Below are 72,089 nucleotides of genomic sequence, written 5' to 3'. Positions count from 1 at the left end.
GTGTCTGGCATGTGGTTCTGATATGTTCTTAAGGTGTTGCTGGCGTGTCAGGCAGGTGGCTACCGTGTGTCCAAGACCTGATTCCGTCGTGTCCGTTTTGTGATTTCAGAGAGTCCAGAGGTTGGTTCCAGCATGTCTGGCAGTTGGTTCCCGCATATCTGGTGGGTGATTCTGTTGTGTCTGGCAGGTTGTCCCAGCCTTTTATGGAAACTGGTTCTGGCGTATCCAGGACCTGGTTCTGGCGTATCCGGCAGGTGATTTCAGCACGTCCGGCAGTTTGTTCTGGCGTGTTTGGCAGATGACTCCAGCTTGTCTGGCAGGTGTTTCTGGCATGTCCAGCACCTGCTTCTAGCATATTCGGCCAGTGGTTTGAGTGCATCTGGCACCTGGTTCTGGCATATCCAACAGGTAGTTCCAGTGTGTCTGGCAGATTGTTCCTGTATATCCGGCGTGTGGTTCTGGTATGTTCGGAAGATGGTTCCGGCGTGTCCGTTGGGTGCTTCCAGCATGTCCAGGAGTTGGTTCCAGCATGTCTGGCACATGATTCCAGCATGTCTGATTGGTGGTTACAGTGTGTCTGGTGGGTGGTTCCAGGTGGTTCCGGCGTGTCCAGTGGGTGCTTCCTGTGTGTCTGGCAGGTGGTTCTGGCGTGTCTCTATGGTGGTTCCACTGTGTCCGGCGGGTGGTTCTGGAATGTCTGTCAGGTTTTTCTGGCATTTAAATGTTCTGCTTCCAGCGTATCTGGCAGGTGATTTTGGAATTTCTGGCAGGTGGTTCAGGCATGTCCAGCAGGTGTTTCAGGTCTGTCCTGAAGGTGGTTCTGGCATGTCCAGGAACTGGTTCTGGCATATCTGAGAGGTGGTTCTGGCGTGCGTGGCATGTGGTTCCAGAGTGTCCGTCAAGTGGTTCAGGCGTATCTGGCAGGTGGTTCAGTCTTGTATGGTAGGTGGTTCAATTTTGTCTTGCAGGTGGTTTTGGCATGTCCAGCCAGTGGTACCAGCATATAATTCAGGTAGTTCCAGAATGTCAGACAGGGGGTTCCTCTGTGTCTGGCATGAGTTTCCCGTATGTCAGGAAGGTGGTTCCCACATGTCTGGTGGGTGCTTCCGGGGTGTCCGGCATTTGGTTTCTGCATGTCTGGCAGGTGATTCCGGCATGTCCGGCAGGTGGCTATGATGTGTCCGGGGCCTGATTCCATCATGTCAGGTTGGTGGTTGCGGCATGCCTGAATGATTCCAGCGTGTCCGGCAGGTTTTTCCGGCCTGTCCGGAAGTTGCTTTTGGCATATCCGGGACCTGGTTCTGGCATATTCAGCAGGTGATTTTGGTGTGCCCAGCAGGCAATTTCGATGTGTCTGGCATCTGGCTCTGGCATGTTCAGCTGGTGCTTCTGGCATGCCCACCAGATGGTTCTCGCACGTCTTGAATGCTGACGGTGTGTCCGGCAAGTGGTTCAGTCTTGTCCAGCCAGTGGTTGAGGCTTGTGTGGCAGGTGGTTCAGTCGTGTCCAGCACCTGGTTCTGGTGTGTGCGACACCTGTTTCTGGTGTATCCGGCAGGTGGTTCACGCAAGGCTGGCAGGTGGTTCATGCATGTTCAGCAGGTGGTTCTGGTGTGTCGAGCACATGGTTCCCGCATGCCCAGCATGTGGTTCCAGAATGTCCATAAAGTGGCTCCGGCTGGTCCAGCAGTTGGTTCAGGCTTGTACAGCAGGTGGTTCAGGCTAGTCCGGCATCCGCTGCAAGCTTGTCTGGGACCTGCTTCTGGCCTAGCATGACCTGTTTCTGGCATATCTGGCAGATGGCTCCGGCGTGTCCAGGAGGTGCTTCCGGTGTGTCTGGCACATGGTTTTGGTGTATCCGACAGGTGATTTGTACATGTCCGGCTACTGGTTCTGCCATGTCTGGCACCTGGTTCTGGGGTATTTGGCAGGTGGTTTCAGTGTACGTGGCACCTTGTTCTGCCATATCCAACAGGTGGTTCCAGCGTGTCTGGCAGGAGGTTCCTGTGTGTCTGGCATGTGGTTCTGGTACATTCAGAAGGTGGTTCCGGCATGTCCGGTGGGTGCTTCCGGCGTGTCCAGCAGTTGGTTCTGGCGTGTCTGGCAGGTGGTTCCGGAGTGTCTGAGTGGTGGTTCCCGTGTGTCCGGGGGTTGGTTCCAGCATTTCTGTCAGGTTGTTCCATTGTATAAGGAGCCTGGTTCTGGCATATCTGTCAGGTGATTTCTGCATGTTCAGCAGGTAGTTCTGGCGAGTCAAGGAGGTGGTTCCACCATGTCTGGGAGATGGTTCAGGCACGTCCAGCAGGTGGTTCAGGCCTGTCTGGAAGGTGGTACCGGCGTGCCCAGCATCTGGTTCTGGTATATATGAAACGTGGTTCTGGCATGCCCGGAATGTGGTTCCGGAGTATCCGTCAAGTGGTTCAGGCATATCTGGCTGGTGGTTCAGTTTTCTCTGGCTGGTAGTTACGGCATGTCCACCTGATGGTACCTGCGTGCCATTCTGGTGGTTCTGGCATGCCAGGGAGGGGGTTCCTGTGTGTCTGGCATGAGTTTCTGGTATGTCCGTAAGGTGGTTCTGACATGTCTGTTGTGTGCTTCCAGTGTGTCCTGGTGTTGGTTTCCACATGTCCGGCAGGTGATTCCAGTGTGTCTGCCAGGTGACTATGGTGTGTCCAGGACCTAATTCCCTCATGTCTGGTCACTGCTTTCAGCGTGTCCAGGTGTTGAATCTGGCGTGTCCGGCAGTTGGTTCCCGCATGTCTGGTGCGTGATTCCAGCATGTCTGGCAGGTTGTTCCGGCCTTTTATGGAAATTGGTTCTGGCATGTCCAGGACCTGGATCTGGCATGTCCGGCAGCTGATTTTAGCATGTCTGGCAGGTTGTTCTGGCGTGTTAGGCTGGTGGTTCCAGCCTGTCTGGCAGGTGCTTCTGGTGTGTCCGGCACCTGGTTCTGGTGTATTCGGCAGGTGGTTTCAGTGTATCTGGCACCTGGTTCTGGCATAGCCAACACGTGGTTCAAAGTGTCTGTCAGGTGGTTCCTGTGTGTCTGGGATGTTGTTTTGGTACGTTTGGAAGGTGGTTCCAGTGTGTCTGGAAGGTGCTTCTGGCATGTCTGGCAGTTTGTTCCAGCTTGTCTGGCGGGTCGTTCTGGCATATCTGAGTGGTGGTTCCGGCATGTCCATTGGGTGCTTCCGGTGTGTCTGGGAGTTGGTTCTGGCGTGTCTGGCAGGTGATTTTCGCATGTCAGAGTCGTGGTTCCAGTTTGTCCGGTGGGTGGTTGTAAGTGGTTCCGTCGTGTCTGGTGGGTGCTTCCAGCGTGTCTGGCAGGTGGTTCTTGCATGTCTGTGTGGTGGTTCCACTGTGTCCGACAGGTGGTTTTGGCATGTCTGTCAGTTTTTTCTGGCGTATAAGGGGCCTGTTGCCAGCATATCTGGCAGATGATTTTGGCATGTCTGGCATCTAGTTCCAGCAAGTCAAGCAGGTGGTTCTGGCGTGTTCGACAGTTGGTTCAGGTCTGTCCAGAAGGTGGTTCCAGTGTGTCTGGCACCAGTTCTGGCATATCTGAGAGATGGTTCCGGCATGACCGGCATGTAATTCTGAAAAGTCCGTCAAGTGGTTCAGGCGTATCCGGCAGGTGATTTTTGGCGTGTGAGTCAGGTCGTTCTGGCGTGTCCTGCAGGTGCTTCCAGCGTGTTCTCGACGTAATTCTCGCATCTCTGGTGGGTGCTTCCAGAGTGTCTGGATGATGGTTCTGATGTGTCTGAGAGTTACTTCCAGCGTGTCAGGCAGGTGTGTCACACATGTCTGGTGGTGGTTCTGGTGTGTGCAACAGATGGATCTGGTGCATCCGGAAGGTGATTTCAGCATGTCTGGCAGGTGGTTCAGGCCCCACCAGCAGATGGTTCACTCTTGTCTGGCAGGTGGATCTGTTTTGTGGGGCACCAGTTTCTGGCATATCCAGCAGGTGGCTCCAGTGTGTCCAGCAGGTGGTTCTGTTATATCTGGCACATGGTTACTGGGTATCATGCAGGTGATTTTGACGTGTCCTGTGGGTTGTCCTGGCATGTCAAGCACCTGCTTCTGGCATGTCCGGCAGGTAGTTTCAGCAAATCAGGCACCTGGTTCCAGTGTCTGCAACAGATGGTCCCAGCATGTCTGGTAGGCAATTCTGGCATGTCCGGCACATGGTTCTGGCATATCTGGGAGGTGATTTCAATGTGTGGCAGGTGGTTCCAGCATGTCTGTCACCTGGTTTTGGCATGTGTGACACCTGTTTCTGGCATATCTGGCAGGTGGTTCTGGTGCATCTGTCAGGTGGTTCTTACAAGACTGGCCGGTGGTTCAGGCGTGTCCAGCAGGTGGTTCTGGTGTGTTGGGCACCTGGTTCTGGTGTGCCCAGCATGTGGTTCCAGATTGTCCGTAAAGTGGTTCAGGCTGGTCTAGCAGGTGGTTCAGGTGTGTCCGGCAGGTGTTTCAGGCATGTCCTGCGCCTGGTTGTGGCCAGTGCTGGACCTGTTTCTGGTGTATCCATCACATGCTTCCGGCGTGTCTGGCACATGGTCCTGGTGTATTCAGCAGGTGGTTTCAGTGTATTAGGTGCCTGGTTCCAGCGTATCTGACAGTTGGTTCCATGGTGTCTGGCAGGTGGTTCCTGTGTGTCTGGCATGTGGTTCCAGTATGTTCTTAAGGTGGTTCCGGTGTGTCCTACAGGTGATTCCTACATGTCCTGCAGTTGGTTGTGCTGTGTCCCGGGCCTGACTCTGGGGTGTCTGGTGGGTGGTTCTGGTGTGTCTGAGTTGTGGTTCAGGCTGCCCGTCAGGTCATTCCAGCTTGTCCTGCGTGTGGTTCCTGCATATAAGTGGCCTGCTTCTGGAGTATCCGTCAGGTGATTTCAGCACGTCCAGTAAGTTGTTCTGGCGAGTGAAGCATGTGGTTCTGGCGTGTCTGGCAGGTGGTTCAGTCATGTCCGGTGGGTGATTTGGGCTGCTCCGGCAGGTTGTTCAGGCTTGTCCATCTGCCAGTTCTGGTGTTCCTGCCAGCTGGTTCTGCTGTAACTGGCAGGGGGTTGTGGTGTGTCCCGCAGGAGTTTCTGGCATGACTGGCGGGTGATTCTGGTGTCTCAGTCAGTTAGTTCCTGCATGTCAGTCAGGTGGTTCTGGCATGCCCAGAAGGTGATTCCATCATGTCCAGTGGGTAGTTCCGGTGTGTCCAATGAGTGGTTCCAGCATGTCCGGAAGGTGGTTCCATCATGTCTGGCAGGTGATTCTGGTGTGTCCCATGGGTGATTCAGCTGTGTTCGGCAGGTGGATCAGTTGTGTCCAGCTGGTGGATCAATATGTCCTGCATGTGGTTACTGTGTGTCCGGGGCATGGTTCCTGCTTGTCCGAAAGGTCATTCCACCATCTCAGGGAAGTGGTTCTTGCATGTCCATCAGGTGGTTCCGGCATGTCTTGCAGATTGTTCTGTCATCCCCGTCAGGTGGTGCAGGTGCTTCTGGCACCTGCTACAGGCATGGCAGTCCCGTGGTCCAGGCATTTCTGAAACGTGCTTCTGACGTGTCAGAATGGTGGTTGGGTTTGTCTGGAGGCAGTTCGGAAGTGTTTAGCAGGTTCTTCAGGCGTGTGTGGCAGGTGGTCCAGGTAGGTATGGCGGGTGGCTCTGCTGTGTCTAGCATGACCTTCCTGCATATCTGGTCTGTGGTTCCAGCATGTCTGTCTGGTGGTTAAGGGTTGTCCAGCAGGTGGTTCTGGCGTGTCCGGGTGGTGGTTCCCTCCAGTCCAGCGGGTGGTTCCGGCGAGTCCAGCACCTGGTTCTGGCATATCTGGCAGGTGGATCCTGCGTGCCAGGCAGGTGGTTCCAGATTGTCCCTCCAGTGGTTAAGGCATATCCGGCAGGAGGTTCCATCTTGTCCGGCTGGTGGTTCCAGAGTGTCCACCATGTGGCTGGGGCGAGACCGGAAGGTGGTTCTGTCATGTCTGCTGGGCGGTTCTGGCGTTTCCAGTGGATCATCTCATTATGTCCAGCAGATAGTTCGGGCGTGTCCAGCAGGTTGTTGAGGCATGTCCGTCAGGTAGGCCAGGTGCACCTGGCACGTGTTCCAGACATGGCCATCCCGTGGTCCAGGGGTTTCTGAAACGTGGTTCTGACATGTCCGAAAAGTGGTTTGGCTGTGTCCAGCAGGTGGTTTGGGAGTGTCCAGCACCTGGTTTTGGCATATTCAGAAGGTGGGTTTAGCATATTTGGTACCTGGTTCCAGCATGTCTGGCACCTGGTTCCAGCATATCCAGCTTGTTGTTTCAGTGAACCAGGCACCTGGTTCCAGTGTATCCGACAGGTGGTTCCCATGTGACTGGAATTTGGTTCCTGTGTGTCCGGCAGGTGGTTCCGGTGGGTCCTGCAGTTGGTTCTGGCGTGTCTATCGGGTGGATGAAGTGTGTCTGTCTGGTGATTGAGGCATGTCCAGCAGGTGGTTCAGGCTGGTCTGACAGATTTTTCAGGCTTGTGTGGCAGTTGGTTCTGGCATTCCTGCCACCTCATTCTGGTGTAACCAGCAGGTGGTGCCAGCGTGTCCCGCAGGTGGTTCCGGCATGTCCGGTGGATGATGCCTGCGTGTCAGTAAGGTGGCTCCAGTGTGTCAGTCACGTGGTTCTGGCGTGTCTGGAAGGTGGTTCTGTCGTGTCCAGTGGGTGGTTCCGGTGTGTCTGAGGAGTGGTTCTGGCATGTCCAGAATGTGGTTCTGTCATGTCCAGAAGGTGATGCTGTCATGTCTGGACTGTGGTTATGGCATGTCCGTTGGGTGGATCAGGGCTGTCTGTCAGCTTTTCCCTTCCTGTTCAGCAGGTGGTTCCGGCGTGCCCAGGACATGGTTCCGGCATGTCTGGCAGGTGGTTCCAGTATGTCCACCACATTGTTCCAGCACGTTTGGATGGTGGTTCTGGCATGTCTGGCAGGTGGCTCAGACCTCTCCATCAGGTGGTTCAAGTTGTCCGGAAGGTGGTTTAGTCGTGTCTGGCACCTGGTGCTGGCTTATCTGGCAGGTGGTGCTGGTGTGCCTGGCAGGTGGTTCTGGACTGTCTGCCAAGGGATGCAGGTTATTGGGCCCCTGCCAGACATGATGGAGCCACCTTCTCGACATGCCAGAACCACCTGACTGACATGCCAGAAGAACCTGACAGACATGACAGAACCACCTTCTGAAAACGCTGGAACCACCCCCAGATATGCTGAAACCAACCACCAGACATGACTGATCCACCTGCTGGACAGCACTGATCCACCTGCCAAACACAGCTGAACCACCAGCCAGACACACCAGAACCACCTGCTTGAGACCCTGGAAACACCTGACAGTCACACCGGAACCTCCTGTCAGATACAGCAGAACCAGGTGCTGGACACCATGAAACCACCCACCGGATACAGAAGAACCAGGTGCTGGACATGCCAGAACCACCTGCCAGACACACCAGAACCACCTGCCAGACACACCAGAACAGCCTGCCAGACAAGCCAAAATCAACTTCTGGATACCCCGGAACCAGGTCCTGAATACACCAGAACCAACTTCCACACAGGGTGGAAAAACCTGCCGTACATGCTGAAATCACCTGCTGGACACACCGGAACCACCACCCAAAGATGCCAAAGCCACCATCCGACATGACAGAATCAGGTCCTAGACACGCTGTACCCACCTGCTGGACACGCTGGAATCACCCACTAGACATGTGGGCACCGACTGCCAGACACCCTGGTAGCACCCTCCTGACACATCAGAACCACCTTCCAGACACACTGGAAACTCATGCCAGACACTCAGGAAACCCCTGCCGGACATGCTGGCACCACCTGAATGACACGCCAGTACCACTGGCCGGACATGCCGGAACCACAAGCCAGAGAAACCTGAACAACCCACCAGACAAGACTGAACCACCAGTCGGATATTACTGAACCACTTTACAGACATCTGGAACCACATGCCAGGCACGCTGGAACCACATGTCAGATATGCCAGAACCAGGTGCCAGACGTGCAGAAACCACCTTCAGGACAGACCTGAACCACCTTTTGCACATGCCTGAACAACCTACTGGGACACACCACAACCATTTGCTTGACTCGCCGGAACAACCTGCTGGACACGCCAAAATCACCTGCCAGATACGCCGGAACCTGGCCTCTTATACGCCGGAACAACCCAACAGACATGCCAGAACTACCCACCGGACACACTGGAACCACCACTCAGACATGCCAGAACCACCCTCCAGACATGCCGGAACCAACTGCCAGACACTCTGGATGCACCCACTGGACACCCCAGAACCACCTTACAGACGTACCAGAATCACATGCCAGAAACACCTGAACCACCTGCCTGACACACCGGAACCACCTGTTGGATATGCCGGAACGAGGTGCCAAATACACTGAAACCACCTGCCGAATACACCAGAACCAGGTGCCAGACATGGCAGAAACACCTGCCAGACACGTCCAAATCACCTGTCAGATACACCAAAACCATGTGCAGGACATGCCAGAACCACCTGCCGGATACACCAGAAACAGGTCCAGCACAGGCCAGAACCAGGTGCCAGACAAGCCTGCAGCTGCTGCATGACTAGCCTCAACCATCTGCTAGACCACCCTGAACCACTTTACGGACATTCCGGAACCACATGCTGGGCAAGGTGGAACCAACTGCCTGACATGCCAGAGCCACCTGCTGGACACGCTTGAATCACCTGCCAGACTTGCATGAACCAACTGCTGGTCACACCAGAAACACCTGCCAGAAACGCCAGAAACAGGAGTCACACACGCTGGAACCAGGTGCTGGACATGACTGAGGCACTTGCTGGACAGGACTGAAATACCTATTGGACATGCTGGAACCACCTTCAGGACACGCTGGGACCATGTGGTGGACATGCAGGAACCACCTACTGAAAATGCCAGAGCCAGGTGCTGGACACACTGGAATCGCCCGCTGGACATCCCAGAACCAAAGTCCAGACATTCTAGAAAGACACACTGGACATGCCGGAACCAATGCTGGACACACCTGGACCGCCTGCCAGATACCACCAAAGCACCTCCTGGAGAGTCCTGAATCAGATGCTAGACATGCCCAAACCACCATTCGGACACGTCAGAACCACGTTTCAGAAATGCCTGGTCCACGGGACGGCCATGCCAGGACAATGTCCCAGATGCAACTGAACCAGCTGACAGACATGCCTGAACAACCTGCTGGACACACCTGAACTACCTGCTGGACATACAGGAATCATCCCCTGGAAACGCCTGAACCACCTGCCTGACATGCTGGAACCAACTGCTGGACACATCAGAACCACAACCTGGACACTCTGGAACCATGCACTGGAGACGCCAGAATCAGGTCTTGGACATGTTATAAGCCCCTGCCTGACACGCTGGAACTACCTGAATGACACGCCAGTACCCCTGGTAGGACATGCCGGAACCACCTGCCAGAAAAGACTGAAACACCTGCTGGATACGCCTGAAACACTTGATGGACAATCTGGAATCACACGCTGGGCACGCCAGAACGACATGTCAGATATGCCAGAACCAGGTGCTGGATGCACCAAAACCACTGTCCGAACAGGCCTGAACCACCTGCTGGACATGCCTGAACCCCCTGCCTGACACGCTGCAACCACCTGCTTGACTCACCAGAACCACCTGCCAGACACGCCAAAATCACCTGCTGGACACGCAGGAACCACCACCCAAACATACCAAAACCACCACCCAACTTGATGGATTCAGGTCCTGGACACACCATAGCCACCTGCTGGATGTGGTGAAATCACCCTCTGGACATGTGGGAAGCAACTGCCAGACACCCCAGAAGCACCCACCGGACACATCAGAACCAGCAAACAGACACAATGGAACCACCAGCCACACATGCTGGAACCAACTGCCAGACACACTGGAATCACCCACCAGACATGCCGGAAGCACCTTCCGAATGCAACAGAACCACTTCCCAGACACACCTGAACCAGCTGCTAGACACGCCGGAACCACCTGTTGGATATGCTGGAACCAGGGGCCAGATACACTGAAACCACCTGCAGGATATGCCAGAACCAAGTGCTGGACACAGCGGAACCTGGTGCCCTAAGGCCAGAACCGCCTGCTGGACACACCCAAAACACCTGCCAAACTAGCGTGAACCACCTGCTGGACATGCTGGAATCACCTGCCAGATACGCTAGAAAGAGTTGTTGCACACGCCGTAACCAGGTGCAGGAGATGACTGAACCACCCACTGGATACACTGGAGCCACCTGCCAGATATGCCAGAAACAGGTGACGCAAATGCTGGAACCAGGTGCTGGACACGACGGAACCAAGTGACGGACAAGCCTGAACCACCTGCTGGACACGCCATAACCACCTTCAGGATGCACCGGAACCATCTGGTGGACATGCCAGAACCACCTGCCAAGCATGTGGGAGCCAGGTGCCAGACACGCTGGATCCACCTGCTATACAAACCGGAACCCCAGACCAGACATACTCGAATGACGTGCCGGACATGCCGAACCACTGGCTGGAAACACCAGGACCACCTGTGGGACACCCCCAAAGCACCTCTCGGAGAGGACTGAATCAGATGCCAGACGCGCCCAAACCATCTTTCGGACATGTCAGAACCATGTTTCAGAAATGCCTGGACCACGGGATGGCCACACCTGGACCATGTGCCAGATGCACCTGGACCAGCTGACAGACACGCCTGAACCACCTGCCAAACATGCCATAACCACCTGCTTGACTCACCAGAACCACCTGCCGGACACGACAGAACCACCTTCTGGACACGCCACAACCACCGCCAGATATGCTGCAACCCACTGCCAGAACGACTGATCCACCTGCTGGACAGCACTGATCCATCTGCAAAACATGGTGGAATCTCTGGTCTGACACCCCGGAACCACCTGCCAGACATGCTGGAACCAACTTTTGCATATGGGGGAACCAGGTGCCAGATACACTGAAACCACCTACCAAATGTGCCAGAACCAGTTGCCAGACATGGAGGAAACACCTGCCGGCCACTTCCAAATCACCTGCTGAGTACACCAAAACCATCTGCCAGACACACCGGACCCACCTCTTAGACACACCGGCACCATCTGCCAGATATACCAGAAACAGGTCCAGGACAGGCCAGAACCAGGTGCCAGACAAGCCTGAAGCAGCTGCCATACTAGTCTGAACCGCCTGCTGGACCAGCCAGGACCACATTACAGACATTCCCAAATCACATGCCGGGCACTCTGGAACCAGGTGCCCAACACGCCAGAACCACCTGCTGGACACGCCTGAACCAACTGCCAGACTTGAGTGAAAAACCTGCTGGACATGCCAGAAATACCTGCCTGATATGCCAGAAACAGGTGTCGCACACACAGAAACAAGGTGCTGGACACAACTGAACCACCTGCCGGACACACTGGAGCCACCTGCCGGATATGCCAGAAACAGCTTTCTCACATGCCAGAAGCAGGTGCTGGACATGACTGAACCACCTGCTGAACAAGACTGAACCACCTGCTGGACATGATTGAACCACCTGCCAGATATGCCATAACCACCTTCAGGATGAGCCAGAACCATCTGGTGGACTTGCTGGAACCATCTGCCAAACATGCCAGAACCAGGTGACGGACACACCAGAACCACTGGCTGAACATGAGGAATTACAGGCCAGACATACTGGAAGGACACGCCGGACATGCTGGAACCACTTGCCAGACACACCCGGACCACTTGCTGGACACCCCCAAAACACCTCCCAGAAACGCCTGTACCACCTGCCTGACACGCTGGAACCAACTGCTGGACACCACCACAAGGACACTCTGGAACCACCCACCGGAGATGGCAGAATCAGGTCCCAGCACACCAGAAGCACCTGCCACACACGCTGGAACCACCTGCAGGAACTGCCAGAATCAGGTTGGTGGTTTCGGAGTGTGCAGGTGGAGGTTTTGGTGTGTCTGGCAGGTTTTTCCAGGACCTGGTTCCGGTGTATGAGGCAGGTGATTTCGGCGTGTCCGGCAGGTTGTTCCAGCATGTCAGGCAGGTGGTTCCGGCTTGTCCAGCAGGTGGTTCTCTCGTGTCTGGCCCCTGGTTCTGGCATATCCGACAGGTGGTTTCATCATGTCCAGCACCTGGTTCCGCCGAATCTGACAAGTGGTTCTGGTGTGTCTGGAAGGTGGTTCCTTCGTATCCGGTGGGTGATTCAGGTGGTTCCCGAAGGTGGTTCCAGAGTGTCCGGCAGGTGCTTCCGGTGTGTCCAGGATCTGATTCTGGTGTCTCCAGTGGGTGGTTGCAGATTGTCCGGGTGTTGTTTCCAACATTTCCGGCAGTTGGTTCCAACATATCAGGCAGGTGATTCAGGCGTTTCCAGTGGATGGTTCCGGTATGCCTGGCAGGTAGTTCCGGCGTGTCCAGCTGGTTGTTCAGGCATGTCTGTCAGCTGGTCCAGATGCATCCGGCACATGGTCCAGACATGGCCATCCTGTGTACAGGCATTTCTGAAACATGGTCCTGAAGTGTCTGAATGGTGGTTTGGGCATGTCCAGCAGCTGATTCAGGCCTCTCCAGGATATGCTTTGGTGGTGTCCAGCAGGTGGTCCAGGTGTGTGCAGCAATTGGTTCCTGCGTGTCCAGCATGTCCTTCCAGTATGTCTGGGCTGTGGTTCCGGGGTTTCCAGCAGGTGGTGCTGGCGTGTCTGGCACGTGGTTACGGCATGTTAGGTGGTTCCGGCATGTTATTCAGGTGGTTCCAGCATGTCCACCAGATGGTTCCGGCACATCCAGAATGTGGTTGCGGTGTGTCCACCAGGCGGTTCAGGCATATCCAGTAGGTGGTTGAGGCCTGTACTGCAGGTGGTTCCAGCGTATCTGGCATGTGGTTCTGGAATGTCCGTCAAGTGGTTCAGGCATGTCCAGCAGGTGGCTCAGTCTTTTCTGGCAGGTGGTTCAGTTTTCTCTGGCAGGTGGTTATGGCATGTCCAGCCGATGGTACTGGCATGTCATTCAGGTGGTTCTGGCATGACAGGCAGGGGGTTCCTGTGTGTCTGGCATGAGTTTCTGGTATGTCAGGAAGGTGGTTCCGATGTGTCCGGTGGTTGATTCTGGCATGTCCAGCAGGTTGTTCCAGCATTTTATGGAAATTGGTTCTGGCATATCCAGGAGCTGTTTCTGGCGTGTCCGGAAGGTGATTTCGGCATGTCCAGCAGTTTGTTCTGGCATGTTAGGCAGGTGGTTCGGGCTTGTCTGGCAGGTGTTTTTGTCATGTCTGGCTCCTGGTTCTGACTTATTTGGCAGGTGGTTTCAGTGTATCCGGCACCTGGTTCCGGCATATCCAACAGGTGGTTCCTGTGTGTCCGGCATGTGGTTCTGGTACGTTTGGAAGATGGTTCTGGCGTGTCTGGTGGGTGCTTCCGCTGTGTCCGGAAGTTGGTTCGGTGTGTCTGGTTGGTGGTTCCAGCATGTCTGAGTAGTGGTTCCAGTGTGTCCAGTGGGTGGTTCCAGGTGGTTCCGGCGTGTCTGGGGTGTGTTTCTGGTGTGTCTGGTGGGTGGTTCTGATGTATTTGTGTGGTGGTTCCACTGTTTCTGGTGGGTGATTCCGGCATGTCTGACGGGTTGTTCCGGCATATAAGGGGCCTGGTTCTAGGGTATCTGGCAGGTGATTTCAGTGTGTCCTGCAGGTGGTTCAGGTATGTCTGGAAGGTGGTTCCGGTGTGTCCGGCACCTGGTTCTGGCATACCTGACAGGTGGTTCTGGCATGCTCGGCATGTGTTTCTGGAGTGTCTGTCAAGTGGTTCAGGGGTATCCGTCAGGTGGTTCAGTCTTGTCTGGCGGGTGGTTCAGTTTGGTCTGGCACGTGGTTCCAGCATGTCCGGCCAGTGGTACCGGTGTGTCATTCAGGTGGTTCCAACATGTCAGGCAGGGGGTTCCTGTGTGTCTGGCATGAGTTTCCAGTAAGTCCAGAAGGTGGTTCCGACGTGTCCAGTGGATGCTTCTGGGGTGTCCAGGAGTTGGTTCCCCCATGTCTGGCAGGTGATTCCAGTGTGTCCAGCAGCTGGCTACGATGTGTCCAGGACCTGACCCAGTCAAATTGGGGTGGTGGTTTCGGTGTATTTGACTGGTGGTTCCGGTGTGACTGGCAGGTTTTTCTAGCCTGTCCAGATGTCGGTTCTGGCATAACCGGGACCTGGTTCTGGCATATCCGGCAGGTGATTTTGGTGTGTCCAGCAGGCAGTTCTGGTGTGTTTGGCACCTGGCTCCGGCATGTTCGGCTGGTGCTTCTGGCGTGTCCACCAGATGGATCTGGTGTGTTCTGAAGTTGGTGATGGCGTGTCCTGCAAGTGGTTCAGTCGCTTCCAGCAGGTGGTTGAGGCTTGTCCGGCAGGTGGTTCAGTCGTGTTCAGCACCTGGTTCCGGGGTGTGCAACACATGTTTTTAGCATATCCAGCAAGTGGCTCCAGTGTGTCTGGCAGGTGGTTCAGCTATGTCCGGCACCTGGTTTCGGCATGTGTGACACCTGTTTCTGGTGTATCTGGCAGGTGGTTCCCACGTGTCTGGCAGGTGGTTCACACAAGGCTGGCAGGTGGTTCAGGCGTGTTCAGCAGGTGGTCCTTGAGTGTTGGGCAGCTGGTTACAGCGTGCCTGGCATGTGGTTCCAGAATGTCCGTAAAGTGGTTCAGGATGGTCCAGCAGGTGGTTCAGGCTCATCCAGCAGGTGGTTCAGGCTAGTCCAGCAGCTGCTTCGGGCTTGTCTGACACCTTGTTCCACCCTAGCTCTACCTGTTTCTGGCGTATCTGGCAGATCGTTCCGGCGTGTCAAGGAGGTGCTTTTGGTGTGTCCGGCACATGGTTTTGGCATATCTGACAGGTGATTTGGACATGTCTGGTAGTTGGTTCCACCATGTCTGGCACCTGGTTCTGGGGCGTTTGGCAGGTGGTTTCAGTGTATGCAGCACCTGGTTCCGGCATATCCAACAGGTGTGCAGCAGGTGGTTCCGGGGAGTTAAGCAGGTGGTTGAAGCATGTTGGTCAGGTGGTTCCGGAGTGTCTGTCAAGTGGTTCAGGCGTATCCAGCAGGTGCTTCAGTCTTGTCTGGCAGGTGTTTCAGTTTTGTCTTGCAGCTGGTTTTGGCATGTCCGACCAGTGGTCCTGGCATGCCATTCAGGTGGTTCCAGCTTGTCAGGCAGGGGGTTCCTGTGTACTTGGCATGAGTTTACAGTATGTCCAGAAGGTGGTTCTGACATGGGCAGTGGGTGCTTCCGGGGTGTCCAGCAGTTGGTTCCAGCATGTCCGGCGGTTGATTCCAGCGTGTCCGACATGTGGCTACGACATGTCCAGGACATGATCCCATCATTTCATTTTTGTGGTTTTGGCCAGTCTGAGGGGTGGTTCCGGCGTGTCCGGCAGGTTTTTCTGGCTTGCCTGGAAGTTGGTTCTGGCGTGTCTGGGACCTGGTTCCAGCATATCTGGCAGGTGATTTCAGTGTGTCTGGCAGGCAGATATGGCGTGTCCAGCACCTGGCTCTGGCATGTTCGGCTGGTGCTTCCAGCATGTTCACTTGATGGTTCTGGCGTTTCCTGAAGGTGATGATGGCGTGTCCGGCAAGTGGGTCCCTTGTGTCTAGCAGGTGGTTGAAGCTTGTCTGGCAGGTGGTTCAGGTGTGTCCAGCACCTGGTTCCAGCATGTGCAACAGCTGTTTTTGGCATATCCGGCAGGTGGCTCCAACGTGTCTGGCAGCTGGTTCAGTCATTTGGGATCCTGGTTTCCGCATGTGCGACACCTGTGTCTGGCGTATCTGGCAGGTGGTTCTGGCATGTCTGGCACCTGGTTCTGGCGTATCCGGCAGGTGGTTTCACAGTGACCGGTTCAGGTGTGCTCAGCAGGTGGTTCTGGCGTGTCAGTCACTCGGTTCTAGCGTGCTGGGCATGTGGTTCTGGAATGTCCATAAAGTGATTCAGGCTGGTCCAGCAAGTGGTTCAGGCTAGTCTGGAAGGGGCTTCATGCTTGTCTGGCACCTGGTTCCGTCCTGTGCTTTTCCTGTTTCTGGAGTATCCAGCAGATGTGTCCGCGAGGTGGTTCTGGCATGTGTGGCACATGGTTTTGGCGTATCTGACAGGTGATTTGGACGTGTCTGGCAGGTGTTTCCACCATGTCCGGGACCTGATTCTGGCATATTTGGCAGGTGGTTTCAGTGTATCCGGCAGATGTTTCTGGCATATCCAACAGGTGGTTCCGGTGTGTCTAGCAGGGGCCCAAGATGAGTACAGGATAGTGGCAAAGAGTGTGGGCTTTGACTTGGGTTTTAATCTCTACCCTGCCACTGTTTTAAATCCAAAGGTTGAAGGCCATATATGGCCTTGGGCAAGAGACGTAATCCTTCATAAACCTCAGTTTGATAACAGTCTCTTCTCCATGGAGTTTTAAGATAAATTATATTACAGTACCTGGCAAATAGTAGATTTTCAATAAATAGTACTTTAAAATACTAATAATGACAACAACAATAATAACAATATCCTTGGATCTACCATTAGAAATTATGAGCATTTTTAGTTAAAGTATTGAGACATCAAGAGCAAGAGGTATTGCTATAAAAAATTAGTAAGAATGACAAAATTTAACATTAGTTGGCCACAAGTATAAACTGGTGGAGTCTTTCTGGAAAACAAATATAGAGATGTTTCCTGATCAGTCTTACATGTTTAGAGGATGAATAGGCTCTCACTTAATCCAGAACACTGTCAGCCATTGCTTTGGATCAGCATTTTCCCCCTTAAGTGTCCATTTGGAGACTTAAAGAAAGTAGAACTCACTCAAACTTTTCTTTTCTCATCCACTTATTGCTGCTTTCTTCCAGCAATAATTAAAAGCTGTTGATGATTCTTCCCTCAGAAACTGTCTGAGAAAACATAGCAGAAATACAATAAATATGTTGATTGGCATTTTTATTATGTAGATGTTTTATATAAGGTTACAAATATTTTTCTTTTATGCTGCTTTAGAACTCATAAAATATGATTAAAACACTTTTAAAAAATCTCTGTAAAATTTAAGCACACATCTCCAAAATCATCTCTGAAAATGTATAAATACAGAGTTGACAGACTGCAATTATTTACAAGTCACACACACATATTGACAAAGCCTGGGAGGAGCTGGGTGATCTGGCAAGATCGCGTGAACCTTTCTTGTGTTTTAATTTCCACCAGCAGTGTAATAATAGTTTTTATACAAAAAATATAGTTTAAAAATTCCTGCAAATAGCTCAATCTAATTATATCCCTGATGATCTAATTAAATGTTAAATTTTCAGTTATTAAAAACCCACATCTTTCTTTAAAAGAAAATGTTTTAATTAATTGCTGTATATTTTTTATGTTTTATATATGCTATATATTACAAATCAATCACTCTCTTCGTATTAGCTATTTAAGCTATTTCTAATTTTCCTATTATACGTAATCCTTCAATTAACATCTTTTAAAAGGTCAATTTTTGTTCAAGCTTCTCTTTTATGTCTCAACATTAGATTTTTATTTCCCTGGTCTTTACAATGGAAGACAGGAAGGGCACTCTATTAAAAACTGAAAGAAGTAAAGATGCCTGTCAAACAATGCAAAATTTATACATTTCCACCCCTTTCTGTCCTTCCCCACCACTGCCATCTCCACATAAGTGTGATCCGTTTCAGTGTGTCCAAGTTTCTGATAATTTCTTAGGATACAATCCGAGACAGGGGAATTACTGAGTAAATTAGAAATTATAGAAACATGAAAGGAAATTATTGGTGGCAAAATAGAAAAATTCAAATCCTATATATATGGAAATAAGAAACATTTACATCAAAGAAAACAAAGATAAAAAGAAAGTCAATGGAATGGGGTAATGCTTGCCATTAGTATGTCAGAGGGAAGTCTGGTATCTAAAATGTAGAGAACTGCTGATAAATTTTTTTGGACAGTAACTAGGATCTAGTGGATGAATAAATATTGGCAGAGGAGAAAAACGAGAGCTGGAGGGAAAGGAACTTGCCCACCTTCTGAAGGAAAGTAGACTGTGAAGAGCGTGCTGAGTCTGTGTGCTTGATTGTGCCATCTTGCACTCTCTCTTATTCAGGGTGATGAGTATTTTGTACACGAGGTTTAGATCTCGTGAGTAAACATAAAGTGTGATGTGCACTGATAGAGAATATATGCAGGAAATGGGATGGAATGGAGCAGGGTGCTGGAATATGTATATATAGTGTGGTGTGCACTGATAGAGAATATATACAGGAAATGGGATGGAATTGATCAGGGTGCTGGAATATATATATAGTGTGATGTGCACTGATAGAGAGTATATGCAGGAAATGGGATGGAATGGAGCAGGGTGCTGGAATAAATATATATAGTGTGATGTACACTGATAGAGAATATATACAGGAAATGGGATGGAATGGAGCAGGGTGCTGGAATATATATATAGTGTGATGCGCACTGGTAGAGAATATATGCAGGAAATGGGATGGAATGGAGCAGGGTGCTGGAATATATCTTTAAAGTGGTTTTACTGTACCAGAGGATATGATTGTGTTTGCGACTCTGATAAAGAAATATTTTGAATGATTTCTTCTTTTGAAAGACAGCGTGCTCATTACCATTGCCTTGTCACTCTTGCTAATTTTTGTTAGTGTTTCCTTCTAGTCATTTCCCAAGTATTTCTTTTTGGCTAAATTAGTTGTTTATCTGTATAAAGCTAAGGGGGTTTGTTTTTCGGTGTGGATTTTTTAGCAGGTCTTCCTAATACGGGAAGGAATTTAATAGTGAATTTTTAAAGTAAAGGCCTAGCGCCCATAGGCGTATTTTAATGTGTGAATTCTTTATTAAATATGTCATAAATATTGATGAGGTGGTGTGTTAGTCTTATTTATTTATTATTTAATTTTTTAAATTATTTTTTAAAATTTTTATTGAGTTAATGATGGGTTACAGTCTTGTGAAATTTCATTTGTACATCCTTGTTTGTCAGTCGTGTTGTAGGTGCACCCCTTCACCCTTTGAGCCCACCCCCCACCCCCCACCCCCCACCCCCCTTTCCCCTGGTAGCCACTAATCTGTTCTCTTTGTCCACAGGTTTAAATTCCTCATAGGAGTGGAGTCATACAGAGATTGTCCTTCTCTATCTGGCTTATTTCACTTAACATAACTCCCTCAAGGTCCATCCATGTTGTTGCAAATGGGACGATTTTGTTCTGTTTTATGGCTGAGTAGTTTTCCACTGTATATATATATATATACCACGTCTTCTTTATCCATTCATCTGTTGATGGGCACTTAGGTTGTTTCCATGTCTTGGCTATTGTAAATAATGCTGCAATAAACATTGGGGTGCATAGGACTTTGGGAATTCCTGACTTCAAGCTCTTTGAAGAGATACCCAGTAGTGGGATGGCTGGGTCATATGGCAGTTCACCATTCCCTTTCCTCTTAGATTACTGACAACAATCTTATTGAGAAAAAATGGAATTAAGATTATTATCAGTGTGCTCATTATATTTTTTAAAAATAAGTCTATCAAATCTTTGTCTAGGATTAACTTTTATTAATTGATTTGCATTCAAGTGATTAGGATGATTACAACTAATTATCCAGTCAACTCTTAAAATTTTAATAACATCCCTCTCTTTGGGCATGCTTGGAAAATCTGTCCCTGAATCAATATTACAAAATATCTACATAATTTTCACCACAGAACTTCTACAAATAATTATTCATTCCATTTTGACTATTACAGCTTAGCCTAAAGAATTAAGTAAATATGTATTACTTCACTCCTGCACACCCTTTAAACGCAGCTAACAGACACTGAATAAACCGGCTCATCCCCCGCGGGATCAGGAGTTGCTTGCCCCGTATGCTGTCGCCAGGCTGCAGCCGCCTGAGGGGACTCGTCCGGGGCCCCGCCCTCAGAGCTCACACCCGCCGTGCGCTCTCGCCCCGGGGCCGCCCCGCCGACCTCCCGCGCGGCTCTGCGCGCACAGGCCGGACGCTCGGAGCCGGCGCCGGGCCGCCCTGCTCGGCCTCCTGGGCGCAGCGGCGCCTCTGGACCGAGCACGCGCACCAGCGGCCTCCGCTCAGGCTCCGTGCCCGCGCACGCGCCCTCGCGTCGCGCTCCTGGCTGAGAGACCTGCGCTCGGGCTGGGCTCCGGGCGGTTCTCGCGTTGTCGTTCCACCGGGACTTCCGCGCTTCGGTGGCCTTTCGGACGAGCCGCCGCGCCCAGAGATGTTCAGGTTGGAGCGACACTTCCCAGACGGCAGCGGTCACGCCAGCTCTTTGGCTTCCATTCCGTTTTCGCGCGGTTCTCCCTCTTCGCAAGGTGAGTGGAGCTCGTTTGTGGATGTGTTAGCACAGGATGCGGGAATCCTGTGAAGCGAGTCAATTCGGAGCCCGACGTGAACCAGGAGGGGTGGCGGCGGAAGCGCTCACAGCGTGGAGGCCGGTAGTAGGGACACCAGTCCTCACGGGACTCTCGGGCCTGAACGGCAGAGGACGGTGTGTGTCTGTGGGGACAGACGGGCAGCGTGTGGCGGGGTGTGTGTGAGAGACGCGAGTGAGCGGTGGGATGCGCCTCCGTGCCGTGGGTGTGGCTGTGCTGGGGTGACGGGGATTTGGTGCATGTCCTTCACCTGTGCGGGTGTGATGGCTGTGGCTCTGTGGCGTCACTGTCTGGTGGCTCTGGGCTCCCTGGCGCTTCCTCCTCTTCTCTCCTCACAGCTGCTTGGCTGCAAGAGGGAAGTAGGACATTGAGCCCTAAAGGGAGATTTCCAGCCAGGGGGCACCGAGGTTAGTTTGGGAAAGCCTGGGGAGTTCTCTACTTGGGAGCTGTGAAGGGCAGCTACTGTCTCAGAGCCTCGGGGTTCCCAGAGCTCGGACCCCAGGAACGTGCTGTAAACCTATTCCCGTGGTCCAGGCTCTGTCCTCTTTTCCATCTGTTTATGTGTATGAGCAGGGCGGGTGTGGACCTGGAGAGTGTCGTGTAAGGAAGTCATTCTGTGCCCCAAGAACAGCCTGGTGCCTCCTGACTTCCTCCTCAGTCCTGCCATTCCCAAAAGAAGAACCTTGATGAGGGGAAAGAATTGGTTTACACACAAAAGTCAACATTGAGGATAGTTTTTTTTTCATAAAATCATTGATTTTAACTTATTGGTATAAGAAGAACTTAACAAAACTTTGCAATAATGTCTGATTTTAGTTGTCTTCCCCAAAACATTTCCAAATACTGATTGAAATAGAAGAAAATAAGGAATCATTTTATTTACCCACGTCTTTCTTTGCTGCTTCAGGGCACTGAGAGTCTTACTGATGTTCTCACTTATGAGACGCTTGATCACATCAGCTTCTTTGGGCAGGTTGTGATTCACAAATGTCTCTTTGATTCTGCTGCATTTCGGTGGGAGGGAAATTTCCTCCTCCTCTTTTCTAGAAACTTTTGATTTATGAATTAAAAATGCATTCTCAAGCAAAAGTCCTGATTTTTTTTCCCTTTGTTTTGTGAGCATTATCAGAGCAGGGCTGATAAGCACAATTTTAATCTAAGAATAATTGTTTCTTTTATAATACCCAATTAGAGGGCATGCAATGTTCTTCAGTAAAAATATCTAACATATTTATATAGGATTACAACATGTTATTAAGTTTTTATGTAGATTATATTTCTCCAAGATATTCATGCTTAGTAAGGGATCTTCACACTCTTAGTTTTACTGATGAACAACCCAAGGCATTAAAATGCCATGAACTCTAAGAGCAGTTACATTTAGAAAATCTGAGAACAGAATCTATGTCTTAAGTTTCAACTGGATACTGTTCCCCAGTTATGAGTGCGTATTTTACACTGGGACCAGTATCATCCTGATTAATAATGCTGTACCTGCCATCATATAGCAGAACCAAGTTAATTAACCTGTTCCGTTAGATTTTTGTGTTTCTAGTTTTGGCTGTCATAAGCTAAGTATTGAACATACTTGTACATGCATTTCTTTATCTCAGTATTTTCTTAAGAAATGTCTAGAACTAGAATTTGGGGTCAAATAATCAGATTTTTAGTAAGTGCTTATGATATGCCAGACCATGCCATCTTAGTATTCGGGGTGATAAAAAGACTCAAATGACATAGTTGACACTTTTACGTTCCTTCTGGTACGTAAGGTAAACCCTGAATAGGAATAGATGCATCGAAGGCCACTAGGGAGATTCAGATAATGTGACTTGGTGTTTTAGAAGTCAGTGATGTCATTCTGACTGCAGTCACCACTGTCGGGTTGTGATTAAACTCTGATGACCTATGAGAGCACCGTGATGGTAAGGAATTTATGTTGCAAATTTTTATGTTGCTTTTTAAGTTGAGAGAGATTCATGATCATAAAATTCACCGTTTGTTTTTTGTTTTTTTGGTGAGGAAGATTGGCCCTGAGCTAACACCTGTTGCCAGTCTTCCTCTTTTTGCTTGAGGAAGAGTGGCCCTGAGCAAACATCTGTGCACGCCTTCCTCTATTGTGTATGTGGGGTACCACCACAGCATGACTTGTTGAGTGGCGTAGGTCCATGCCTGGGATCCAAACGTGTGAACCTGGGCCAACAAAGCAAAGTGTGCTGAACTTGACCACTACGCTACTGGGCCAGCCCCAAAATTCACCTTGTAAAAATGTACTCAAAAGAAAACGTTTTACTATATTCACACGGTTGTAAAAATCAGTACCACTATGTAATTTCAAAACATTTTATCACCTTAGTAAGAAACCCTGGCCTTGTTAGCTGTCACTTCCTATCCCTCGTCCTCCCATACTAAACCACTAACCTGGCTTCTGTCTCCATGGATTTGCTGACTCTTGAAATTCAGTCTACATGGAATCATGCAGTATGTGTCCTTTTATGTCTAGCTCCTTTCACTTAGCATGAGGTTTTCAAAGTTCGTCCATGTGGTAGATAAGCACATCATTCTTTTACTTTACTTTGGAAAGTATACATGGCATTACATTTGCCATTTTAACCACTTTTCAGTGTACAGTTCTGTGACAGTAAGCACATTCACATTATTGTGCGACCATCAGCACCGTCCACTTCCAGGACTTTTTCATCTTCGACTGAAACTCTGTCCCATTAAACACTAACTCCCCATTCCCCTCTCCTCCCATTCCTGGCAGCCACCATTCTCCCTTCTGTCTCTGAATTTGACTTCTCTAGGACCCTCATAGTAGAGCAATCGTGCGAAATTTATACTTTCATGACTAGCTCATTTTACTTAGCGCAGTGTCCTCAAGGTCCTCCATGAGGAGTTGGTATCAAAATAGCCTTCAGTTTTATGTCTGCGTAATATTCCCTTATATCCATAAACGACATTTTCCTCATCCATCTGTTGATGGACATTTGGGTTGCTCTCAGTTTTTGGCTGTGACAAATGTGAACATTTGTGTACTAGTTTTTGTGTGAATGCATATTTCCATTCTCTTGGGTATATAGCTAAGGGCAGAAGTGCTGGGTCACACGGTAACTCCTACATTACATTTTATTCTGATGATGGTGGTTGCTGAGTGAGACTGATGGGATAAGATAATTGAGCAGCTTTCTGGAGGACGTGATTAACAGGGTGGGAAAGGATTCCGTAAGAAAACTTGCAGAAGGATGTAGCGCTGAGACCAGCAACAATACATGTTAGCTACACTCAGGGACCTCACCATCTGTCCAGACAGTCATTCAACAATGAGCATGCCTAGAAACCTGAGAGGAGATTGTGTCACTGGTAACTGAAGGAATCAAAAACCATTTAGTAAAACAACCCAAATTTAGTACATTTCCCCAAGACCAAGTAAACTCTGTTTAGAAGAATGAACTTTCCACATTTTGGAAAACAGCTTCCACTTAACACACAGCAAATGTTCACATGCACAGATATTTTAAGAAATGGCCATTGAATCAGCAAGTTAAGATATACTTAAACAAACAAAATCCCCATCAGGAGCAAAAGATAAGCACTGTTAATCAGTGAATGTACAACTTTCTAGATCTTTTTCTGTCTATTGAAGTCTGATGATTTTTCAGTCATTTGATATTGAGATACACATATGTTCTTCAAATGGTATCATATTGCACCTATAGTTTTATAACCTGATTTTTCTACTGACAGTATTTCTGGAATGTTTTCCATGTTCACAATATTTTTCCTGACTTCACGTTTACTACATGGATATGTCGTAATGTGTTTAACCAGTCAGTTTTTCTGGAATTGGAATATTGAGTACTTCCTGACCAGTTCTATGTCTTTTCTAACCTGTTCAACCTCACCTGACCCCAAGGCCATGAGGTAAGGTGTGGCTGGATGGCGTGGCTCCTTTTCAGTCCTGGAAGGTGTGAATGGAGGGAGGAGGACCTGTTCAGGGCAGCGCTGACCAGCCTAGCCTCACGTGCAGAGCTGCTTCCCCAAAGTGGAGGACAGGCCAGAAAACTGTCTGCTGAATTGTTTGGGTTTCCTGGGGGTTAGGGAAAGAGTTTGGGTTTATCTACAATCCTTCTAATCTTTTCATATTGTTGTGTTTGTTTGGTTAGCGGTATTATGCAAAATGGAATGGAGGAGCCAAATGTTACTTCCTTTCATGGTAACCCTGAATTATGCTTGCTCTCATGGTCTCTTTTTCCTTACCCAGCTCTAGATTCCCTTTGTTCTTTCCCAGTAGAGGAATCCCAAGGAGGACTGATCAGTTTTGGCAGGTGCAAAACCATGGTATGTGTAAGTTAGTGTTTCCTTCTCGTTAAAATAGTGAGACGTAAATGTTTTCATTAATTGTTCTGAAGAGTCCTACCCAAAGAACCCCATGTGATTATGTGCTTCCCAGTTCCTCCCATTCCAGTGAACTGAACAATGGTTCCAAATAACCTAGTCCTCCTTATGTGGCCCAGTCTTTTCCAGCCAGTGTTTATGCATTCACTGACCAGGTTATTCTCTCCTACGTGCTCAACTTAGTCATATTAAGAGCTATAATGGAGGAATGAAGAAATTAAGTCCTGTCAAGAAATGATTTGAGCTTCCCGTGTCAGGACTGTAGTTGGATGAGAGATGGAGATCCCATCTGGCCAAGCAGGGAAAGACCCTGACATTCTCACAGACATGAGTTTTCTAGATACACATGATAAAACCCAGCAATGAACGGTCTCTGGAGGCTAAGATCCAATGCACTGTGAGGTTTTTGGAATTGAATAGCAATATGATTTAGGACTTGAAAATATATGGATCATGGTCCTTTGTAAGGGATTCCTGAATGAGAAATATGACTATTTTATTGCTGACTGGGTTGCGATGAAATTGAATGACTTTGATATAATTCTGGATCATCCTACATTAGTATCCTCTAACTCATGAACCAGAAAAGTTCTCAGTGAGGGATTGTTAGTGTCCATAAAAGAGAATAAAATCATAAGTCTTAAATTAACAGAGAGCAAGAATAGAAAAGACCTTAGATATGTTGTCTAACAATGTATATAATCATAATCATCTAAACATGTTTAATTCTATTATAACCATAAATTAGAGTGCTATGCAGCCATTCAAAATATTAGTCAAAATAAGGAAACTACATATGATAGCATTTAACAAAGAATTTCAGTATTTAAGATATTCTTTCGTTCTTTTTTATATGCTGTTTTTCTATCTGTTATGACAAACTCTAAGTTTCAATTGGAGAATTTTATCCTTTTACATTTAACGTAATTATTGACAGTTAGATTTAGGTCATCCATTTTACTGTATGTTTTCTTTTTTTCCATTTGGCTTTTGTTCCCCTTTCTCTTTTTTTCTTCTTTGGGGTTAATAATAATTATTTAAAATTCCATTTTAACTTGATTTTCTATATGTGCCTATTTTTAGTGGTCACTGTCTGTATCTATATACATGTATATATCTATATATATATATAATTATTTTACTGAGTCATATTGGCTTTCAACCTTGTATACATTTCAAGTGTCTATCATAATATTTCAGTTTCTCTTTAGACTGCATTGTGTTCATCACCAATAATTCAGTTTTTATCCGTCACCATACATATGTGGCTTTACCATTTCATCCTCCCTCATCCCTTTTTCCTCTGGTAACCACTAATGTATTCTCATCTATGTGTTTGCTTATATTCCACATAGGAGTGAAATCATACAGTATTTCTTTCTCTGTCTTACTTGTTTGGCTCAGGATCCATCCATGTTGTCTCAAATGGGATGAGTTTGTCTGTTTTTATGGGTGAGTAGTATTCCATTGTATATATATACAACACCTTCTTCTCCATTTGTCCCTTGATGGGCATCTAGGTTGCTTCCACATCTTGCCTATTGTGAATAATGCTGTGGTGAGCATACGGGTGCATATATCTTTTTGAATTAGTGATTTCATGTTCTTTTGATAAATACCCAGTAGTGGGATGGCTGGATCATACAGTATTTCTATTTTTAAGTTTTTGAGAAATTTGCATACTGTTTTCCATAGTGGCTGCACCCGTTTGCATTCCCACCACCAGTTTATGAGCATTCCCTTTACTCCACATCCTCTCCAACATTTGTTATTTTTGGCTTGGTAATTATAGCCATTTGACTGGTGTGAGGTGATTCCTCATTGTCGTTTTGATTTGCATTTTCCTGATGATTAGTGATGTCGAACATCTTTTCATGTGCCTGTTGGCCATCTGGATATCTTCGTGAAAAATGTCTGTTCATATCCTCTGTCCATTTTTTTGATTGGATTATTCTTCTTTTGTTATTGAGTTGTATGAGTTCTTTATATATTTTGGAAAGTAATGCCTTGTCAGCTGTATGATTTGCAAATATTTTCTTCCCATTGGTAGGTTGTCTTTTCATTTTGATGATGGTTTCCTTTGTCTTGAGGAAGCTCTTTAGTCTGATGTAGTCCCATTTCTTTATTTTGTCTTTTGATTCCCTTGCCTGTGGAGACATGGTATTCAGAAAGATACTACTAAGACCTACGTCAAATCTGTACTGCCTATATGTTCTTCTAAGAGTGTTATGGTTTCAGGTCTTACATTCAAGTCTTTAATCCATTTAGAGTTAATTTTTTTGTATCATGTGAGACAATGATCTACGTTCATTCTTTTGCATGTGGCTCTCCAATTTTCTCAACACTGTTAATTGAAGAGACTTTCCTTTCTTCATTGTGTGTTCTTGGCTTCTTTGTTGAAGATTAGCTGTCCCTTGAAGTGTGGTTTTACTTCTGGGCTTTCAATTCTGTTCCATTGATCTGTATATCTGGGTTTATTATGTGAGTACCATGCTGTTTTGACTACTACAGCTTTGTAGTATATTTTGAGTTCAGGGAGCATGATGCGTCCAAGTGTTTTTTTTTCCCCCCTCAGGATTGCTTTGGCTATTCAGTGTCATTTGTTTTTCCATATAAATTTTAAGATTCTTTTTTCTCTTTTCATGAAGAATGTCATTGGTATTCCATTCGGGTTTGAATTAAGTCTGTAGATTGGTCTGTAGATCAATCTGTAGATTGATTTAGGTAATATGGACATTTCAACTGTGTTTATTCTTACAATACATGAGCATGGAATATCTTTCCATTTGTCTTCTTTCATTTGTTTCATTAACGTCATAGTTTTTGGTGTATATGACATTCACCTCCTTGGTTAAATTTATTCCAGGTATTTTATTCTTTTTTGTTGCAGTTGTAAGTGGGATTATAGTCTTGACTTATCTTTCTGCTGGTCCATTATTAATGTATAGGAATGCAAGTGATTTTGTGTGTGTGAGGAAGACTGGCCTTGAGATAACATCTTTTGCCAATCTTCCTCTTTAATTTTCTCCCCAAAGCCCCAGTACATAGTTGTATATCATTCTAGTTCTTTCATTTGGGATGCCACCACAGCATGGCCTGATGAGCGGTGTGTAGGTCCATGCCCAGGATCCAAACTGGCGAACCACAGGCCACTGTAGTGGAATAAAATGCAAATGAGTTTTGAATGTTGATTTTGTACTCTGAAGCTTTACTGTATTCGTTGATTATTTCTAATGGTTTTTTGTTGGATTCTTTACAGTTTTCCATATATAGAATCATGTCAACCACAAATAGTGACAGTTTTAATTCTTCCTTTCCTTTTTGGATACCTGTTATTTCTTTTTCTTGCCAAACTGCTTTGGCTAAAATTTCCAGTACTGTGTTGAAGAAGAGTGGCAAGAGTGGGCACCCTTGTCTTGTTCCTGTTCTCAGAGGAATGGTTTTCACAAGGCAGACTTGAAAGCTTTGCTCCTGTCTCCTTGCCAGTCAATCTCACAATAAAGCTCTTTCTTTTCTCCAAAGCCGGTGCCATACTATTGGCTTTTCTGTGTGTCAAGCATCAAACCCTTGCTTGATAACAACACTATTCCATCATAAAAATGAATGAAATCTTGCCATGTTCAACAACATGGATAGACCTTGAGGGTATTAAGCTAAATAAAATAAATCAGTCAGAGAAAGACAAGTATTGTATGCTTTCACTTATATATGGAATGTAATAAACAAAGCAAAACTCACAGACACAGAGAAAAGATTGGTGGTTGCCAGAGGAGTGGTGGATTAGGGGGTGGGAAAAAATGGCTGAAAGGAGTCAAGAAGTGCAAACTTCCAATTACAATATAAATGAATCAAGGGGATGTAATGTACAACATGGTCACTACAGTGAGTAATATTGTATTGAATCTTTGAAAGTTGTTAAGAGAGTAAATCTTAAAAGTTCTCTTCACTAGAAAAAAATGTAACTTTCAATAGTGACAGAGGCTAACTAGACTTCATGCAGTCATTCCATGATGTATACAAATATTGAATTATTATGTTGTGTACCTGAAATTAATCTAATATTTTATGTCAGCTATACCCCAATAAAAAATAAAAATATGGGCAAGCCACATAATATAGTGGTTAAGCTTGCACGCTCTGCTTCTGTGGCCCAGGGTTTCATTGGTTTGGATCCTGGGCATGGACCTAGCACCACTCATCAAGCCATGCTGAGTTGATGTCCCACATAGCAGAACTAGAAGGATCTACAACTAGAATATAGAACTATGACCTAGGGAGCTTTGGTGAGAAGAAGGGAAAAAAAAAAAAAAGAGTGGCAACAGATGTTAGCTCAGGGTCAATCTTTGTAAAAACAATTTTAAAAATAAATAAAAAGAAAGCAAAAAACTACACAACAAAATCTCTGATTAATATATATGTAAGGATTTGCAACAAAATACCAGCAAACAAAAAATAGTAGAAAAATAAAGAGGCCATACATCATGAAGAAGTGAAATTTATTCCTAGAATGTAAGGATGTTTCCCTTTAAGTAAAGAAATAAATGTGATACATCACATTGATAGAATTAAAGTTTAAAGAGATATGATTAGCTCAATAGATGTGGAAAACACTTTTGGCAAATTCAACATTTCATAATGTATGATCACAACAAATTTGTGATAGAATAAGCATATCTCAAAATAATAAAGGCCATATATGACAAGACACAGCCAACAATATATACAGCAGTGAAAAGTTTAAAATTTTCTCTCCAAGATCAGGAACAAGATAAGGATGTTACTCTCACCACTCTTATTCAACATAGTACTGGACATCCTAGTCAGAGCAATTAGACAAGAAAAAGAAATAAAATACGTTCAAACCAGGAAGGAAGAAGTAAAGCCGTCCCCATTCAAAGCATGCTATCTTATGTAGAGACCCATGAAGACCCCACCAAAAACTGTTAGAAGGAATAGACAAATTCAGTTAAGTTTTAGAACACCAAATCCACATATAAGGATCAGTTCTATGTCTACACACCAAAAATGAGCAATATAAGTAAGAAATAAAGAAAATACTATCTTTACAGTAGCATCAAAAACAATAAAGTACTCAAGAATAAAGTTAACCAAGGAAGTGAGATTTCTATCCAAATAGAACCAGAAGACATTAATGAAATAAAGTGAAAAGACGCAAATAAATAGAAAGATTGTCCTTGTTCATGGATTGAACAATCTAATATTGTTAAAATCTCCATACTACCTAAAGCTGTCTATGGATTCTATGCAATTGCTATCAAAATTCCAATGCTACTTTTCACAGAAATATTTTTAAAAATCCTCAAATTTTTATGGAATCACAGAAGACCCTGAATAACCAAAGAAATCCTCAGAAAAAAACAACACAGCAAAGCTGGAGGCATCACACTTTCTGATTTCAAATTTGATTACAAAACTATAGTAATTAAAATAATATGGTACTGGAATATAAAGAACCACGAAGACCAGTGAAACAGAATCAAGAATGCAGAAATAAACCCATGTATATAAGGGCAACCAGTATTTAACAATAGAGCCGAGAATACTTGTTTAAGAAAGGATAGTGTCTTTAATAAATGGAGCAGGAAAAACTGGATATCCATATACATTAGAAAGAAATTGAACTCCTATCTCACACAATTAAAAAAAATAATTTTAAGTGTATTAAAGACCACATAGGACTTGAAACCATAGAACTCCCAGGAGAATGAGTAGGAAAAAAATGTCTTTGACATGCATCCTGGCAATGAATTTTTGGATATGACACCAAAATCACAAGCCACAAAAGAAAAGATAAACAGATAGGGCAAATCAAGCTAAAAATATTCTGCATGGGAAAACAAACAATCAACAGAATGAAAAGACAACCTGCCAATTGGGAGAAGATATTTGCAAATCATATATTGATAAGGGGTTAATATCCAAAACATGTTTAGAACACATACAACTCAAAAACACAAAAACAACTGATTAAAAAATGATCAGAGGATCTGAACAGACGTTTTTGCAAAGAAGAGATACAGATGGCCAACAGGCACATGAAACAATGTTCAAGATCACTAATTAGGCAAATACAAATCAAAACCACAATGAGATATCACTGCCCACCTGTCAGAATCACTATTATTAAAAAAGGCAAAAAAAGCCCAACAGAAAATGAAAAGTAACAAGTATTGGAGAGGATGTGGAAAAAAGGGGCTTCTTGTATTCTGCTGGTGGGAATGTAAAATGGTGCAGCCACTGTGGAGACCAGTATGGAAATTCCTCAAAAAATTTAATCTACCATATGATCTAGCTATTTCACTTCTGGCTGTTTATTGAAAGAAAGCAAAAACATTAATTCAAAAATATATATACACCACTATGTCTGTTGCAACATTATTCACAGTAGTCAAGATTTGGAAATAATCTAAGTGTCCATCAATGATCGAATGGATAAAAATCGTGTTGTTTGTATGTACAATGGAATACTACTCATCCATAAGAAAGATGAAATATTGCAATTTTCAATATGGATAGACCTCGAGGGTATTATGCTAAGTAAAAACAACTCAGACAGAGAAAGACAAATACTATACGATTTCACTCACGTGTGGATGATAAAAAAGCAAACACATAGAGAGAACAAAGTGGTGGTTACCAGAGGGGAAATCAGATTGGGGTAGGGCAAATGGGGCAAACAGGGACACTTGTACCATGAGGGAGGGAATTAGATTTTTGGTGGTGAACATGATGTAGACTGTGCAGAAGTTGAAATATAGTGATGTACTCCTGAAATGTATACAATATTATAAACCAATGTTACCTCAACAAACTTTAAAAAATTACCTGAAGAGGCAATTTTGGTGAAGTCCTAAAAATGCCTACACCTGACTCTAATACAGGACCACAGCCTTTTTACTCAAAGACTGGTCCACAGATTAGGATCTTCAGTATCATCACCCAGGAGCTTCTTAGAAATTGAGAGTCTCTTGGGCCGAGGGAGACCTACTGAATCAGAATCTGCATTTGAACTAGGTTCCTTGGTGACTCTCATGCATATTGAAGTCACAGAAGTGCTGGTCTTGAATGAGTTTTCTCACCTTCTCACTATTGACTTTTGGGGCTGGATAATTGTTTGTGTTGTGTGTTGTCTGTGCATTTCAGGTGACTAGCAGTACTCCTTCAACATGGCCAAGTGTCTTTGGGGCAAAATCACCTCTGATTGAGAACCAATGGCCTGATGTTTCAGAACTGAAAGCATTCTGACAGAATTCCAATCAAGACCCCATGTCTTACTTGTAAATTTGCACGGATCACTAAATCTCTCTGAGCACCATTTCTGCAATATAGGGTGGAGTTCATAAACATACTATCTCATAGAACAGACTTTTGTAAAAATTAAATAGGAAAGACCCTATAAGGTGGTAAGTTTGGATAATTTGGCATAAAATGATCTAAATAGATATCTTGTAATTAGCAAATGTTTCATAATGAAGGATGACATATCAGCTCTTAACTTGTGATATAAATAGGAATTGCAAGTTGTTTTGGCAAATGTATCAGGAAGGCAAGGAATTTTGTGCCCAAGATTTTATATTAAAGGAACAGAATTCTCTCATGTTCTGAAGAACGGACTAGCGATTTTCTGGAGATATGAGGGACAGTGTTCCCACCACGAATTAATGTTTGAAGATCCTATGGACCTAAACCAGAGGTTTCTCAGTCTTAAACTTTTGACAAAATTTAAGCTCAGGGTTTTGATGAAGGGCTGATAGGTTGGACCTCTGGAAAGCAGGAGAGTTTATGTAGAGGGAGTAACAAGAACTGGATTCACTTGATTTCTAAGCTCGTCTCTTGGAAACAGAATCAGTAGGAAAACTTTTAATTCTGTCCTGATCACTGTCAGGCAAGGAAATCATGTATTTAGAGGTTGGAGTAATAAGAGGGAAATGTGCCTAATGAACAGATATAGGGAGCTCAATTCCCCACTGCTGCAGTCCCTCAGCATGTGCAACCTTGGACTGGATGGGAGATGGTTGTTCTTTTGGAGTCCTACTTCTGGCTCATGGACCAATATGTGACTGCTCCCTGGTGTCTTGTTGGGTGAAACTTCAATCTCCATAATCAACCATCCAGGGAGAAATTTTTTTTTCAACCTGGAGACTTTCCTCTCAGAGATTCCATCCAGGTGAGTCTGAGAGTGTTGTAGACACTGTAGGAGAAAGTCAGAGAGAACGAAAGCCAAGAATATTTCCCTGAGCTCAGTGAGAGTCAATCCTGCCTAACACAGAGCTCAGAGATCACTGGGGTTGTTTGCTTGCTTTATTAATTAATTAATATATTTATTTATGATGCTGAAATGAAAAGCGAGCAATGAATCTAGCAACACAGGTGTCAATGTTGAAATTAAATGATAGTAACAGAAGGTCAATAAAAAGGGGAAATGAGAAGCGTGAAGTCATTTTAGTAAACGTAGAACATAAATCAAAGGATATTTGCAATTAACAAAAGTGGGCAAATAGCATATTAGCTGAAGAGTGATGTACAGGCAAGTGAGGTGATTTCTTTTTATTTTTTATTTCCTTTTCTTTTTATTTTTTTCACAGTAGAATTATGTATATTTCTAGCAACATTATTTCTGTGTGAATTTCCATGCCATAAATTTGAGTACTCATTCCATTCAAAATAGTTTGCCAAGCTTTTAAATCAGTGGGTGCCCAACCAAATTATCTTTTCCCTTTGGTTAAAGATCTGGATTTTTTTTTTTTACTTTCTTTTTTTTATCATTCTTTTTAAATTTTCAGATGTACATCACATTTCGAATTCTGTGTACATTACATCATGTTCACCACCCAAAAACTAATTATAGTCCATCCCCTCACATTGTGAGCCTAATCACCCGTTTTGCCCTCCCCCTTACCCCCTTCCCCTATGGTAAACACCAATCCAATCTCCAGTGCTATGTGTTTTTTTGTCATTGTTTTTATCTTCTACTTATGATTGAGATCACATGGTATCTGACTTTCTCCCTCTGACTTATTTCACTCAGCATAGTACCATCAAGGTCCATCCATGTTGTCACAAATGGCCGGATTTTGTCATTTCTTATAGCTGAGTAGTAGTCCATCGTGTATAAATACTACATCTTTATCCATTCATCCCTTGATGGGTACCTAGGTTGCTTCCAAGTCTTGGCTATTGTGTATAATGCTGCAATGAACATAGGGGTGCAAGTATCTTTATGCCTTTGGTATTTTCAAGTTCTTTGGATAAATACCCAGCAGGGGAATAGCTGGATCATATGGTAGATCTATCCTTAATTTTCTGCGGATACTCCATACTGCTTTCCATAGTGGCTGCAACAGTTTGCACTCCCACCAGCAGTCAACAAGGGTTCCCTTCTCTCCACATCCTCTCCAACATTTGTTGTTTCCTGTCTTGTTAATTATAGGCATTCTGACCAGAGTGAGGTGATACCTCATTGTAGTCTTGATTTGCGTTTCTCTGATAGCTAATGATGTTGAGCATCTTTTCATATGCCTGTTGGCCATCCGTATATCTTCTTTGGAGAAATCTCTGTTCAGATCTATTGCCCATTTTCTAATTGGATTATTGTTTTTTTCTTGTTGAGCTGTATTCTTTGTATATTATGAAGATTAACCCCTTGTCAGATATATGATTTGCTCAATTTTCTCCCAGTTGGTGGGTTGCCTTTGTTTTGGTTTGGGTTTCCTTTGTCTTGCAGAAGCTCATTAGTCTGATGAAGTCCCACTTGTTTATTTTTTTCTTTTGTTTCCCTTGTCCAATAAGACATGGTATTTGAGAAGATCCTTTTAAGATGAATGTCCAAGAGTGTACTACCTATAGTCTCTTCCAGAAGTTTTATAGTTTCAACTCTTTGATCCATTTTGAGTCTATTTTTGTGTATGGCATAAGATAGTGGCCTACTTTCGTTCTTTTGCTTGTGCTTACCCAGTGTTCCCAACACCATTTATTGAAGAGACTATCTTTTCTCCTTTGTAAGATCTTAGTACTTTTGTCAAATATTAGCTGTCCATAGAGGTATGGTTTTATTTCTGGGCTTTCAATTCTGTTCCATTGATCTGTGTGCTTGTTTCTGTACCAGTACCATGCTGTTTTGATTACTATAGCTTTGTAGTACATTTTGAAGTCAGAAGTTGTGATGCCTCCAGTTTTGTTCTTTTTTCTGAGGATTGCTTTAGCTATTCAGGGTGTTTTCTTGGCCCATAGGAATTTTAGCATTCTTTGTTCTATTTCCTTGAAGAATGTCATTGGGATTCTGATTGGGACTGCATTGAATCTGTAGATTGCTTTGGGTAGTATGGACATTTGAACTATGTTTATTCTCCTGATCCATGTGCATGGAACATCTTTCCATTTCTTTACATCATCATTGATTTCTTTCAATAATGTCTTATAGTTTTATTGTATAGGTCTTTCATCTCCTTGGTCAAATTTATTCCTAGATATTGTATTCTTTATGTTGTGATTATAAATGGGATTGTATTCTTGATTTCTCTTTCTGTTAGTTCATTGTTAGTGCATAGAAATGCAACTGATTTTTGTAAGTTGATTTTGGACCCTGCAACTTTACTGTAGTTGTTGATTAATTCTAATACTTTTCCAATGGATTCTTTAGGGTTTTCTGTAATAGGATCATGTCGTCTGCAAACAGTGAGAGTTGCACTTCATTTCCTATTTGGATTCCTTTTTCTTGCTTAATTGCTGTGGCCAAAACCTCCAGTGCAATGTTGAATAAGAACGGTGAGAGTGGGTACCCTTGTCTTGTTCCTGTTCTCAGAGGGATGGCTTTCAATTTCTCCCCACTGAGTACAGTGTTAGGTGTGGGTTTGTCATATATGGCCTCTATTATGTTGCGGTAGTTTCCTTCTATCCCCATTTTGTTAAGAGTTTTTTTTTTTTTTTTATCACGAATGGCTGTTGGATCTTGTCAAATGCTTTCTCTGTCTGTTGAGATGATCATGTGTTTTTTATTCCTCATTTTCTTAATGTGGTGTATCATTTTGATTTGTGGATGTTGAACCATCCATATGTTCATGGTATAAATCTCAGTTGATCATGGTGTATGAGCTTTTTAATGTATTGCTGCATTCAGGTTGACAAGATTTTGTTGAGGATTTTTGCATCTATGTATATCAGTGATATTGACCTGTAGTTTTCCTTTTTTGTGTTATCTTTGTCAGGCTTTGGTATTGGGGTGATATTGACCCAGTAGAATTTTTTAGGATGTGTTCCGTCTTCCCTCATTTTTTGGAATAGTTTGAGGAAGCATAGTTCTTAAATCGTCTGTGAACATTTGGTAGAATTTTCCAGGGAAACCATCTGATCCTGGACTTTTGTTTTGGGGGATGTTTTTAATTACTGTTTCAATCTCTTTACTTGTGAGTGTTCTCTTCTGATTATCCATTTCTTCTTGATTCAGCTTTAAGAGGTTTAAGAGTCTAAGAATTTTTGCATTTCTTCTAGATTGTCCAATTTGTTGGTATATAGCTTTTCATAGTATTCTCTGATAATCATTTGTATTTCTGTGGTATCCATTGTAATTTCTCCTCTTTCATTTCTAATTTTATTTATCTGAGCTTTCTCTCTTATTTTTCTTTGTAAGTCTGGCTAGGTATTTGTCAATTTTGTTCATCTTGTCAAAGAACCAGCTCTTTCTGTCATTGATTTTTTTCTGCTGTTTTTTGTTTCAAGCGCACTTATTTATCCTCTGAATTTTATTTTTTGCCTCCTTCTGCTGACTTTAGGCTTTGTTTGTCCTCATTTTTATAATTCAGTTAGGTGTAGTTTGAGATTGCTTATTTTGGATTTTTATTGTTTGGTAAGGTAAGCCTGCATTGTCATGAATTTCCCTCTTAGTACTATTTTTCTGCATCCCATATGAGTTGATATAGTATGTTTTCATTCTCATTTGTCTCCAGATATTTTTTATTTCCCCTTTGATTTATTCAATAATCCATTGGTTGTTCAGTAACATGTTGTTTAGTCTCCACATCTTTGTCCCTTTCTCAGCTTTTATCTTGTAGTTGATTTCTAGTTTCACAGCATTGTGATCAGAAAAGATCCTTGTTATTATTTCAGTCTTCTCAAATTTATTGAGACTTGCTTTATTTGCCAACATATGGTCTCTACTTGGGAATGTTCCATGCACACTTGAGAAGAACGTGTATTCTGCTGTTTTTGGATGGAGTCTTCTATATATATGTCTTAAGTCCATCTGGTCTTGCTTTTCATTTAATTCCCCGGTTTCCTTGTTGATTTTCTGTGCAGATGATCTATTCATTGATGTAAGAGGGGTTTTGAGGTCCCCTACTATTATTGTGCTATTGTGAATATCTCCTTTTAGGTTTTTTAAGAGTTGATTTATGTATTTTGTTGCACCTGTGTTGGGTGCATAGACATTTATAAGTGTTATGTTTTCTTGGTGGAGTGTCCCTTTAATCATTATATACTGCCCCTCTTTGTCTCTCTTTACCTGTCTTATCTTGTAGTCTACTTTGTCTGATATAATATTGCATAACCTGCTTTCTTTTGTTTGCCATTAGCTTGGAGTATCATCTTCCATCCCTTCACTGTGAGCCTGTGTTTGTCATTGAAGCTGAGATGTACTTTCTGGAGGCAGCATATGTGGGTCTTTAATCCATCTCATCACTCTGTCTTTTTATTGGAGAGCTCAATCTATTTACATTTAGAGTGATTATTATATATATATAATAAAATATATAATAAAAATAATTAATATATGTTTATTTTATATATAATAACATATATAAAATATGTAATAAAATAAGTATATATGAATATAAGATTTTACATATATATATATGAGTATATATGAGGGCTTAATACTGCCATTTTATTGCTCATTTTCCTATTTTCCTCCATTTCTTTGTTTTCTTCTCCCATGTATCTTGGACTGCTAATTTGGTTAGGTAGTTTTTTGTGCTGGATTACTTAGTTTTCTCCTTGTTTATTATTTGTGACTCTGATCTACTTTTTTGTTTAGTCATTACCCTGAGCTTTGCATGCGAAATCTCATAGATGAGATAGTCCATTTTCTGATGACTTCTCATCTCCTTAGACTAAGTGGATTCAGTCCCTTTCCTCTTCCTCTCCTGAGTTGTTTTTGTCAAATCTTAGTCTATTGTCTGTTGTGAGTTTGTGGTTAGAATGACAAGGTTATCTTTATTTTCAGTATTTTCCTTCCCTTTATCTCTAATGTTGTACCTGAGTATTTGCTAACCTCTTCTGCTGAATAACTCCGATTTTCTGATTTTGTCTACCTCTTCATCTCCCTACTCAGTGCTTTGTAACCCCTTTCTTCTTCTTTGTTTTTTTAGGTATGAGGGCATTCTTGAAGATTTCTTGTAGCAGGGGTTCTTGTGGTGCTGAACTCCCTTAGCTTTTGTTTATCTGGGAAAGTTTTTATTTCTCCATCATATCTGAAAGATATTTTCACTGGATGGAGTATTCTTGGTTGAATGTTTTTATCTTGCAAAGCTTTGAATATATCATTCCACTATCTCCTAGCCTCTAAGATTTCTGCTGAGAAATCCACTAAAGCCTTTGTAGGGGTTTCTTTGTAAGTTACCTTCTCTGTCTTGCTGCCCTTAGTATTTTTTGTTTGTCACTGACTTTTGCAAGCTTCACTACTATACGTCTTGCAGTAGGCCTTTTTACATTGACAAGTTAGGAGATCTGATGGTGTCTTTCACATGAATTTCTATCTTCTTCCCCAGGTTTAGTTCTCTGCTATTATTTTTTTGAACATGCTTTCTGCTCCATTCTCCTTCTCTTCTCCCTCTGGAACACCTATATCTTATGCTTCATTTCCGAACTGAGTCAGATAATTCTCAGAGATTTTCTTCATTTCTTTTTAGTCTCAGTTCTCTCTCCTCCTCTCATGAAGCATTTCTGTTTCTGTCCTTAATGATGTTGATTCATTCCTGCTGTTATCAGCTCTACCATTCAGGTAGTCTATGTTCTTCTTTATCTCATCTATTGTGTTGTTCATTTCCAATATTTCTGATTGGTTCCTCTTTATAGTTTCAAACTCTTTTGTGAAGTAGCTCCTGAACTCATTGCATTGTCTCCATGCATGCTTTTTTAACTCACTGAGTTTTTTAATCATAGATATTTTCAGTTCTCTGTGATTTAGGTTATAGACTTCTGGATTGATTTCAGGATACTTGCCATTTTCTTTCTGGTCTGGAGGTTTAGTATATTTTTCATACTGCCAGATGACATGGATTTGTACTTTCTCATTGTGGTAGTACTTGATTGCCACTTCCACCCTTTGCCATTGGGTGGGGGTAAAGAGCTGCTTAATCTGAGCCTGCTGGGATCTGCTGGGACAGCTCCAAGGTGCTGGGCTTTGGCTCTGGGGGCTGGGAGGGGCACTTTCTTCTCTTGCATGATCTCAGGGGCTTCTTGCTCTGCCCTTGCTATCTACTCTCCTAGTGTGTTGGTTTGATGGACACACCCCATGATAGCTAGTCCCTTCTGTGAGGGGCTTTCCCCTGGGCGGTGAGGGCCTCAGAGGTCTGTGGTGTTCCCATGGGGGGCTGCTCCTCCCTCCCCACCTCTGCTTTCCTCCTGAAGGCTGAATGCACTCCCTGGGCTGCTTGCCTTCGGTGAGGAAGAGAAGCATCCTCTTAGCTCATATTCCACTTCCTTGGGAGGGAGCTCTAGCACCTCCACCTTCTGACGTATGGTTGCATGGGTCTCTTCGACATCTTTTGTGTTGTGTGGATGTCCACTGTTGGCATATGAATGTCCTTGTTGTATCTTTGAGGGGAGAGTTTACAGGAGATTTCCCTCCACCATGATGCTGACATCACCTCACTCCTTTTCATTTTTTTACTGAAAAAAGTGAGCTGTCCCTTTGCTGTTCTTCACTTGCAAATCCTTGCTATAAAGAAAAATCAAAATGAAGGTCCTTCTGTATACTTTATACTAATAAATTACCCTTTATACATATTTCCAACTCATTTTCAGGTCTATGTTAATCCTTATGTTTTCTTCTGGTGTTTTGTGAATAGATCTATTTCTAAAAGTTGCATCACCTTTGTCCATCATCTGGAACACATTCTTCTTTACATTTGATTAAAGATTATCTGTATCTTCCAGAAGCATATTTAAACGTGTCTATCTTTACAGAAGATAATATTGTAACTTAAGATAGTGCTTTCTCTCAACATTGTAAAAGACTTTCTGTTATATTCTTTTATTTCCAAGCCTTTGGCAATTTAGTCATTAATCGGTGGCCCATGTCAATGTCATTAAATTATTAATACTTTATATGAATTTAATTTCATATTTCCATCTCTTTTCTTTCCTAGATTTGTTTTGAAAGCACTAAACTTAACCTAATTGCATTCTCACTGTCATTCTTCCTTCCTTAAGCTCCTAGGTTCTTTTAAAACTTTTATGTCTATATTTGCACCCATACATATGCAGGAAATTTTAATTCAAATGCCTGAATAGAATCCTCTGTGCATGATAAGTCGTCTTTCTGTTTTGGGGCATTCTTCTTTTTTCCAGCCTGACTCCCCCATTCCCTTCTTACTCAATACTATTTTATAGATGCCCTTCTAATCAACCAGAAAAATGCTGATTCATTGTTTCAATGGTTCCATATTATTTCATGGTGTGGCTCTGCCATTTTTTACCTTTGATGATCTTTCATATTCTATATTAAAATTATTAATATACCAATGCAATAAAAATGCTTTGAGATAGTTAAGTGAAAACTGTGGTTTTCACGAACCAGGGACAATTTCCCCCTAGAGAACACTGAGCACTGTCTAGAGACATTTCAGGCAGTGACATTTTGAGAGGGGAGTGTGGAGGCCATTTATGATTTAAACATCCTGCAATCCACTTGACAGAACACACCACAGAGAGTGATCTTCCCCAGAAGGCTAATCATGCTGAGATTGAGAAATTCTAAGTTAGAGAATATCTACATTTTTAATATTTACAGCTGAGCTCTAAAATATTACTTCTCACATCCACTCCAATAGATAGAAATTACTGAGTTTATAGATAAAGAACCAAAGTTCTAAAAGTTTCATTTCCTGTCATGGGATAAATATTCAAGAGGCATGTGTAAACGTGTGCAGGAGCTGAATTACTGAGTGCAACAATTGACAACATAAGGTCAGACCTGAGTTGTTTAGGAGGGTTCTTGGTGAAGAAGGCCTCAAATTGCCCATTTATGACTGTAACACTTGACTACTGTCTTGATACTCAGAGTGGTCTGCAGGCAAGTACCTGAAAATCAACATCAACTAGAAGCTACCAAAGTGTGTAGTGCACAATGTTTATATCAAAGAAACTAAATTCTCTCTCATTTTGGAGAATAACTATTTTCTGAAGCTATCAGGGGCTGCATCTCCACTACAAGTCAATAGGGTTTTCGTGTGTGTGTGTGGGGGGGGGGGGCGGTATGTGTGTTTGCTGAGGAAGATTCACCCTGAGCTAACAACTCTGCCAGTCTACCTCTATTTTGCACGTGGGTCACTGCCACAACATGACAGCTGAAAAATGGTGTAGGCCCATGCTTTGGAACTGAGCCCAGGCTGCTTAGGTGGAAAATGCTGAACTTAACCAATAGGCCATGGGGCCAGCCCATAGAAGTCCATAACTTGAAGATTCAAGTGATCTGATCCAGATGGGTTTCTCAGTCTTCAACTTTGGAAAAAAAATTTCAATCAGCAGTAAGATAAAATGATGGGAGATTAGACCCTAGAACCCAGGAGTGTTCGTGAAAAAGGACTAATAAAAATTGAATTCACTTGGTTCTAGCCAGGTCTATTGGGAACAAAGAAACTCCACGGAAGATTTCCTTTCTGTTTAGACTAGTGTCCCACAGGGAAATCATGTGACTAGAAGTTGGAGTAACAAGAGGGAAATGTGCCTAATGAGCAGATAGAGGGAGCTGTAAACATCTCCTCTGCTGCAGTCCCTCAGCATGTGCAAGCTTGGACTGGACAGGTCCTGCTTGTTGCTTTTGGAGTCCTAAGTTTGGCTAGAATGCTAACACTAGCCTCCTTCCTGCTGCCTTGTGTGGGGACAGAACTGCAGTCTCCATCATTAACCATCCAGGAGAAATTCAGACCCCACAGAGACCTTCCCCTCAGAATATCCATCCATGTGAGTCTGAGAGCCCAGTAGATACTGCTGGAAGGGGTCAGAGAGAATCAAAGCCAAGCACATGTACTTGAAGTCGTTTGACAGCCACCAATCTCATCCAGAACCTAGAGATCTCTGTTGTTGTTTTCTTATCTGATTAATTAAGGAATCTATTTGTGATGCCAAAAAAGAGAAGTGAACACTGAACTCAGCAACACGTGGGTAAATGTTGACAATGAATGGAGTCAAGCCCAGTTGAGGAGGGAATGGCAGGCATAAAGTGCTTCCAGTAAAAGTACAAGGAGCTTTGCAATTACAGGGAGTAGGAAAATAGAGTATTCTCATGGAAGGATATCCAGTGAAGAGGAGGCATTTCTTTTTCATATTTAAGATGGGGCATATTGAACTATATTTCTGTATTGATGGAAAAGATCTTCAACATTTGTTCACGTGACATATATTTCATAGTATCTTCGAAGCTTCACTCTGGACATTCATGTAAAAAAAACCATGTCAGAAGTAAAAATGGGTATGCTAAATAGCTTTACTTTGCAATTATTTCATTACTTGTGACTTGAATATATTTGTGGGTTAGCATATGTTTTCTCAATTGTAAATTGTCTGTATAAGTTCTTTATAATGTATAAGGGGGTCAGAGGGTTTTTATTCCTGTTTTTGATTAGATTATCCCAAACAATGAATTGAAGGGTTTTTTTCAATAATTTTGCTGTTTGTCATTGAATTATTTTATGTATGTATAGACGTATACGTGGGGAACTGTGTTTATCAATAGTGTGGGGTCAAATATATCACTCAGCCATATTCCTTTTCTCTATTGAATTTTTAGATTTTATATTATTTTACAGAAAGAATTTAGCTGTCACTTTTATATTCTTTACTTGTGAATCTTTGCTGTGAGCAAAAGTGAGAGTGAATGTTCTTCTGTGTATTTGCTATGAAATCACCCTTTATACATATTACCAACTAGTTTACACATCTCTGTTATTCCAAATTGTTCCTTTTGGCCTTTTCTGATTAGATCTATTTCTAAAAACTGCATTATGTTTGACCATCATCTGTAAGTCATTCTTCTTTACTTCTGAGTAAAGATCATCCTTACCTTCCATGAGTATATTTCAATCCATATATCTTGATATAAGAAGAAATTATAACTTAGATTCTGCTTCTTCCACATTTTTAAAAACCCTTCTATTACATCCTTCTATTTCTAAGTCTTTGAAAATTTAATCTGGAAGTAGTGATCCATGTTGATATCAATAAATTTGTATCATTTTATGTCTTTATATAAGTAAGTTATAGATTGTCATTCAATTTTGTTTCATGCAATTGTTTTGAAACTACTATACTTAATCTAATTTCATTCCTCCTGACAATCTTTATTCCATAAATTCTTAGTTTCTTTTAAAACTTTTCTTCCTATGTTATGCACACATATATATTTATACACTTTTTATAAAAGTATGAATGTTATCCTGTGCCCATCGTAAATGCTCTTTATGTTTTTGTGCAGTCTTTCTTTGTATGTGTCTGCTCTTCCTCTTTACTCAATACCTCATAGACTTATCTCCAATTAACTAGTGCAATGCTGATTCGTTATTTCAACGTCTGCATATCTCACGGTGTGCCTATAATAAGCACTCTTTGAAAGCCTCACATATTCTTTCTAAACACATTGTTATGATAACAATTATACAAAAATATTTTGAGGTTGTTATGTACTATTTTGACCTTCCATCTGGCCATGACTGATGCAGTGTTGGCAAATATTAGAATTCTGGATTGTACATCTTGTTTTTAAGAAAATTCATGACATAAAGCTTGGATTAAATCAATATCTTATGAAATATTTGTCCTAATTTTAAGTGAGTTCACTTTAGTTGAACTTCTTCATGTTCGTTTATCCTCCAGTAGTAAGAACATTTTTAATTTAAAAAAACCCTCTTGTTCTCCACCAGAGGCAATATTGTTCCCCCAAGTGATCTTCATCAATATCCAAAGAAGAAATGTTTGGCTGTCACATGGGGAGTTGTCAGTAGAGGCTGGGGATGCTCTAAACATCCTATAGTGCACAGGAAAGACCCCACCAAAAAGAACGATCCAGCTCAGATTGTCAATAGAGTAGAGATTGAGAGAACTTGATTTAAAAAATATCCATATTTTAATATTTTTGGTATCTTCAGGTTGTTTCCCCAATGTGTAACACATTTTTGCCAGCAAAATTAGACAAGACTCTTTTGTTACCTCTTTAAAACTTCCGACCCCAATCAACGTGAGAGATCCTTAAGTTGTCTCACGGGCTGATGGATGGGAAAGAGATTTCTTGTTGTTTTCTAAAAATATTACTCAATTTGAGCAAATATCCATATACTTGATCCTTATGTTCATTACTACATGCCTATTATTATTTTACATCCAGAAATTATATGTCTATTATTCAACAGTTAGCAGCATTTCAAATTTTTGCAGATTGTTTATTGATGTTTTGTTGGATATATTGTCCAAAAAGTTTTAAATTTTATATAGTTAAATATAACTATCTTTTACTTACGATTTTCTTGCCTTACTTACAATGGTTTTGCCCACTTGTAGCTTTTATATGTAGCTTTTTTACACCTTAAATGTACGGTGTCCCTTTACATTGATGTCTTTAATCCTGACTTTTTAAGATGTGTGAAATAGGGAACCATTTAGTTTTCTTCCAGATGGACAGCCATTTATACCAAAGATGATTGGAACAATCATCTTTTACCATTTAAACTGAAATACACCTCGTCACATATTAAATGTCCATATGTACTGAGATCTAATTCCTGATTTATTGAACGTATTATAACACAGTATCTGCGCATGCCGGAAAGTTCTAGGTACATTTTGTGTTACATTCCCTTATGACAAGATCTTTGCTAAATTAATTATTGATCCATGTTACTATTGTTCAATTACTGTTGTTTTACATCATACTTCAGTTAGTGTTCAATGCTCCATTCAATTTTGGATAACATACTTGCATGAGATCACTCTATTTTACTGGTTTTATCTCTGCTAATCCATTTATTTCATAAATACTCATCTTCTTAAATTTATTTCTCTCTAAGTTTACATATATTCACATACCACTTGAAAAGCTACAGTAAACAATGAAGATGAAGGCCCTGCTCCTTTGGTACTTACATTATAATTATGAAGTCACAGTACAATGTCAAATATGTGGATGATGTAATATCTTGAGGCATAAATCTTATGAAGATTGTCATTTGGAGTCAGAGGATGGATTGCCATGGAATAAGCAAAATTTTATAGAGCATGGTACGAAGAGGCATTAGCATGTTATACAAAGGCCAGAATCAGACTAGAGAGTGCCCATTGTATTTGTGAAAACAGAGATCAAAACTCAAAGCCCAGGAAAAACAAAGAAAAGATACCACATTAGAAGAGTGAAAGGGATTTTACTCATCCCCTATAAGATCATAGAAAATCTAATTGGTCAAATAAATGTGGAATAGGCACAGAAAAAACAACTCTTCTACTGCTTCATATATAATAAGCTCAGCCTTTGATATTCTTTGAATATTTTCTTTGGTGAAGTGTTGGTTTATTTCCTTAGTAGATTTTTCTTTTGGAGTGTTTAGTCTGTAGTATAAAGATATCACTACATTTGTCCTATGGCCAAATTTATTTTTGCTCCCTTATTTTTATTTTTTTTTTGTTAAGCATCAAGGAGATATAACAAGGGTTGGAATGTCATTAGAACCAAGGATGCTTTTTCTTCTTTATGGTCTCTCAGAGACCACCTGAACTGTTTGGTCTTTTCTTCATTCATGTCCATTTCATTTCTCTCTCTCTCTCGTCTCTCTCTCTTTTAGTTTACTGAAAAAATGCATACGTTTCTTTAAATACAGGGTAGAAATTGAGTGTACCAATCTGGATTTTCAATTTTATTTGTACACAGGAAGTTACTAACTGGAATTTCAGGTACCACTTCTACATTCTTTAGGGGAGTGATAATTGATCTGGCCAGTTTGATTTATACACACTCTTCAATTAATCAGTAGGACTCAAAGCATGGTAAGAACACAGCCCAACAAGCAAAGGTCTGGTGTTTGTGTGTATGTGTCTTTGTGCCTTGTAGTGTGAGATCCATCCTCAAAGCAGGAAGACATAGTCCCATATATTCCATGGTGACTCTTACAATACAGAGGCCATAACTCAAACAATAGATGGTATTAAGGGGGAATCTATTTCAATTTACAGGCTGCCTTTGCCACCAAATTTATAAAGTACAAAAGTATATAGTGTGGATAGTGACTCCTTTGTCTTGAACTTTAACCAGCAGCGAGACCAACTGTTTCCTTCAAATCGTCTGACACCATCTCTGATTACTCTATTTCATGCTTATTTCCCTTATCACAGTTGCTTCCTTTTTTGGACTTGAATTGCTGAAAGTTTTATAATCCTCAGGGCCTTTGCAGTGGCCATTTCCTCTGCCAGCCACATATTTCCCAGTATGGTTGTGGCTCCTGCCCTTTCTTTCTTGAGGTCTTGATTGAAGGGTCAACTTTTGTACTGGTCTTGCCTAAACATCAAGAAAAAATAAAACTCCTATCCACTCCCTTCTTTATACTTCCTTTATAATGCGTGTAGTCATCTGACATATTGCATAATATTTTTTTTACAGTTGAACCGAAATATCATGTAACATTTAATAATTGCAAATACATTTATTACAATTTACAGATTAGTTGTTATATACACAAATACAATTTTAGCTATAAAATCCCATTGAACTGGTTACATTTAAATTACTGGATCTGTAGAAGCCAATTTAGAAGTCTTCTAGTCTGTTAACTTCACCTTCCTAAATTATAGAAAAATAAAATCTGATAGTTTTGATTTCAAGTTAAAGATGAAGAGGTGCTGTTATCACATTTCCACACTCAGAAAAGGAAATTTCACCTGTCTGTACAAAGCCTTTCACATGCTACATTGATACTTAAAGCACCATTGCAAGACTTGAAGTGTGTAAAATGTTCCATTAAAACTTACAAGGATTTTCTGAGATTATGGGGGTTCAAGTTTGTTCTAACAACTAAAATTGGATGAAACTGACAGGAACTTTTTCTCCTCGGTCCAACTTACAAACGGTCCCCCCTATCCTGCTCACACCCGTCTGGCCACTGCCTTTAGAGGAGGGCAGCAAACCACTCCTAACCAAGCTTTTCCTCATTGAGCACTGAGGGTGGGATCCCAAGGAACAATTTCCCAAATCCAATAAATGTAAAAATATTGCACTATTTTCAAATATGCAAAGGTCCTAGATTTCGGAAACACAGAACACAACCTAAGTCTCTGAAACAAAAGTATACTTCGGTCTGGTTTTCAAAGAATGCCTACACATTTTCCAAAAGCTTTTTTCAAGGCGAATGCCGCCTTCCTTCCCACTGACACAGCTGGGGCTTGAAACTAGCCTGTTTCGACGGTGTTCCACCACGCTCCATAAACACACCCCTACGACTACCTAACGGGGAGGGACGCAGAACACACAGAACAAAGGCTCTGCGAAAATCAGGCCCGCCTGCACGTTGTCGCACCTGCAGAGTGTTTACGGATGAATACACATATTAACGCTGGCGGCAGTTTTTAGAGCAAACCAGAGAGGCATAAAACAACGACCGGTAGATTACAAACTGAGGTAGTAGCCCGGGGGGCCGGGGCGCGCAGCGGCTCAGGCCCTTGGCGTCCGGCTCCGGGTCCGACTTGGCGAGCGAGCTGCCGCTGTCGAAGCCGTCGTCCGCGGCGTCCTCCCGTCGGAGCCGCTCTCCGCCGGGCCGCCCCCCAGGATGTAGTCGATGAGCCGGTTGCCGCAGGCTGGCCTGGCGGTGTGCTCGGACCCCGCGTGCGCGCGCGGCAGCCCGTGCTCCTCCTCCTCCAGGCTGTGGTAGCCGGGGTCCTGCTCCGCGCGGGCAGCGGCGGCCGGCGGCGGGAGCTCCAGCCCCGCCACGCGCAGAGGGCGGCCTTCTGGCGGGCCGCCCACGGGCAGAGCGGGACGCGCGCGGCGCTCGGGCAGGCGGCCGCCCTCGGGGGCCGGCGGGGCGGCGGCGGCGGCGGCGGCGCGGAGGCGGCGGGCCGGCGGGGGCGCGGCGGGCTGCAGGCCCAGCGCCGGCACGAGCGCGCCGAAGAGCCGGCCCCACGCCAGCAACCGGCGCAGCAGGCCGGGCAGTGGCGCGAGCAGCGTCCTCCAGGCGCCGGCCCGGGCCTCGGGCGGGGGCGCGCGCTCCGAGGCGCGCCGCGGGGAGGAAACGCGCGGCGGCGGCGGGCGGGCGCCGTCTCCATCGCCGTCTGCGGCCCCGCCGGGACGCGGAGCGCGGGGGCGAGGGGCCTAGACGGCGCCGGCCGTGCGCAGCGGCGGCGTGGGCGCCCCGGGCAGCTTTTCTTTCAACATAATAGATGGGATTTAAATGAGTTTATGTGTGTGTACATATACAAGTGTGTATTTCTGTGAAACAAGGATGTATACAAATGCATACATGCATATACATACACATTCTCCTAAAGTTGAACGTTTTACTTGCACTCAACAAAGTATTTCTACATCTTTTATTTATTCTTCACAACATTCATCTGAAGTTAGTGTAAATGGTCTCACATTAATTTCAGAGATAAGGAAATTGAGGCTCAGGTGAGTAAATTTTGTAATGATGACATGACAAAACAGTTAAAACATATTGTACACATTTTGGAGGCTGGCTCCATGGCCCAGTCCTTAAGTTTGTGTGCTCCACTTTGGTGGCCCAGAGTTTCCCCAGTTCAGATCCTGGGTGCGGACAATAGTACCACCCCTCAAGCCATGCTGAAGCGGTGTCCCACATACCACAACCCAGAGGCACTCACAACTAGAATACACAGCTATGTACTGAGGGGCTTTGGGGAGAAGAAGAAGGAAAAAAAAAGAAGATTGGTAACAGATGTTAGGTCAGGTGTCAATCTTTAAAAAGAAAAACATGTTGTACACCTTTTTGAATTATACATAAATGGAACCATGTAGTATATACTCTTAATTCTTGTATGGTCCTTTAATTTTTTAAAAAATGTATGCTTTAAATATGTGAAGTTTATTTTATGTAATTAAACTTCAGTGCATTAGTTAATAATTAAAAATTTTTGGTGGTGCATGGCTCAAAGAAGGATTTAGAGCACATGTAGCTGAATCACACCTAAAGTGTTGGGAAATATGTCTTCTAACTTGGACGAAGGCAAAGTGTCATATATGAATATGAGAACAGTGGAATTAAAATAAGTAATTAACATTTGATAAACCCATTTTTTCCATAAGCTAAAGACTGATCTTCACATATAAAAGGAGCAAACTGAACTAAAATTGTTCAAGACAGACGAGCACTACAATTGCACACATTATGTATTCACCCAAGATACACAGTATAGAGACTGACAGCTGACAATAGGCCCATTAGTGGGTGACCAGAGCTCAGAACAACTCCCCTCAATATAATCCAACTTGATAATAAATGCATTATATTAAGCCATTTGCTTTTAGAATGACATTATTGCAGCAACAGCTGATACAATAACCAAAGTGAACAGAACTGAAGGAAATTATAATTGTCACTTCTCATTCTAGGCATTTGTTCTGATATTTGAAGATATCATTCATGATTACTCTGTTATTCAAGATTACTTCATCTAACTCTATTAAACATTGACTCCATTGAGGTTCCTAATAGGGAACCAAAGAATTTGAAATGATGTGCGTGTTTGTGCAAAACTTGTGTGACTCTGATTCATAGGACTGGACAAGAATTCAAGCTCTTTAGTGAGTCATCCTTTGAACATTTATATATAATACATAATAATTAGTATATATTATATTGTGTAAAGGACATATAATGGATGATAATGATATTGTTCATTCAGTACACTTTTAGTGATTTTGACAAAATTTACTAAAGGGGGAGATATTCATTTAGAGCAATGGAAGTAATCATATTTGTAGGCAGTAATGGAGGTTCTCAAGCAGAAGTAAGAAGGTAATTCAATATAAAATATAATTACACCAAACAATCCTCCACTTCAATGATAATCGACTTTACACATGGGCATCAATCTTACCTACATTAATAAGCAAATGTAAGCCACAAAAAATAGTTTGCATAGTCATACATTTATAACTTAAAATGTTGCCTTATCGTAATTAACATCATCTCTGACTCTATGATCATATTAATTTAAAGTATTTATTGAAATATATGTTTCTACAAAGACTACAATTGGAGACCTGTATTTAATTATCAGTTTTACGTGACTATGTTAGCCAATGTGGACACCAAGCTAAATAAGAGAACAGTATCCTGTTGTTGGAATGACATCCAATGACCTATTATAATACACACTATATATTAAAGTCTACATTTTCAAGAAGAACAGCTAAATAGAAGGAATAAATTCTCCCGTCACAATCTGATCAAAGAATCGCAATATCTGGCTCTGATGTTTTAAGCCTTGCTATCATGTGCATCTGTCCAAGGACAATAGGTTGTTTTATAATTTCCTTCTCAAAGAATCTTTTCAGAGCCCTTTTTATGTTTTTATTCCTCAAAGTGTAGATGAAAGTGTTCAACAAGGGTATGATCACAGTGCACATGACCAAGGCTATTGCATTTGAGTTTGAGCTGTAGGTAGTAGGAGAGCTAAGGTACAATCCTAGGTTCGTACAATAAAATAAGGAGGCAACTGAGAAGTGAAATGTACATGTGGAAAATGCTTTATGCTTCTCTGAGCTCATGAGATTCCACATACTGAAGAAACTGTTTAGACTAAGAATAAATTATACCAGCGAGGAGACCACCAGCCAGCAGCCCAGTTCATGTTATTAAGAAAGATGTCAGAACAGGCAAGTTAGACCACCTGTTTGATTTCACGCAAAAGGGGAAGGATTTCCATGTCTACACACAAGGATAGTGACAACACCATTAAGCATTGTAACAGGGAATGAAAACTACTCATGATCCAGGACACCAGAAAGTCCACACAGTAGTTGTTTCACGAGGACCATGTAGTGCAGTGGATAACAAATGGCCAAAAGTTGGTCATAGGCTATCGCAGTCAAAACGAGGTGGTTCAATACTGCAATGAGTAAGAAAAATACATCAGGGTGGTGCAGCCTGCATAGGTCATGACTTTGTTTTCTGTCTCTATATTCACAAGCATCTTTGGGATGGTGATGGAGGTGAAACAAATGCCTACAAAGGAGAGGTTGGAGAGGAAGAAGTACACAGGTATTTGAAGGTGTGATGAGATGACCTGGATGAGTGTAGGCAAATGGCCCAGATGATGAGCAGATTTCCAAACAGATTGATCAGGTATATGGAGAGGGAAAGCCCAAATATGAGGCACTGAAATTTTGCTTTCTCTGAAAATCCCAGAAGAAGAAATTCTGAAACTCCTGTAAGGTTCCTTGATTCCATATGTTGGAGGTGACTACCAGTACAGAGAAAAAAATGAGTAATTTTCACACAAGCGAGCACTGGTAACCTAGCATAAATGCTACCGTTTATATTTTAGAGTCAAGAAATTCATTTTAATATATGTGTATGGACTGGTCACCTTTTGGAAACACCTAGCTCCATTTCTCATTAGAAATTTCTTTTCCATGCTCAGACTGTTCTTCAAGCATAATGCATACTATGTTTTAGTAAGAATACTTTTTATTTATTTGATGAATTCACATTGAGTGTTGACAATATACGAGGCACTATGTAGGCAATGAACATAGGGTGATGAAAAACAAAAAGTCCCTACAATCCAATGATGGAGAAAGAATATAAGCACATAAAATATTTTAAAAATCATGTCCTACAGTGACAGGAGCTATGAAGAAAACTCAAGCAGGTTTAAAGGAGAGAGAGGATGGGGTCTTATTTTTTACTGGAAGTTCAGGCAAGATTTGCAAAGAAAGTGACGTTTGAACAGAGAAGTCAAGGAAGATAGCTGGGAGATTGATGTTATCCAGGGAAGTGTGTGCCCTGCAGGGGGAACTGCCATTGCAAATGCCCTGAGGAAGGTGCTTGTTTCAGATAGTCAAATCTCAAAAGGAAACCAGTGTGTCAAGGACAATGAACAAGGAAGGGAGTGATGAGAGACAGTGTCAGAGAAGCTTGAGGCATGAAGAGAATGCCCTATGACAGCTGAAACTGCAGGACACAGGGATCCCCCACCCATGAACTGTTTGTAGGTCTTTGTTCATTTTGTTATAACGGTGTCCCTTGAATTGAAATTGACAACCCCCTTTAGTTACTTCTGTTGATTGAGTTCTGGCCTCTAACTTATGAGTCACCTTGGGATATATGAACCCAGAAACCCTGCTCTGAGGACTGTTCTCACTCAACAAAGAGCACACACACATGCATATGTGCACATACATGCACACACCACAAAAACCGTGGCCTCCTGGGTCGCTTACTACCTTGCCTTTCTTGCCCCCAGTCACACTAATTCAGCCAGTAGTGGATATGCCTCAAGCTGGCCAGATCATGTTATCTTTCCCCTAAAGAACGTAAAAATGGTACCAGAAATTCAAGTTAGTAAGCTTCCTATGGACAGATCGACTTGGGGATCCCTATTGGCATACTCATTTTCCTCCTTACTTTAAAGAAACATAAGCCATCTGTTCAATAAAGACAGAGAAGAGAAAAATGAAGTGAACATGAGGAGAAAAAGATCTAGTATCTCAGATGATCCCTGAGAGACCATGAGAAAGTAAAAGTATCCCTGTTCTGGTGGCATTCCAATTCGCATTATATCTCCTGATGTCCAGCAGAAAATGAGAGAACAAAAACAGTGTTCAAAAGGCAAAAGCACTGATATGTTTACATTATGAAACACATTATGATTGAACTCTTCAAGCACAAAATGAGCAAAACTAAAACACGAACATTTCACAAAAGGAAATATACAAAATACAACAAAAGATGGGCTTTAAAAAATATTTATTTATTTGTTTTTGAGGAAGATTAGCCCTGAGTTAACATCAGCTGCCAATCCTCCTGTTTTTGCTCAGGAAGATTGGCCCTGAGCTGACATCTGTGCCCATCTTCGTCTATTTTATGTGGGATGCCTGCCACAGCATGGCTTCACAAGTGGTGTGTAGGTCCACACCCTTGATCCAAACCAGTGAATCCCAGGTCGCCAAAGTGCAACGTGTGAACTTAACCACTGCAGCACTGGGCCAGCCCCAAAAGTTGGACTTTTTAAATATCAAAGAGTAGAAGACTTGTGTTTCCTGGTCCTGTTCAATATTTATTTGACAGTATTTTTTAATATAGTATGATAACATAGGAGGCAAGCCCTCCTATTTTTCCTTTGTTATTCTTAGACTTTGGGTTTGATCTCTTTTTTTGACAAGTCCAATGGGCACACCCTAGTCTTGGTTCTGGTCTTTGTCCAACATGCAAACTCCTTCTCAGACTGTATTTTTACCCCAAATCACTTTATTCATTGACTTCTTCTATGGGCATATTATGTCATACACACTTTTTATTGTACTCTGTACTTTGCCATATAATGTAAGTAGCAACGAAACAGGGACTTCACTTGCATTGTTCACCTTTGTTTTTCCCAAAAGTATGTGAATATACGTGCACTTGTATAGAAACAAATTTAAGCAAATGAGAAGTTATGAAATAAAAGGAATGGAAAAGAGCATGAAACCAGTTAAGTAGGCTGATTTCATACAATGGTCTGAAACAAATTTGAATGGGACATCAAAAAATAACTAAAATATGATATACAATAACAGAAAATGAATAACATCAACATGGAATTGTAATTGAATTAGCGAAGACCTGGACATAAGAGAGTATAGCATTAAATCTACCTAGAACTTTCTGGCATATAGCATATATGGCATTATTATTTGTTGACTGAATCAGGAATTAAGTTTCAGTAGATACGGACATTTACCATATGGAAAGGCTGTATTTCAACTTAGTTGGAAAAAACTGGACCGTTGAATAAAATCTAGCACAGATGGCTATCTGAAAGAAAGTTAAGTGGTTCTTTATATCACACATCTTTAAAGACCAGAGAGATTAAAGTCCCCAGTGTAAACAGTACATTTTAGATAACATACAAAATCTACATATCAAATCTAATAGTGGACAAAACCGTCAAAATTAAGGTGAGAAAATCAGAAGTAAGAACATAGATATATTTAAAAATTTAAAACTTAAAACTATTTTGTGGTCAAAAATATCCAACCAAAAGTTATAAAAGTAGAAATAATGTGTAAAATAGATTTGAAATGTAGCTGTGTAAAAATAAGCTTAAAATATATGGACACGTAATAATAGGCAAATGCCTTGGTGATCAAATATATGAATCTTTTTTCAAACAATGAAATAATTTAAAAGTACAAGAAAAGATCTCTTCCACACTCATCAGCCTGGGGAAAGATCTCTCATGTTGACTGGAGTTAGGACTTTTAAACAGGTAGCAAAAGAGGTGCTCTCTAATTTTGCTGAAAGAAACGTGAAGTCTTACAACGTTGGGGAAATCATCTGAAGACAGCTATAAATATTAAAAATGTGGATATTCTTTAATGCAGGGTTTCTTAGTCTTAGCATTATTGACATTCTGTGCAGGTCATTCTCTGTGAAGGGCTCTGTCCTGTGCATTGTAGGGTGTTCAGCAGCATCCTTGGCCTCTACCCACCCCTCCTCAATGTGACAGCCAAAAATGTCTCAAGATATTGTTCAGTGTCCCCTGGGAACAAAATTGCCACAGATAGACATGCACAGTTTTAACGTAACAGTCCCCACATATTTTTGTGGCAGTAATAGCAATTTTATGAGAAAGAATATGAAAGACCACCAAATATGTAATACAGCCACACCAGGAATCTTACACAGCCTTTGAAATAAGGAGTCATTATTATAGTAGTTGACTGGGGGCATGTCCGTTGAAGCATTATTGAGAAAGAAGAAAAAGTACGCAGAAGGTAGAAAAAAAGTCTGCACTAAAACATAAAAAGCATCAATGCTGTGAGTAGGGCTCTATTCATCATCTGTAGAAAGTGTATTCATATGTATTTGTGCACAATATAGAAAGATAAATTTTTTAAAAAGCTAAGAAGTTATGAAACAAACAAAAGCAGTGAAAGTAAAGTTAGGTTAAGAATATTGTTTTCTAAAAAACTATATGTAAAAAACTTGAAGGAAAATGTACAATTAATTTATATAACTACATAAAATAGTAATAATTTAATGATACATATCACTAATTAGTGCCTAAGTCACTAATCCAAGATAAAATTCCCAAAGACTTGGAAAGAAAAGAATGTAACAGAAGGATTTTAAAATAGGAGAAGCAGCAGTATCTAAGGTAGGATTTCATCTTGTATAAAGACACATGAATTCAAATATGCTTAAAAAGACAAAGGTGATGTGTAGTCAAATGGTAAAGAGCAATACTTCCCAAATGATGGTCCACATAATGCGACTTTTAGAAATAGATCTAGTCACAAAAGCTCAAAAGATAAAATCAGGAATAATGGAGATGTGAAAAGAAGTTGGAAACATGTATAAAAGGTGATATATTACCACTGGATGCAGGAAAATTTTCAATTTTAGTTTTGTTTGTAACAAAGACTCAAAAGTGAAGAATATTAAAGTGACTGCTCAGGTTTTTGGTAAGAATAATAAAAGAAAAAAAGCAATGGAGAGAATACTGATAGATTCTACCACACCGAATTTGTAAACTCTCATACATTCCCCACAAATGCATCGGTACACACATAAAAGAACTAAATAGTAGTCATTTTGTGTATAATTCAAGAAATTACACAATAAATTTTAATGACTTTTTAATGAAATTGTTGCTAATTTAACCTCCCTGAGATCCAGCTTCCTTGTTTCTGAAAATAATTTGGGAAAGCAAATGTAACATCAGACAAATGTTGCAAGAAATAAGTAAAATGTGTGGCCATATATTGTTGAGTCCAAAGAAAATGTTCAAAAGTAAAACTCACTTGTATGTATATGTGTGTATACGTTTTTATTTCAAATAAATATACTCACACACATAAAGGTACACAAGAACAAACTCATATTTTATGTTGGAAGGAAACAAGAGAAAATTGAAGAGGATAGAAATGAAGAGAAGAAATGTTTGAATTAACATGATAATTAAAAGAATGTGGAAATTTAAACAGAAAGATTTAAATTTAGACAAATTTAAATTGTGAATTATTTTTCTATTCTTAACGCCTCAAAGGTGTCAAAATCTGAAGCAAATTTACATTTATGCGATGAGAAATTCTCTACCAGCTAAAGAGGGTGAATATCTCCATAGTGATTTCAAATTTCTTCTTCTCCTCTAGGTTGAATTACAACAGAAAATGCCTTTACCCAGGCAAAACTAAATGAATGATTTGAGAAGCTTAATCTGTTTCTGGAACAAAATTTTATTGGATAATTGTCTCTGTTAAATTCCTAATGTGTCCTTACCCTCCCATCTCATCACCAGTGGCCCATGACATCCTAACCCACCTGTCTCATCAACAGGGTTAGGCTTAGGGTTAGGGCTAAGGCTAGGGCTAGGGCTACAGTTAGGGTTAGGGTGCCCACAGCACAGCATCCTAACCCTCGCGCCCCATCGTCAGGTTCCCAGGGCGTCCTAACCCTCCTGTCTTGTCATCAGGCAAGTTACAGGTTCATTATATATTATACTTACCTTAAATCCAAACCTGAAAATACATAACCATGCCCTGTCCAAATGCAAGTCTAAATGTCAACCTAAACCTGTACCTACATTTGTAGCTATCTAAATGTACACCCATGTCTATCTACCTGAAAGGCAGACGGCTTCATTTGGGGGAATCTCTCCCAAGGACAGCTGTCAAATGAGATTCTCAGGCAGCGCACATGGGTCCAAGTTGTGGCCCCATTACTTGTGTTCTCTATAATCAGTTGAGGTGCAATTTAAGAGCGAAATGCTGCAAACATTGCGACGCTCTTCTAAAGCTGCGTTCCCTGGCAACCTTCCTCACGTACGCTGGGCATACCTGGAAGTTCCTCTTCCTACGTAATGATCAGGAAGCAGTAACTTGCCACACCTGACTCAGGAGAAGCAGGGAGAGAGTGGACCTCCAGACAGACAGACAAATTCCATTGTTGGAATAAACACCCTTGTCCCACAGAATGTTTTGACACGACCACCATCATAAAGCAAAATAAATGAAATAAAAATAAGAGCACTACTAAGATACTGAGCTTTCAGTAACTGCACAGAGAGGGGCAGATGGATCTTTTAGGACCCAAAGGAGGGGAATAGCAGATGCCGGACTTGGGAAAGGACACACACTGTCTGGATGCAGCATTGCTCCGCTGGGAAAACTAGCAGCACAAGCAGAGGCTCACGGTCATGTGGGGCCTGACGTTTACCTAATGAACACACGATGGGTCTGCTCCCTGAAAGGACTGACGTGGGGTTGAATTGTCTTTCCGTTGTGCTGTTTCATTTTGAAGCTAGAGTTTAGACTGCTGAGGTGTTGTCACCGTCATCTGACCTGAGGTCCCCAGTTGAGAGTGGCTCAGGGGATGTGGTGGGCTTGCCCACCAGCCTTTGCCCCTCCTGGGCTGTGCCAACCTACTGCAGCCACACAGTGAGCTAAGTGACGGTGAAGAGATGAGGAGGAGTCCACACTGTGCAGTGATCTGAAGCTCCCCTGAAATTTCCAGGATTCCTGGCCGCCCACGGGCTGAATTTCAACTTTTTGTGTGACTCAAAGAAACAAAGCAGTTCTCAAAAACACCATTGACCACAGTTTGAACCACCGTTGACAAAACTAGGCGCCAAAATCAACACGCAAGTTTGACGCCACATCTGAATTGAAATAAGTCCGAACAGGAACACCCCCCACAAAAAAACCCATTATTGCACTTGTTATTTCTTACCTTTTTGTCTGGAAGCAATTTCAAGCTTAGAGAAGATTTGAAGAGAGTAGAAAGAATGCCAGGGCACCTCCCCCAAATTCTTTGTCAGCAAATGAGGTGAGGAGAGACGGTTTGGCATTTAGGTAGACACCCACTTTAACGTAAGGTGCAGACACCACGTCCCTTCACCCCTAAAACTTCAGAGCGTATTTCCTAAGAAGAGAGATGTTGTTTTCTGGAGCCACACACGATATCAACCTCAGTAAACTCGATATTCACACACTTCCTTTCTCTAATCCACTGTTGACACCAAATGCCCTTCACAGCGTGTTTTTTCTCCCTCGGAACATCAAGCCCAGAATCTCGTGCTGCCCTGAGCTTCCGTCTCCCTTCATTCTTCAGTCTGGAAGAGATCCTCAGCCTGTTTCTTTCATGACATTTCCATTTTTGTAGAATAAAATACTCTTCCAGTTTTTCATAGAATGTTCCTCCTTTGTGCCGGATGTTTCCTTATCATTGGATTCAGGTTATCCTTTCCATAAAGAATACCGTGTCCTTCCCACAGCACCACCTCTGGACACTCCAGCCTCTGCCCTCTCTATCCCGTGTCTTCTCCACTAGATGGTGGGCGTTTCCCTCAGCACCAATAACCCCGTGCAGGTGCCCCCCGTCTGCCCCCGCCCTGGCACCCCCACTCGGGAGCAACAAGGCTTTGCTAGTTGCTGCCCCACCGCAGGTGACTCTTTATATTTTTACTATTTCATTGTTTTTAAACAGTGTGGTTGTGTCACCCATTCAAAAATTAAAGAAAAGGAGCCAGTTGTCAGGGCTCAAGGCAAATACCACCTACTCTCTCAAGACTGCAGAGGTTTGCCCTCTGGGAACCAATGATGTCAGGCACAGTGGGAGACACATGTATGTATTTTAAGTGGCAACGTTTGGAGAGAGCCAACCACGTGGCACCAGAGTGGTATCTGAGGACGGTAACCACTGATGCAAAATCACTCTCCTCAACTGCAATTGTGCAATTAAAGTATTTGTTAATGAATAGTATTTCCTGCTTTTAGTTAACAATATGAAAAAGAGAATCATGAGTAGACTGGATAGAGCAAATAATGAGCTATTTTATGTTTCTTTCCCCTGTTTACTTTTAAAATAATTTTGAGATGAATTAGAAACTTTAAAGACACCAGGCAGCGCATATAACTGAACAGAACTTTTATCTTACTTCTGTATTTTTAGTGTATAATATAAGAGTAGCAAATATCCAGTCAACCCTCTTGAGATGTTAGGAATTTTGGTTGAGAATTAGGGAAAAGAAAAAAAAACAAAGAGGAGAGAAAGAAAAAGATGATGTGATTTGCATGCCTTGATATGGTCAACCTGTTTCTACCCTGAAAATAACTCAAAAAGGATAAACTGAGCTAGCATCTACTTAGTATGTTATCACCTCCTTTAAAAAATCAAACATGCTTAGAAACCAGTGCCCCCTGATACTCAAGGACCTGCAGGTGAATGATGGACCTCAGACGGGAATGTGGAGGAAGCAGCTGCCTCAGGCTGAGAGAGCTGACATCGCCATTTCTTCTCATCCTCTCTGTCTATCCTCTTTCTGTGTGCCCCCCCCTTCTCCCTTCTCATTGCGGGAGGGAACACAGCTGCATGTCACCGACGTCTTAACTGGGAGCTGCACCCCTAGGAGATCTGGACAGGCGTTCTGCGCATAGATTTCTGGATCTGAAAGTGTCGCCATTTCTCCCCGAATGGTCTCTCTGTCGCTGTCGGAAGTCAGCCACCCCCGTCTGTGGGGGGTCTGTCTGTGGACCTTCAATTCTCTTTTGCCCTATGTGTCTACCCACTTGCCAATACCACACATACTGATTCTTGTGGCTTTATCCTAAGTTTTGAAATCAGGTAGGGTCAGTCTTCCTTCCTTCTCCTTTTTGAAAATCATTTTGGCTGTTCTAGGTTCTTTGCTTTGTTGTATAAATTTAGATGAACTTGTCAATTTTTACAAGAAAATCCTGCTCGTATGCTTATGGTGATTGTGCTGAGTCTATACGTTAATTTGGGACAAATTGATGTCTTCAAAGTATGGTGACTTCCAATCCATGAATAAAATATTTCTTTCCCTTTATTTAGGTTTTGTCTGTTATCCCGTATCAGTATTTTGCAGTTTTTGGCATGCAGACCTTATACATACTTTTATTAACATTTATACCTAAGTATTTCAAGGTGTTTTTGGTACTATTCAAAATCGTATGCTTAAATTTCGATTTCACATTGTTCGTTGATACCATGTAGAATTACAGTTAATTTTTCTATCTCCACTTTGTATCCTGCAAACTCGTCAGAATCACTTGTTAGTTCTACTGCTAATTTAATATTTCCAACCCAGACGATCATGTTGTCTGCAAGTATAGATAATTTTAATTTTCCCCTTCCAATCTGAATGCCTGCTATTCCTTTTTCTTGCCGTGTTGTACTGGCTAGAACCTCATGGTACAATGCTCGGTAGGAAGAGTGAGACAGACGTCCTTCGTGGTCCTGGTTTTACACCACAGCATGTGAGGTCAGCTGTGGGACTTCATGGATGCTCTTCCTCAGGTTAAGAAACTTCCATTTTCTTTCTAGTTTGCATGTTTTTGTCATAAATGGACGTTGAATTTTTTCCAGTGCTTTTTCTTTACATTTCAAAATAGCCACGTTATTTTTCTTTTTTAGTCTGTTAATATGATGAATTAAAAAACAACCTTACATTCTCAGAATGAACCTCACTTGGTCATATGTTTCTTATGTATTATCAGGTTTTATTTAATAATATTAAAGATTTTGCAATGTCTTTATGAGGACATATATCTATAATTTTCTTATAATGTATTTGTCTGCTTTTTTTTTTTTTTTTTAATCAGGGTAATGCTGGCTTCCCATAAGTTATTGGGAAGCATTCCTTTCTCTTCTGTTTTCTGGAAGAATTTCTCAAGCACTGATTTTCTTTCTTCTATGATTATTTATTAGAATTTTCCAGTGAAACCAGATTGACCATGAATATCTTAGTTGAAAGGATTTTAAGTACAAACTCAGTTCCTCTAATAGATAGGAGAGATGTTTCTTTGTGAGTGGACTTTGGAAATTTTTGTCTTTCAGGGAATTTGTACGTTTTGTCTAAGTTATCACATGTATTGGCATAAAGTTTCATAATATTAACTCACTGTCATTTAAATGCCCATAGTATGTACAGTTGCCAGACTTAGTATAATAATTAATAGTAATAATAATAATGATGATGATTGAACTTCAGATACAAAAACAAGTCGTTTGTCAGTGTGAGTTTGTCCCATATGTATTGTTATTTGAAGTTAAAATTTACCTGGGTGTGCCCTATTTCATCTGAAAGCCCTGGTAAAATATCTAGTAAAACCTCTTCTTTCAATCTTGATATTTTTAATTTGTCTCTTCTCTCATCTTTTCATTATCAGTCTGGCTAGACATTTTTCAACTCTATGGATCTTTATTAAAAAATCAGCTTTCTGTTTCACTGATTTTCTCTAGTACCTTTCTATGTCAATTTAATTGATTTCTGTTCTTCTCTCTGTTAACTTCTTCTCTCTGGTGCTTTGGGTTAATTTCTTCTCTCCTACTAGTGTATAGGGTGGAATCTTCAAGAACTGATTTTGCATGTTTTCCACTGTAAGCAGTGGGTGCCGACATGGTCCTCTGAGCAGCAAGGCACCTGTGTCCTCAGGTTCCCTCCTCTGAGATGCTCTCTATTCCCTCTCGCTTCCTCTTTGACTCATGGATTATTGAGAACAGGGTCACTTAATTTTCAAACATTTGAGGATTTTCCAGATGTCTTTCTGTTAACCAGTTTCTAATTTAATTCCGTCCTGATTAGAGAACATACTTGGTATGATTTCAACTTTGTAAAATTTTCTCAGTTTTGTTTTATGGCATTGAAGGTGGTGTGTCCTGGGAATAGATCCAGTGCACTTGGAGGAAGTGCATCCTGCTGTTGTCAGTGGGTTGTTCTGGAAATGTCCTTCAGATGGGGAGGTCCAGTTGGCTGATGGTGTTCCTTGCTTCTTCTCCATCCTTGATGGTTTTCTATCCAGTTGGTGCATTGATTAGCAACAGGGCGCTGAGAGCTCCAACTGTAACTGATTCGCCTCTCTCTCCATCAGTCCTTGTTTTTGCTCCGTGCTGTCAGAAGCTCTGTTGTTACACACATGCATTTGGAATTAATCTCCTTAGGGAACTGACCCATTGGTGCCAGGTAACAGCTTTCTTTCTTCAGCAGATGTCCCCACAGGAGAAGGGGTGGGGTGGGCCATTGGGCCTCTCCCCGGTGGAGGTGCCTCCAGCCCCACTTGCCCCAAGGTGGTACAGGTCCCTTTGAGTCTTGGTAGAAGAGCCCAGAGAGGCTGCACACCCCGCTGTGTGTGGCCCCCAGGGTTTCTAAAGCCTCTCCTGGGTCCACGTGGTCTGTGGCCAGGGGTCAAACATTTCAGCTCATCTTCTCACCACTTTCAAGATGCGCGTGTTGCCTTCACCCTCCTGGAGGGCCAACGTTTCTCAGATCTCTGGCCACCTGCTTTCCTTGTCACCTTGGGTGTCGAGTGGACTCGGGTGACTCTAGTTTATCCAGCGTGGCTGCTGTCAGGATGGGAGCAAAGCCCTTCCACCCTCTCTGCAAGCAGAGGCAAGTAGAATTCCTCTCTGCCTTATTTCTACTCGAGTAAATCACTTACCATGACACATAAAGCCCTCCTGGCCTTTTAGCCATAAGCATGGGAGTTCTCAGACAGACTTTGTAATCGATTATCCTTCCTGGGAGCTAAATGCTTTCCTTGCCTATATTGATTGAAGTCATATTCCTCAGAGGCATATGGTGATTTAAAGAACTATGTTAAACTTCAAAAGAGTTTTTATTTGATGGTTTGAATAGATTCTTCTTTTATATGAATGGTTTCACCTATCATCAACTGAAGTATCATGAAAAATATTTGCTTACACAGAATTTAATAACTGGAATGTGTAGGAGGAAATAAACTTGGAGAGCTTACCTTGGATCCATGTGGGACAAACAGTTAAATAGGCAAATTCAGTCCTAATTTTAGTAAAAGGAAAAAATGCCTAATTTTTGAAACGATAGCTTTCACCTGTGTCGTGTGACGAGGCGGGTCTTCCAGCCATGAGTGGACATCACTGCCCACAGGCCTCTGCTTCAGGTCTGAGCACAACAGCTCCTCCCCTGATGAAGTAAGCGCTATTTGTTCCCGCACATCCCTGCACAAGCCCCCTGCACGTCCCAACTCACCCGCCACTGGGTGAACAATTGTTGAATAAGATAAACACACTCTCCAAATACCATCCCACAGGTGATATTTACCATGCATATTTATTATATACATGTAATCAATGTATATTTCTTATTGCCTAATAATTTCGGAGTCAAAGGCACTTGGAAGCAGATAAACCTGGCAGACACCACTCTAACCAAATGTGCAACATCAGCACCACCACTAGGGGAATCTCATCCTGTTGCTCCCTGTTGCCTGAGGAGAACTCAAGGCTGCTTCTGCAGTGTTCCTGCCCCAACTGTTTGTTCGGACTGTCATCAGGAAGAAGCACACAATCACTCCAAATGAGTGGAGTTACGCAAAACAACGATCCTAGACTTTTCAGAAATGTCAATGTAATGGAAGAGGAGTCAGTGGGACTCATCAGGTTGAGGACCACAGGGACGGGAGGCTGAACTCGACGCCAGGTCTGGGATGGATCCTGGAGAAGAGAAGGTGCCCAGAGGAGCTGGGACACATAGGAGGACGTCCTGGTTACTAGGGGATAGGTGCTGGAGTATTTAGGGGAATAGTCTTGATGTCTGCAAATAATGCTCAAATTATTCGGCAAAAATCTTTCAAAACGTGTAGATAGATTAGGGGGTGAGGGAATGAGAAATCAAGAAAATGTGGTAAAATATTAACAATCTGTGAGTCTAAGTGATGGGCAAACGGGTGTTCTGTGTACAATTGGGACAACGTTCTGAAGTTCGAGTTTGTTCTACATAAGACGTCAGAAACAAGTTAGTTCAGCTAAATAGAAAAACATGAAAGGACTGACTGCCTTCACATCAGGTGTTTTTGATGGAAGGAATAGATCTTTATGGAAATATGTAGCTTGAATTGAAATGATAGGTATATCCATGGGTATAGTGAAGAATGTTTTAAACACAAAAGCCTACAACCACGCAAATTTAATTCTGGGTTATTGGAGAAGGCTGGTTCTAAGAAGCAGGAGGATTGCTTTCATTTTGAGAGGAGGGGGTTAACCTGTGAAAAGCTATAGCTCAGCTGGGAGTTAGAACCTGCATTTCCTCACAGATTTATATTTGGTGATTTAGATACAAGCTCAATTTTGTGCCCTTGGATCTAGCTTTTCATGCACAAGTGTAAAATATTTTATTAGTTTGAAAATATATAGGAGATTTCAATTCTTAAAAGCAACACATGCTGTCTTTCAATTCAGAAAGGCCGGATCATAAATTAAGCCCTACTGATGAGGAAGCAGAGAATTGTTACCAGAGAATAATTATTAATTACATTAACAGGGAATAACCAATAATTAGATACTCACTAAACACCAATATTATTCCAGTTTTCTGCAGAAGAGCAGATTCAGTCTCAGGAATGACTCCCCTTGCCAATGTCAGGAATGAACTCACTCCCATCACTCTCAGCATGAGTACCAATGCCATTCGTGTCAGGAACAAGTACTACTCCCACGGTAAACAGGAAGGCACCTGCTTCTGTCAATCTCAGAAATGGCTCCCATGGAGACACTTCGTCTCAAAAAAATGAAACAAGCCTCAAAAGGAACTCGTTATGGGAGCAAGCGTACACCTCTCCCAACAGCAGACACATAAGGGGCTTCCACCAAAAATTTTCAGGGGCAAGTCAAATAACCTACGTATATAAAATATATAAAATAATGATAGGCTGAATTCACAGCCTGGGGAAGATTACGTGCAGCAATGCTGGCTGACAGACGTCGCTGCTCTACAGCTGAAGAGGTGGGCGGATGTGTGCAAACATGGTTAACGCAGCCAGATTCTGCTCTATTTATCAGAAGACGTGTGATTTTGCTTCCTGAACTTTTCCCTAACATCTGTAATTACTTGACATTTAAAGAACATGCCACTGGAAGGATTTAATTGTTTCCAATGTTACAATTTCTTACTTGTTACAGATTTTTCCCCCTTCCTGTTACATGATCAATTAAAAATAGTCCTTCACAGCCAAGAGTCTGAAAACAACTCTTGTAGCCAAACCCTCTCTCTTCCTTTCTCTCTCTTTGAATGTACTATAAGGATAGAAACAGTCATGGATGATTCCTCCAAGTGTTTACCGCCTTGTCCCTGAAACTTCCTTTCTTCCTTCTGGAGAACTGGCACCTTCCTGTTCAGAACTGCTGGCTCTGACTGGTAACATGAATCTTTACATGTGTAGCAGCTAAAGATGAACATCTGGCTGTCAGCCTTCCTTTTTCCATGAATACGTTTGCTGAACAAAGTTGATGAAAGTTAAAAGCTGATGTTAAATAAAATTAAATCAAGGGAACATAAAATTAAATTAAAAAACCCTAAAATAATGGCAGAGGAGGATCTTGGGGAAGACTCAGTCAAACGTCCATTTGTAGATGAGGATTGTGTGAAGAATATCAAAGGGAAATAACAATGAGTGATTTTGTTTTTAGTTTGGGAAGGGGGTTGGCCAGGGTGGGGGCCAGATGTGGGTGAGGAAGCTGTGTGACCCTCCACTGCCCCCCCTCCCCGGGAGTCTTCATTCCTCCCTCTCTCTTGTTCTGGGCTCACTTACAAACTAGTTCTAGGTGAGGAATTCGGCGGTTCAAGACTGGAGATTTGCATAAATGGTTCTGATGTTAGAACATTTTTCTCATGCACATGAGTGTTGAGTCCTCATGTTTTTGAGGTCATAAAACAAAGAAGTTGGTCTTTGTATATGTTGATGTCAAGGATTGTGATGCCTCCAGCTTTGTTCTTTTTCCCAGGATTGCTTTGTCTTTTCAGGATCTTTTGTTGTACCATATATATTTTAGGATTCTTCGTTCTATTTATGGGAAGAATGTCATTGTGATTCTGATTGGGATTGCATTGAATCTGTAGATTGCTTTAGGGAATGTGGATACTTTATGTATATTCTATAAATCCATGGACATAGAATATCTTTCCATTTCTTTGTGTCTTCTTTGATTTCTTTCAATAATGTCTTATAATTTTCAGTGTATAGGTTTTCATCTCCTTGGTTAAATTTATTCCTAGATATTTAATTCTTTTTGTTGCAATTGTAAACGGGATTATATTCTTCACTTCTCTTTCTGCTGGTTCGTTGTTAGAGTATAGAAATGCAACTGATGTTTGTAAGTTGATTTTGCACCCTGCAACTTTGCTATAATTGTTGATTATTTCTAACCATCTTTCGGTTGAGTCTTTAGGGTATTCTATTTGTAGAATCATGCCGTCTGCAAACTGTGAGGGTTTTACTTGTTAATTTACAATTTGTATCCTTTTGATTTCTTGCCTAATTTCTCTGGCTGAAACTTCCAGTACTATGTCGAATAAGAGTGGTGAGAGTGGATACCCTTGTCTTGTTCCTGTTCTCAGATGAATGGCCTTCAGTTTTTCACTGTTGAGTATGATGTTGGTTGTGGGTTTGTTATATCACCTTTATTATGTACTTTCCTTCTATACCCATTTTATTGAGAGCTTTTTAAATCATAAATTGATGTTGGACCTTGTCAAATTCTTTCTCTGCATTTATTAAGGAAAATCAAAACTACCATGAGATATCACCTCACACCCATCAGAGTGGCCATAATGAACAAAACAAGAAATAACAAATGTTGGAGAGGATGTGGAGAAAAGGGAACCCTCATACACTGCTGGTGGGAATGCAAACTGGTGAGCCCACTATGGAGAACAGTATGGAGATTTCTCAAAAAATTAAAAATAGAAATACCATATGATCCAGCTATCCCAATACTGGGTATTTATCCAAAGAAGATGAAATCAACAATTCAAAGAGGTTTACACATCCACAGCATTATTCACAATAGCCAAGACATGGAAGCAATTCAAGTACCCATCAATGCATGAATGGATAAAGAAGATGTGTGTGTATATATATGAACGAAGCTGATGAAAGTTAAAAGCTGATTTTAAATAAAATGCAATCAAGGGAACATAAAATTAAATTAAAAAACCCAAAATAATGGCAGAGCAGGATCTTAGGGAAGACTCAATCAAAAGTCCATTTGTAGATGAGGATTGTGTGAAGAATATCAAAGGAGAAATAACAATGAGTGATTTTGTTTTTAATTTGGTAAGGGGGTTGGCCAGGGTGGGGGCCAGATGTGGGTGAGGAAGCCAATATATACATATATGTATATATATATATATATATACACACACACAATGGAATACTACTCAGCCATAAAAAAGGACAAAACTGTGCCACTTGTGACAGCATGGATAGACTTTGAGGACATTATGCTAAGAAAAATAAGTCAGACAGAGAAAGACAAATACTCTATGATTTCACTCATATGTGGACAATAAACAAACACATAGAAAAGGAGAACAGATTCGTGGTTACCAGAGGAGAAGGGGGTGAAGGGAGGGTGAAGGGGATAAAGGGGAACATACATATGGTGAAAGATAAAAACTAGGCTATTGGTGATGAACACAAGGCAGTCTATACAGAAACTGACACATAATAATGTACTTCTGAAATTATACAATCTTATAAACCAATATGTTCTCAATAACATAGTGAAATAAATAAATAAGTAAAGCAGTTGGTTTTCTTTTCCTTAATCCTAACTAAACTGTAATGAGCCCCCACCTGTAGTAGGCACTGTGTTAAGTGGGCGCGCCATCTATTTAATGCTAACAACTCTAAAGGATCCTATTATTTCACCCCATGCTTTGTAGATGAGGAATTGAGGAAAAGTATAGTTACATGATCCATTAGTTGGATGGATGGCCAGCCAGTCCAAAAATTAGTGATTTGAAACTCCTTTTTATTCAGCTCTTGATTCTGTTGTTGGACAACTTGACCTGAGGTCTGCAGGGCTTCCTCCTGTGTCTGTGGAGAAAGAGAGAGGAGAGAGGGCAGGAGATACAGAGAGATATTGACAGCCTAAAGAAAAGATTGGTGAACACTCAGAGATACCTTTGAGATGTGATTTTAAGGCTTGTTTTTCAATACAATTTGCAAATTCAAATTGAATTAACAGAAAAAATAAAATGAAATAATTCTGAAAAAGAAAATTGGTGACATTCTGATAAAAAACCATCTACCCTAATACCCTAATAGGTATTATTTCTTGAAAGATCTCACTATAGTTAAGAAAATATGCTGCAAAATATTAAGTGATTAGAGCTGTTTTCTTCAAATGGTTCTCATTTTGAAAGTACCCATTGATTATTTTCTGTAACAAGTGAGGACATGAAAAAGTAACCCCCACCAAACCTTTATTTCCTTTCCTGATTTGTGCAGGTGGCATTTTTACTTTTGCATTTCAAGATGCCTGATGTTTTCCTTCTGTCCTGCACTGATTATTCATACAGTTTGGTCTTAGTGTACTTTAAATTACTTCACAGTGATGGGTGCAAGTTTGTTTGCAATTATTTTATGTGATTTCACTATTCTTTAGTTATTATTTTATGTATTACATAATTTTTCAGAGTAATTTTAACAAAGATTCTTGGGTTTGCATAGCTTGAATCTGATTCCTCTATAATTTAGGGAAACTTGAGTGTGTCTAAAATGCTCTCATTTCTTCTGTCATAGATGCTGCAGGGACGTCTAGACTTGCCAGGGATTCCCCTTTGCATATTGAGTTCTACATTTATTTTATAATTATTTCCCCACTTAATTCAGCTCACACCCAGGTTGTTCTTGGGCTGAAAGTGTTGTATGGCTCATTTCCTGGGAAGGGGTATGCCCTTTTAACTTGGAGACATAAGTTAGTTCACAAAATATTTATTCAATGAAATCATTAAACATTGTTTTCTGCTCCATGTTTTTCAGAAACATCAACAATCTTTTTTATAATCATTAAATCATAATCAATAAATGCAGCATTTGTCTCTGCAGCTTCTAGTTCTCTCCCACTCTTTCCTGTGGTCCATGAGCTCCCCTTTCATCTCTTTCAGCGGTTCTATCACCTTGTCCTTCAATGCACGTGGTTCTTTTTGACCAGTACTTAGAGATACTGTTGTGTGAGACTGTGGGGAGCTGGTCGCTGGATGCTCCACCTGGTGACTCCCTGGAAGATGTTCTTTATCTCCCTGCGTTCTGCCCCTCCATTGGCGTTGAGGCTAGTTATGCAGAGATCCACTGCTGGTGAGTTATCTGTTATTTTCACCTAATCCTCTTTTACTGTCTGCTAGTGTTTAGAGTGGTGTGTGGGGCTATGGAGGTGGCAGGGTCAATTCCATCACTCAGGCTTCTGTTTGGCTTCGTTTGATTTTAAGCCCCTCCCCGAGCCTGTGGAACCTCTGCCTCGGGGCGTCTGTTCCTGCTGCGCCTTTGCTGGTGGTTCTTCACGGCAGATCGTGCACAGAATGCACATGGCCATTTCTTTATTGCCTTGAAAATAGTCTTTTCTTCCCTTCTTTTTCTTTCCTTTTCTTTTATTCAGTGAATGAAACAGATTGTTTGAAATTCTCTCTTAAAGATATAATATTAAAAAAAAAGTGTTATGTTAGCTCCACATATCATGGCAAGGTGATTCCTAGGCAGGACTCCTGATTTCCCCTAGAATGGACTGAGATTATTTCACTGAGAATGGATTATGTTGTCCTTCCAGACGCCTCTGATTGAAGAGAGAAAAGTGGCTGTGTGACCATCGGCAAGTGAGAGGGAGCTCTGAGTCCGCATGAAGCTGCACGGCATCCTGCTGGAAACTTGCAGACTGTGGGTCAGATACACACCAACACTCTTCATACTGGAGCTCATTTGCTATCAAAATGTGTTTTAATTCCCACTCTACCATTTTTGTCTAAGACTGTCAATCATGAATAGAGAAAGAAGATTCAGTTTTTGTGGACAAATGAAGTCTGCTGGAGCCTATTTGTATTGCCCTTGCTTCCTTGCTTTTACTGATGAAAGTAGCATCTGTCAAAGTCATTTCAACAAAGATGCCTTCAAAACTTACATCTGTTTAAATTAATGTCGGGGCTGGTTTGCAAAGGAGATTTTGCTATGAAAACAAAGACCCATCTAAAGGGTCTACTTTCACTGTCAGAAATTTAAATGCCTTTACATTTTTATAGACTTACCTGCCTTTCTTTGGAAGATGCAAATGTACGTCCTTTAATCCCTTCCATACCCTGGAACAAGTTAACATGTCTGTAGCTATAGAAATTTGTAACTTACTTTATTTTATTTTATTTTCCTGAGGAAGATTTGCCCTGAGCTAACACCCATGCCAATCTCCCTCCATCTTTTAGTACATGTGTTGCCAGCATAGCATGGCTGCTAACAGAGCAGTGTAGGTCCACACCTGAGAACCAATTACAGGCCACCAAAGTGGAGCACACTGAACTTAACCACTAGGCCACCGGGGCTGGCCCTGGAACTTATTTTGTACTTTTCATGGTTGAATAGTAACAAAGAATATCATTAGCATGATCATTTTACCCCTGTGTAAACTCCCAACACTCAACAAAAATAGTAACAGCAAATAAAGCCAACAAACTTTGCTCACTGGAATACAGCAGTTACATGTTTTCTCCCTTTCCTGTTAGTATTTTACTTTCTTAGAGAATCGCTGTAAAACAGCTTTCTTTAAGGTGGCTTCATCAATGAAAAGCATCAGTGACAGTTACCTGGCTGGTAGGAGTGTCTTCAAGTCCATGTGTCAGCCATATGATGATTTTTTTTGTCCCCAAACGCTTGGCTTTTCCAATACCGGAATGATCAGTGCATCATTGGGAATCCTACACTTCGTTGACTCTGCGTCATTCTGAGATGGATCACCAGTTGCTGGGCCAGCTGAAGAACCATATCAACTTACAATTACTGACTTCACTCTGTGTAACTCACCCTTGGAACACACTGAATGAGATCCTGGGATTGACCCGTTCCCATCTCAGTACTTGAGATCTAGGGAACTCACTTTAAGCAAAATCAGACATCACTGGCTCTCTCCATTCTAACAGACATTTTGGAGACTTTTGAGTACTAGGAAAATTTTAGAATATACGAGAATACTGGGTTGACCCCAGGACCTCAGAAATCTCTCTTACTAACAGGTGTTGGTTTTTCAACATCAATTAGTGTTGCTAACATTCACGTGGGTTCTTTGATCAGGAATCCCCCCCCCCCCCGCCCTGGTAAGTTTATTAAGTAAATCTTATGAATGGTATAAATTCCTTAAGCATTAATAATGGTATAAACATTCAATAAAATAAGCTTTAATGAGCCTGCATTTTGTGGCAAACTTTATTATGGGAGGGGCACAGAATGATCGTTTTTGTTCCCTAATTCCTTGAGTTACTCAGAGGGTGGTAAATGTTCCATCAACATTGAGGAATCTCGGGGTTGAATAAGTGGCTTCCTCAAACATAACAATGTGGCATCAATATCCTTGTTATAGTTCCTCAGTTTAGGGACTGACATTATCTTGATTCTGGAGAGACAGCAGCATCTAGGAAGTGAGAGCGATCTTGCGGTGGGCTGGAATCTGAGGGGCTAGAACTTAAAGAAGGGATGATCCATGAGGATGTGGATCTTGTTCTGAAGGCAGTGAGAGCAAAGGAAAGTAAGCCTGAGGGCCAGCCAGGAAACATGCAAGAAGGTGTTTAATCACTTGGAGCAGATTTTGTGGAGGTACTATTTTCATTCGTTTTATACTATAACTCTATTGAAAAATCAAAACTGAAAAAGAAGATAAGGGCATTTTTTATCCAAAGTATTTTCTCTTTTCTATACTCCTTGGTAGTAACAGTAGTCC

The 72,089-nt window shown here is 42.4% G+C and overlaps 1 protein-coding gene and 1 pseudogene across 1 annotated transcript; one reads left to right on the top strand and one right to left on the bottom strand.

Moving 5' to 3' along the window:
• Positions 1 to 19,985: 19,985 nt before the first annotated feature.
• On the top strand, positions 19,986 to 71,564 carry LOC138923122 (uncharacterized). Its single transcript, XM_070259838.1, has 5 exons — positions 19,986 to 20,448; positions 24,773 to 24,849; positions 68,921 to 68,948; positions 69,286 to 69,475; positions 69,942 to 71,564. Coding segments are annotated over exons 1-5 (759 nt in total). The 3' UTR covers positions 69,943 to 71,564.
• Positions 50,615 to 51,584, bottom strand: OR7A278P (olfactory receptor family 7 subfamily A member 278, pseudogene; annotated as a pseudogene).
• Positions 71,565 to 72,089: the final 525 nt, after the last annotated feature.

This window comes from Equus caballus, chromosome 2, assembly GCF_041296265.1.
Source record: "Equus caballus isolate H_3958 breed thoroughbred chromosome 2, TB-T2T, whole genome shotgun sequence".
NCBI classification, from domain to species: Eukaryota; Metazoa; Chordata; class Mammalia; order Perissodactyla; family Equidae; genus Equus; species Equus caballus.
Note: the sequence above shows the minus strand (reverse complement) of the source record. Positions and strands in the feature narration are given on the sequence as shown.

Bases quoted from the DNA above. Each gene is read 5' to 3' on its own strand.
- LOC138923122 (XM_070259838.1), top strand. From the start codon at position 19,986: ATGCTGTCGCCAGGCTGCAGCCGCCTGAGGGGACTCGTCCGGGGCCCC. The intron at 20,449-24,772 runs GTGAGTGGAGCT...TTCCTTACCCAG, and splicing joins CGGTTCTCCCTCTTCGCAAG to CTCTAGATTCCCTTTGTTCT. The intron at 24,850-68,920 runs GTATGTGTAAGT...CTTCTGTCATAG, and splicing joins TTGGCAGGTGCAAAACCATG to ATGCTGCAGGGACGTCTAGA.